Source organism: Pagrus major, chromosome 7, assembly GCF_040436345.1.
Source record: "Pagrus major chromosome 7, Pma_NU_1.0".
Classification (NCBI taxonomy): Eukaryota; Metazoa; Chordata; class Actinopteri; order Spariformes; family Sparidae; genus Pagrus; species Pagrus major.
The window spans coordinates 1805034-1874816 of NC_133221.1; the positions used below are offsets into that span (position 1 = coordinate 1805034).

The 69783-nt window shown below is 42.1% G+C and overlaps 5 protein-coding genes across 5 annotated transcripts in view; 2 read left to right on the forward strand and 3 right to left on the reverse strand.

The window, feature by feature from the left end:
- Positions 1-4440, forward strand: part of LOC140999999 (protein NDRG3-like) — a 19648-nt gene extending 15208 nt beyond the window's left edge. The window contains exon 16 of the mRNA XM_073470610.1: positions 1734-4440. Coding sequence (XP_073326711.1) covers positions 1734-1903 — 170 coding nt within the window. The 3' untranslated portion in view covers positions 1904-4440. The remainder of the gene's footprint in view (positions 1-1733) is intronic.
- Positions 4441-4834: 394 nt separating this feature from the next.
- Positions 4835-9345, reverse strand: rfc2 (replication factor C (activator 1) 2). Its single transcript, XM_073469563.1, has 6 exons — positions 9058-9345; positions 7021-7126; positions 6724-6825; positions 6123-6381; positions 5781-6041; positions 4835-5223 (listed from the first exon to the last, which is right to left on the reverse strand). The coding sequence occupies exons 1-6, from the start codon at positions 9290-9292 to the stop codon at positions 5113-5115; spliced, it is 1074 nt and encodes a 357-aa protein (XP_073325664.1). The 5' UTR covers positions 9293-9345; the 3' UTR covers positions 4835-5112.
- A 1934-nt stretch (positions 9346-11279) lies between these two features.
- Positions 11280-35151, forward strand: usp11 (ubiquitin specific peptidase 11). Its single transcript, XM_073469562.1, has 21 exons — positions 11280-11533; positions 14214-14323; positions 14988-15118; positions 15262-15379; positions 15502-15647; positions 15940-16001; positions 17088-17187; positions 17816-17989; positions 18743-18901; positions 19061-19285; positions 19528-19611; positions 20322-20416; positions 20516-20719; positions 20931-21043; positions 22324-22794; positions 31411-31481; positions 32084-32196; positions 32712-32861; positions 32959-33074; positions 33198-33286; positions 33416-35151. Exons 1-21 carry the CDS (start codon positions 11424-11426, stop codon positions 33590-33592), a joined length of 3018 nt encoding a protein of 1005 aa, XP_073325663.1. The 5' UTR covers positions 11280-11423; the 3' UTR covers positions 33593-35151.
- A 418-nt stretch (positions 35152-35569) lies between these two features.
- Positions 35570-46987, reverse strand: LOC141000154 (ER membrane protein complex subunit 3). The gene is made up of 9 exons (XM_073470788.1): positions 46915-46987; positions 45305-45511; positions 44711-44768; positions 44382-44475; positions 42938-43042; positions 42410-42491; positions 37648-37727; positions 37119-37201; positions 35570-36600 (listed from the first exon to the last, which is right to left on the reverse strand). The coding sequence occupies exons 2-9, from the start codon at positions 45457-45459 to the stop codon at positions 36472-36474; spliced, it is 786 nt and encodes a 261-aa protein (XP_073326889.1). The 5' UTR covers positions 45460-45511; positions 46915-46987; the 3' UTR covers positions 35570-36471.
- A 7733-nt stretch (positions 46988-54720) lies between these two features.
- The window catches only part of LOC140999279 (IQ motif and SEC7 domain-containing protein 1-like), a 25993-nt gene continuing 10930 nt past the window's right edge, over positions 54721-69783 (reverse strand). Inside the window, exons 6-20 of the mRNA XM_073469602.1 lie at positions 69451-69783; positions 69122-69173; positions 68740-68953; positions 68220-68637; positions 67049-67207; positions 66843-66965; positions 66584-66750; positions 65807-65946; positions 65409-65534; positions 64188-64287; positions 58873-59034; positions 57782-57997; positions 56555-56604; positions 55399-55956; positions 54721-55269 (exon numbers count right to left, since the gene is read on the reverse strand). The exon at positions 69451-69783 is cut by the window's right edge and continues 91 nt beyond it. Coding sequence (XP_073325703.1) covers positions 54721-55269; positions 55399-55956; positions 56555-56604; positions 57782-57997; positions 58873-59034; positions 64188-64287; positions 65409-65534; positions 65807-65946; positions 66584-66750; positions 66843-66965; positions 67049-67207; positions 68220-68637; positions 68740-68953; positions 69122-69173; positions 69451-69783 — 3367 coding nt within the window. The remainder of the gene's footprint in view (positions 55270-55398; positions 55957-56554; positions 56605-57781; positions 57998-58872; positions 59035-64187; positions 64288-65408; positions 65535-65806; positions 65947-66583; positions 66751-66842; positions 66966-67048; positions 67208-68219; positions 68638-68739; positions 68954-69121; positions 69174-69450) is intronic.

Below are 69783 nucleotides of genomic sequence, written 5' to 3' on the forward strand. Positions count from 1 at the left end.
GCCGCTCGTTCAAAAGGTGTGTGTGTGTGTGTGTGTGTGTGTGTGTGTGTGTGTGTCTACAGCCTGCCTCACTAACTGTACTGTAAGTAGCAGTTTGCCGTGTTCACCTCACAGCAGTGTATGCTCTTGTTCTTCCTCTCTCTCTCTGTCTTTGTTTCCTCCAGTCCCTCATGTTGTATTAAACCACCTCAGCAGCCAATCAGGTATCAGGATTTCAACCAGAATCTTAAACCCTCCTCACCTCCATCTTCATCGGTGCTTCTTCTGTTACTCCCTCCTCTTGTCTGTCTTTGTTTGTGTGTGTGTGCGTGTGCGTGTGTGTGTGTGTGTGTGTGTGTGTGTCTGCATGCTGTTGATCAGCTGATCACAGATTTCTTCCCCTCTGCAGTGAGAGTGACCAGCCGGCTGTGCTGCATGCCACCACACTTCAGCTCCGTTCACACTGCAGACACACAGGCTGCTGCTCAGATCACAGTTTGATCTGCTCGCTCCTGCTGTCGGATCAAACTTATATCCAACATTGGGACGAGCTGAAGGCTGCGAGAGGAGGAATAATAACAGAAAACATTATATCTGTTTTTGGCCTTTCCCTCTTCGGGAATGTAGCAGCCTCAAACCCTGTAGCATGAAGGTTTGAACCCAGCAGACCTTCAGGGCAGGTCGACTGCTGGTGCTGCTCTCATTTCTTTCCTGAACCAGAAGATACACAGAAGTGTAGCATGCAGTGCATCTGATTCTGAATCAGGATGTTCTCCATCTCCCCTTAATGAACTGCAACTTCACAATTACCTCCTGTGGTATAAAATTAAGTCCCAGGAACGTATCCTGAATGTGACCAGAGAACAGTGGCAACAATGGCTACATATTAAAGGAGCAGTTCAGCCAAAAATGTAAATCCAGTCATGGTCTCCTCCCTCCATGCTGATATAAAGTCAGGTGAAGTCTCGTAGTAAACACAAAACATTTCTGGAGCTTCACAGTAAAACAGAGTTGCAGCATTCTGCTAAACATCTGAAGCAGCTGGAGACGAAGCTTTTAAAACAGATAAACAACCAAAATAATAAAGAACAGTGGCTCCATACAGCTCGTCCGGTGTAATCCAAGTCTCCAGAGGCCCCGAGATCACAAACTGATTATAATGACGGAGATAATGACTGATGGTAATGGTAACTCTAAGTGCAATATCGTAGGCAACCAGACTTTTTTCAGGTTCTTGAAGACATTTCACGTTTTGTCTCATCCAACGACACCTTGGATGAGAGGTGAAACAGCTTCAAGAACCAGAAAAAAGTCCAGTTGCCTACGATATAGCACTTAGAATTTGGGGTGAAATGTTCCTTTAAGTTCCAGGTTGCTGAGTTCCTGTAGTGTAAAAGGCCGACATTTTTACTTTTGACCATCCTGAAGCGTCTGTTGCTTCCTCATCATTGTGCGTTACATCTAAATTCAGATTTGACGCCTCAGTTTGATAGTTTTTAGTGTTTTGCTTTCTCAAGTTCTGGAAAAAAAATGTTCACAGTGAACAGAACATGTTTGGAGCTTCAGTGTGAACGGAGCCTCAGACTCACCGTCATCAGATTTGAATCCAGCTGCTCGGTCACAGTGCGGACGATTCAAATCAGCACTCGCTGGTTGGACAATGAGCTGTCCTACAACCAGGACGCACACACACTTCAAACAGCTGCACACTGATGATTTCTGTGACACATCCATCTCTCTGTCGCCCCCCCCAGTGCCCACAGCTGGCATGACCCGGCTGGTTCGCTCCAGGACTCACTCGGCCTCCAGCGTGGGCTCCACAGACGGCGTCCGGAGCCGCAGTGCCACCAACACACTGCCAGAGGGCGCTAACTCCACCAGCCCCGGGCACACAGCCGCACAAACCATCGAAATGACTGCGTAGGACCCTCCCTGCTCCGTCTGCTCTCTCTTTACTCTCTGATTCTCCTTCCTCTCCTCTCCTCCTCAGATGCTGTGTGCACTCAGAACTTTCCTCCGTCTAAGACGCAGCCGACAGTTCTGCGTTCTAGTTGTAAACGTTCTTCCCAACGACATGAAAAAGGTCACATCTAACATCACACACAGTAGAGCCGACTGTCGTCAGAAGGGGTGAGATGTCAGCCACAGCCATGTTGGCTCAACTCTCCTGTACTCTTTAGGACGATGATGTCGGTTCAGATTTCACCCCCTCCTCCCTGGAGCCATGCGGATGCCATGGTGACTCTGTAGATGTAACTGTACATGGAGCTGAGCTGGTTCATATTTATATTCAGTTGTGTTGTGTTTCTACAGTAGACCGTTCAGACCAGATCATCATTTCTCTTCCGTTAGTTTGGTCCTGATCTCTTCTTTCTATTATTACACTCTTATTATAATCATTATTATTTTGTAATGACTTGTTGATGGTGGTGGTGTTGGTTGCTAAGAAGCTCGTTTCTGAAATGATGAACTCTTTTCCTCCCCTTAAAATTACAGTGACTTTAAGGGAATATTTCACCAAAAATGTAGGTGCACTTATCGCCGCTCCGACCCTGGAATACCTGACAAAAGATCTATGAGTTACCAGAAGGATGTGATGGAAGAACTATTGAACAACAGCTAAACAATATGAAAATATACATAAACTCATCAAACTGTACATGCAGATAAAAAGACAGTGTGATAGTGTAGTGAAGTCTGTCTTTCTCTTTTGAATGAGAAACCTTCTGCTCTGCTTTTGTTCTTTCAAACAGTCTAAATATCTCCTCAACAGCTGCTTCACACAGTCAGCGTGTGACTTTATACACAGTGAATTTAACTCTAACTTCAGATTATAACTATGCTTCAGACATCATGTAGCATCACAGTATCGACCCACTTTGTGCTCCTAAGCTCAGCAGTGTATTCGAAAAATAAAATACCTAGAAATTTCTGAAAAGACCAGAAGATGATAAAACAACCAGAAAATGTTATTAGTGGCTTCTCAGAGAGAAAGTAAAGACAAAATATTTGTGGTGTGGCAGACGTAATATGTTCTCATCCGGGTGTTAGACGAGTGTTTGGCCCCTTTTCCACTAAATCAGCTGTTCTTGAACCGGTTCTTTTCCAGATTCTCAGAACCTTATTATTATCTTGTGAACCAGCTCGCGTTTCCACCAGTTTTTAGCCGATAAAATAATAATTAATAATAATGTTATCGTAACTTAATAACTTAATTTAATCACTACTTATTGGTGGCTTCCCTCCCAATAAAAATGAAAAAAAAAATCAACAAATCACCCACTGAGCAGAACCATTGTAATCAAGCATTCATAATCAGATGAGCTACAGAAGATGACGTTTCTGCTCCCGAACACAAAACCTGCTCGTTTCTTGAGTCCAGCTGGGAAAACGTGTGTCATGCCCTCAGAACGACCATCTTGGTGTTTAACAGAGAAACTAAAGCTTAATTTAGTGATTTGGATTTAATATTAATGCACAAGGGCACCAACTGAGTTTCTTCAGATTTTAGCTCTCCTAACTGTTTTCCTCTCCGTCAGCCACACTCGATGCTGGGACACACATTTTTGAGGATATTGTGGATATCTGATATCTGATGCTCGTGTTTAAACTGGACTTCAGTTGTATCAGAGAGGGCCACAGCTGCAGGAACGGGCAGGTTTTTGTCTGGTGGTTCAGGCTCCGGACGGCGAGTCATTGATTTTAAAAAATGACCATTTTAAGGTGAAATGTTGCCTTCTCCTCTGACTTCTTCCTTTGAAGGGGATCCTGAAAGTGACCTGTTACCTCACGTGTTCCTCTTCTGTTACTGTACGTGATTTAGTTTGAGTCGAGCGTTACTGAAGCCGCCCTGCACTTTGTTCATCGCACCCGTCTACAGCATGCTCGTCGTGGAGTTTTGGCATGCAAACTGTACAGTGGTATCAGTCTCGTGAGTAACTGAGATGTTGTTCAGCTGTAAACCTGCCTCTCGTCAACAAAAAAACACCTCCACAGATAAATAAGAGAAGTTAAAACTGAATTTCTTCCATGTGGTGGTGCAGTTACAGCTGCACTTCTGTTATAACTGTTGTATAGAGAGGTCTGTTCTCTGGTGTGACGCTGCCCCTGCTGGAGGCCTAAAGAACAGCTCCCAGAGCAGGAAATCAAGCCTGGTTCGTCAGCAGCTTTCAGACGCATTGAAACGTGTCCGGATTAAAAACTCAGCAAGGAGTTTTCTGAACTGACAGGGTCGACCCACAAACTGTAACTCTGGTTCACACAAAGTCAATATTTAGTTATTTTATTCTATATATACTAACTGTAATTCTGCCGTCTGTTATTGTTCTTAATATTTATTACAACTATTACTTTGAGTTTGTACTGAAACACTGGTAGCTGTTCTGTTGCTCTGACGTTTGTTGTTCCCCGACTTTTAATGTAAACAAGGTTTGTAATGAAATAAAGCTTGTTATCCAAAAAGGTGCTTTGACCTGAACATTTCTATTAGTTTAGATCAATACTACAGTTTAAAAAAAGTAAAAGTCCTGTGTTCAAAATCTAATCAGATTGGTTATATCATTATCTGTTGGATTAAATTACTGTGTAAGCAGCACTTTACTGTTGTAGCTGTGGATTCCTGCGGCCACAAGTGGAATAAGGGAATGTGAGGCACGCCAAGTCGCTAATAGTTGAAATTAAGTAAATATCTAGTTTAAGGTCAGGTTCAAGTGTCACATTTCGCAGTGCCAGTCTGTTGTAGGCCTGTACAGTCATTCTGTGCAGTATTTATTTCATTCAACAGCCAAGTGTCATTTTCACTTAGATTAGGATTTACACGCAAATAAAAAAATCAGACAATTAAAAAAAAGACTGATCAGTGAGACGCTGATTTATTAACTGAAGTTTTTTTTAACAAAATATTTTGTTTCCACGGGCAAACACAAAATGTCTGCTGTGATTTCAGGCTGAAACAAGTGCAACAGATAAACACACTGATGATCAAAGACATCAGTTGAGATCTACTGAGGGAGTCTTCACTGAGACAAACAGCCCGTCAGCAGTGAACACATGCTGGTTTTTAAAACACGAGAGTCTGAGGCCGTGAGGAGGCAGCAGCAGGATTTAAGTCGGTCTGCGGGGTTGTTGTTGGGTTCAGCTGGCAGCAGGGGGCGCTGTTTTGCTGCAGAGTCGTCCCAGCAGACCGGCCATCTGCAGCAGGGAGTTCACGCCTTCAGCCACCCTCATGTGAGTGTAACCGATCTCCTGCAGGAGAGAACCAGGAAACACAACGTCAGGTAGGAAGTTCAGATTATGAGGGAAGTGTAGTTGAGTTTGTTTGAGCAATATATACAATATATATCGTCATCATGTTAGGAGACATATTTTGTTTCTTCTTACCAGACTCACTACTTTGTGTGAAAGCACTGATCATCATCACTACACTATTGTTGCAATATTGAGATATTATAATATGATATTTGATTTTGTCGCCCAGTTCTAGCATTTATGAAGGTTTTGTGAGGAGAATTCAAAAATCCAGATTTAGCCTTAAAATTTTATTTTAAAGCTACGTCGTCACTGGTACTGGAGCTCATTGAGATGATCTCAAACAGGCTAAAGGAAGAGTTCAACATTTTGGGACTAATTGTCTTTCAGAGTGAAATAAGAATATCTCATTAAGACTGGAAGCAGGGGAAGAGGTCAGCCTGGCTCTTGATCTGGCTTGCACATTTGTTCTGAAAGCATGTTAAAGACGACGCAGCGTATTTTGACAACAGTGAAACAACATAAACTTTATTTCATTGCCGTCTCTTCCTCACCTTGATGAACTCCAGTTTGAGGTACTCGGCCATCTGGTAAGTCTTGCAGACCCTGAAGATGTTTCCGATGATATCCTCCGGAGAGTAGCCCAGCGCCCACAGCTGCTCCACCACCTTGTAGGCCTCGTCGATGTTCGCGTCCACGCAGTGTCCCAGCATGCTTTTCACCAGCAGAGGGTGAGGCTCGTCGCACACTTTGAAGACGTTCTCGCTGTTGATGTAGCCGAAGCCGGAGTTGGTGGACTGAAGGTTGTTCAACGCCTGCGGACGCAAAAACAGGAAGTCAACAAAACGACCGTGTGAATTAGAGTCGAGCGCTGGACTCTGGACTCGAGCCCTCACCTGTCTCATGTCTCCCTGGGCGGTGAAGATGATCGCCTCCAGCCCGTCGTCAGACACCGACAGACGCTCCCGCTCCACCACCTCCTGCAGACGGGCCAGGATCTGTCCGTCCGTCAGTTTGGAGTAACGCAGCACCGCGCAGCGAGACTGGATCGGCTCGATGATTTTATCTGAGGCGTTGCAGGCGAGAGCAAAACGCGTCGTCTTCGAGTAGATCTCCATGATCCTCCTCAACGCCTGCTGCGCTCCGTCTGTCATGCTGGAGTCAGGATAAAGAAATGAGACTTCATGCAGAAGGTGTAAACTTCCCATTTGTTTTGTTCTGTTCTCTTCTTCTTTTCTGGTTTAACAGCACCCGAGTGGAGAGTCAGTGCCACAAACTGTTTATGTTGAGGTGCTTAACTTCTAACGTTCTCATACACATAATACACATGGAAATACACATAACTTTGATTTTCATTTCTGATGTTTTTCTGTAAATTTGGTTGAAATGTACTCTACATGCAGATGGAAAACTGGCTAATGTTAAAAAAGACAACTACATGATTAATCACAGTCTGTTGTAACGTCCACTCCCCCCGTGATACACCTGTCGTCTCACCTGTCGGCTTCGTCCAGGATGATGATCTTGTGTCGTCCTTTGGGCAGTGTGACTTTCTGCTGAGCAAACATCTTGATCTTGTTCCTCACCACATCGATTCCTCTGCAGACACAACAGTCAGTACTGAATCACCCACTCGTGTGCACAAACAACATTAATTTAAGCCAGTAGATGCTGGATTTTGAGGGTCAACGTTCACTGAATCTCGAACCTTGTTCTAACACAATAATCTTCACTCACTTATTTGTCTTCAGGTCTTTTTCTTTTAATCAAAGTAACCTCCAACAGGAGTCTCACCTGTCGTTTGAAGCGTTGAGCTCCAGCACGGCGTCTTTCATGGAGGCTCCCAGCAGCGCTCGGGCCAAACACAAGATGCTGGTGGTCTTTCCTGTGCCTGGAGGACCTGGAGCACAAGACGGATGTGATTATTCGTCTCACTGATGAGCTGATCAGCAGCATCCTGCAAGCTTTCATGTCAGTGACAAAAGCTTTACACCGAGATGGTTCTGTCTCAGAGCCCGACTGATACCGATGTTAGGACGTAAACAAGAATTCTGATGTCGATATGTATTTTAGATATGTGCTGTACATATGCAAAATGTTTATGTATGTGTAAGATACTTCTGTGTGTCTATATTTGATATACATAAATACACATTTTTGCAGCGATCCCTCAAATGTGGTTAGCAAAATAAGATACGTATATAATGTAGGCAGAATATTTTACAGAAATATAAGAAATTCCATATATACTGTTATATTATTATTATATTATTATGTGATATCATTCTGAGGTCACATCTCTCAGCCCTACTCAGGTGTTGGACATTTGACTGCCTTAAGGATTTTTACAGCATTAATGAGGTATTTAATTTAATTAAACTCAGAAACATGTATATTTTCCATCAGTGAATAAAACAAACTGTTTGAAGCTAGAGAGGTGGCAGGGTCCGCCACATGTAAACAAAGTAAAACAGCAGCAGCATGCAGCTGTGTGTTCACTGTTGAAGCTTTAATCTACAGTCTGTCTGGAGAAGAAATACAACTGTTATTCACGTCCAGTCCTCCCTGCCTGCCTGTCTGTCTGTCTGCCTGTCTGCCTGCCTGCCTGCCTGCCTCCCTGCCTGCCTGCCTGCCTCCCTGCCTGCCTGCCTGTCTGCCTGCCTGCCTGCCTGCCTCCCTGCCTGTCTGCCTGCCTCCCTGCCTGCCTGCCTGTCTGCCTGCCTGTCTGCCTGCCTGCCTGCCTGCCTGCCTCCCTGCCTGTCTGCCTGCCTCCCTGCCTCCCTGTCTGTCTGCCTCCCTGCCTGTCTGTCTGCCTGCCTGCCTCCCTGCCTGCCTGTCTGTCTGCCTCCCTGCCTGCCTCCCTGCCTGTCTGCCTGCCTGCCTGCCTGTCTGCCTGTCTGCCTCCCTGCCTGCCTGTCTGTCTGCCTGCCTCCCTGCCTGCCTGCCTGCCTGCCTGTCTGCCTCCCTGCCTGTCTGTCTGTCTGTCTGCCTGCCTGCCTGCCTGCCTGCCTGCCTGTCTGTCTGCCTGTCTGCCTCCCTCCCTGCCTGTCTGTCTGTCTGTCTGTCTGTCTGCCTGCCTGTCTGTCTGCCTGCCTGCCTCCCTGCCTGCCTGTCTGCCTGCCTGCCTGCCTGTCTGTCTGCCTGTCTGCCTCCCTCCCTGCCTGCCTACCTGTCTGCCTGCCTGCCTCCCTGCCTGCCTGCCTGTCTGCCTGTCTGCCTCCCTGCCTGCCTGCCTGTCTGTCTGCCTGCCTGCCTGCCTCCCTGCCTGTCTGCCTCCCTGCCTGTCTGCCTGCCTGTCTGCCTGCCTGCCTGCCTGCCTGCCTCCCTGCCTGCCTGTCTGCCTGCCTCCCTGCCTCCCTGCCTGTCTGTCTGTCTGTCTGCCTGCCTCCCTGTCTGCCTGCCTCCCTGTCTGCCTGCCTCCCTGTCTGTCTCCCTGCCTGCCTGCCTGCCTCCCTGTCTGCCTGCCTCCCTGTCTGTCTGCCTGCCTGCCTGCCTGTCTGTCTGTCTGTCTGTCTGTCTGTCTGCCTGCCTGCCTGTCTGTCTGCCTGCCTGCCTGTCTGCCTGCCTGCCTGTCTGCCTGCCTGCCTGCCTGCCTGCCTGTCTCCCTGCCTGCCTGCCTCCCTGCCTCCCTGCCTGTCTGCCTGCCTGCCTGCCTCCCTGCCTCCCTGCCTGCCTGTCTGCCTGCCTGCCTGTCTGTCTGTCTGCCTGCCTCCCTGCCTGCCTGTCTGCCTGCCTGCCTGCCTGCCTGTCTGCCTGCCTGCCTGCCTCCCTGCCTGCCTGCCTGCCTGCCTGTCTGCCTGTCTGCCTGCCTGCCTGTCTGTCCACACCGACCTGCGATGATGATGTTGGGGACGTTTCCCTCCCGGGCGAACACCTCCAGCCGGCTCACGGTCTCCTCGTTCCCCACGATCTCGTTCAGCTTCAGCGGCCGGTACTTCTCCACCCAGGGCAGCTCGTAGGAGCCACCGGAGCTTTTGGCCGACGTCTCTCCGGCTTCGGTGTCCGCCTTCTGCCCGCTCTCGGTCGGTTTAGTCCCACATCCAGCCTCCGCCATCTCCACGTCCATGTTGGCTGCTGCCTCCGTCACTGCCGCCCGTCAGCCCGCGAACACGAGCGGAACTTTTCCCTCCCTGACAACCACGCGACAGTAAGCTGGCGCCTCATTGGCCGAGCGTTTGTCGGCGATGGCGCTGATTGGCCGAGAGCTACACGCTAAAAACTCGCGATATTTCCACATCCACGGTGATTGAAATAAAAAGAGACGCCACAAACAAACAAAACAAAAACAAAGCTTTCATCGTAAACACACAATTAGTAAATTATACACATATATTTTAATTACACATCGTTCAGTTACTCAGCAGTTGAAGAGTTCATGTAGACAAAGGTTTTTAAATTACAAAATAATAATAAAAAAATAAAAAAAAATAATAATATTATAATTATCTCTATTTTATTTTATGGATAATAATAATAATAATAATAATAGATCACTTATCAAACATGGAATTAAATACTAAAATGAGTGCTAAAATATACAAGAACAACAAAGTTAAAATCTAAAATAATGACCAAGAAACAAATCGAAAACCAATAAAATGAGCAGGCAGCTCAGATACAATGAGCACATGCTCTCCGATAAAAGTACGTTTTGAGAAGACACTGACTCAGACTTACAGAATATGTGTGAGTACAAGTATAAACAGGCAATAATAAATATACACTTTAGACAGACAGTAGGTAACCAGTTAAGTAAGCAGGTGAAGCTATATAGTATGATATAATTATACTTCACATATTATACTATACTTATTACTGTACAGCACCTGTAGTCTAAATAAAGTATAAATATGACAGTAGCATTAGGTCTGAAGTGATAGTGATATATCAGTACACAGCGACAGATTTATATCTGCATTTTTTTCTGCATAAACAAACTAAATAATCAAACTCTTTGTTTTCATGACTGAATAAACTGAATAAACAAACTGACCTTAAAGGACAACACAATTTATACTGATTTTACTTTGTTTATATGTGGCGGACCCTGCCACCTTTCTAGCTTCAAACAGTGTTCTGGGACCTTCTTTTCCTCTGAGAACAGCTTATTTATTCACTTATTGAAAACAGAAATATTTCTGAGTTTGTATCATTACTTTTTTCCAAAACTACAAAAATTACTTCCAAAATTACTAAAGTAATTTTCTGGCAATAGATGTACTTAAAGGGTAACTCCATCAATTTCACACACTGAAGTGTGTTTACAGGTCTTGTTGAATTGTGGGTAGTGTAGGCACATGTTTCATGGACAGTTTTAAAACAAATGATCAAAACGGATACAGCAAAACCAGAGATATCTTATCGCCTTCTTTATTACACACGTTCTTCTACATTACCCACAATGCAACGTAGCCAATGAGCGACATCACTGGAGGCAGTTTATCAGATTACATGAAGCTTCCTATGTGAAATTTATGATAACAGAGATTAGTACATACATATATGTGTTGACATGACAATATAGTATTTAATTATTTAATTATTTATTTTATTTGCTTAAATTTTATTTTATATGAGATCCTTGCTGTATTTATTTATTCTATTTATTGACCTTTTGAATGTGAAACAGCTCTCATGTGTTATGTTATGTGTTAGTGTTTGACACTTTGTATAAATTGAATACTTAAATAAAGAGAAAATTAAAAAAAAAAAAGAAAAAAGTAGCTTCCTATGCAGGAGTCCTCCCCGAGACAACCAAAACACTGAGCTAAAAGAGCATAAAATGCTCTGTAGAGTGGAGGGGGAAATGTGTGCGTATATATATATATATATATATATATATATATATATATATATATATATATATATATATATATATATATATATATATATATATATATTTACAAATTTCAGTATATATAATACACTATATACATATTGCTTATAATAGTTAGTATTTGTGTTAATGTAATGTTATATTGTGTTATCTTGTGTAGAAATGGATGACGCGCAGAGGCCTCACACCGGAAGTCGTCATCAGCCGAGCCTGAACCACTTCCTACTTCCGCAAACACAGCTCTGTGCAGCTTCCCCGTTTATCGGTTGATCAATGCGGCGGCTTCGCTTCTGCCTTTCGTTTCCTGGCTCCGTTTAATATTTTCAACGGTTCCGACATTTATGAGTGATTGATCGTCATCATGACGGCCAACAGCCGCTGTTCCGCCGCGGAGCCTCCGGGCCTGGAGACCCAGCGACGGGAGATCGAGTCTCTGCTGCGGCAGTGTGAGCTCCGCGCTGGGGACAGTTGGTGAGAGTCCGCCCGCTCTGCTACACACACACACACACACACACACACACAGTGACAGGGCTAACTGTTAGCATCACACGGCTAACGTTACCTAACGCTTATTAATAGCTTTAGCGGCAGAGTCAGGCCGTTCGGGTGTCGGGGTGAGTTTGTCGGGACGCTTTGGCGGCTCGGTGTCGGGTGTTAGCCGCTGTTGCTGTGTAGCTCGCGCTAACCGAGCGGACGTTGCTGGCCGTTAGCCGTCGCTGCTAACGTTAACGCTAGCTTGTCAACCAGCTGGTACGTTCAGGGTCGCCTCGTAAGCTTCCACTTTTGATTCTGCCTGAGCTGCACTTCCCAGATTTTACTCCTCACGTCATCATCGTTTCACACTTTCACAATGATGGTCACAGTGAAGCAGGACCGCAGCTAACGAATGTTTTCACTTTCAGCTGATCTGCTCAGCAGTATCTTACTCATACTGTGGCCATAGATATTTTGAAATTTAACAACAAATCACAGCATAATCAGAAATCTTTCCACAGACCCCTTTAATGTTTGTTTTTTTAAAGAATCGTGACAAAGATAAATACAACAACAGGACATTTTACAGCAGAGACATGAATTTGTTAGTTCTTTACTAGGAAAAAGATTCAGGATGTTTATTGTTGGCGAGACTCCACTGCAGAAATGGCAAATATTAAATTAATAAATAAGATGTATATAAGAGATAATAATGAAAGTACAATGATACACAAAGATAAAATAAAAACAATGGACAGCAGAGATAAGGTGCATCTATTTATGTGAATGTACATGAGACAATTCAATGTGTAAATATAATATAAGTAGCAATAAAGCTAAAGGTATAAAACAGAAATAAAAGTGATTAATAGAAGGTGCAGTAAGGTGCATGATGTACTTAACATATAAACCAATATTAATATAGCCAAAATGACAACTAAATCATATTCAAAGTTAGAAAAATGGAATCAGGCTTCTAGTTTAGTTTGGTCTCATTCAGTGTGAACTCAGTCTGTCTGTGAAAGTAGAAGTTGGATCTCGTGAGGTGGATCAAGACTTCAAACCTGGTGCTCAAAATTAGATTCCCGCTGAGAAACAACTTTCAGCAGCTCTCAGTTAAAACAGAAGCTTTCTACTGTCACTGGCACCAAACAGGGTTTTACCTTCACTCGATTTAATTCTCTGTTCACTGTGAACACTTTTGTAAATCACAGAGCCGACCAGGAAACTTTAACACATCAGGTCAGTGAACTTTACTTTACAGGCACACAGTCTGATAATACAAGTCCTACACCAGGATTCATTTTACTGCCTGTGACAGTCGTCCACGTATGATCTCTGCTGTGATTGATTTTAGACGGATATTCTGATCTACATGTGCATGTTACAGTAAAGCAGACACAGACAGAGAACAAGGTGCACTGGCAGAAAGATTGTTATTTTTAATAAAGTGACAGGAAGGCAGAGTGGTGTTCTGTCGACCTGTAAGAGAGTAATGAGATTCAGAAGTGACTGCAGGGGAACACAGTAAGATGACGTGAAGAAAATCGTGTCAGTGAAATGTTTCAGTAAGGATGAAGACTGAGCTGAATGACCTGATGGTTGTTTATTGACACTGAGTGTTGGACTAGTTCACCGGACCGACAGCTGGGCAACATATTGATAAATGCAGAGCCCGAACAATATCAGATTTTTGGGGCCGATGATCCTGTGGAGAAAAGATTTGCACATATTTTGCAATGATCCCTCAAATGTGGTTATCAAACAGTTCAAACAGTCTCGATAAAGTAAAGAATCAGACAACACAATGAGGATTATTGACAAAATGCCAAGATATATAATATATATTGCGATATATCCTAAAATATTGCAGTATTATTTTAAGGCCAAATCACTCAAGTGAAAACATTCTGATATCAATATATCAGCCATATTTTGTGAAAACAGATATGTAACAGAGGCCGGACATTTTACAATATAACAATAAACTTCATAGGGTCTTAACTGTAGAAAAGGTTATTTATTTGACAGTTTATGGTCTCGTGTTATTGATCATTACATCTCCAAACCCGACGGACAGGCGGCTGGTAAGTTTTCAGATTTATGAGCTGCTGGGTCCGGGAAGCTTGCTTTCTTGGTTTTGTGGTTTGAGCTGAGTTTTACTTCCACATCGTCGTGTCTGTCCCAGTTAGTGCTGTAGTGTCAGTGAAACTCACGGGTCAGTACAGAGCTGATTGATAATGACATCAGTATTATCAGACTTTTTGCGTAGAGCTGTAACAACTAGACGTATTTTAGTTATTGAGTAATTGGTTGATTATTTTTCAGTTTGACTTTTTTCCATAAACGTCAGACAATTATGAAAAATGTGTCATTTTGGTAACACTTAACATTTGATATAAAACAGAGGAAACGGTAAAATCCTCACATTTGAAAAGCTGAAACCAGAAAATGTTTTGGTTCAACTTATCAACATGACGAGATGACGATATTTTCAACTTCAATTGCTGCCATTGAAGAATATTTACACACAGGCTACCTTTGAGGTAGATTTGTTTCGTCAAATGAGGAGACATATTTTAATGTTCATTCCACTTAAAAACAGTAATCACAATCATAGACATGAGTACGTGGTCTCATGTCATGTTATTAATATGATGCTTCCTGTGTGCTGCAGGTACGTGGTGGAGCGTCGCTGGTATGAACAGTGGAAGGGGTTTGTGGAGACCGGAGACCAGAACTCGTCGTCATTCCCCGGTCAGATCGACAACACTGAGCTGTTTGAGGGTCAGTAAACGCCTCGCTAACTCCTGGTGATGTCATCACCGCCAACAGCTCTCCTCCTCCGTCTTCGTCTTCTTCTTCTCTGTCTTCACCTTCTCGTCTTCTTTGTTTTCGTCTTCTTCTCCGTTGTCTTCATCTACTTCTACTACTCCTTCACAGCTCTGATCTCACTTCTTTTTCCATCACTGTCATGACTCTGAAGATATTTGTCTATTTGCTCTGATCTAAGGGCCTCAACTGCAACAACAAACACCTGAAAACAGACTTTTAAAAATGATCTATAAATATGAGAACCTGTCATTTGCTTGAAATAAAGGTTAGTGAGCAAATGATCCTGTTTCTGTAACAGAAGTTCTGTTGAGTCAGTCTGAAGGTAAGACTGGGTTATGATCTGAGACACCTCAGACCACATGAAACTTTTGCTTTGATGATCAACTGGATCAGACAAATACACTTAAAGTTGATGTTAGCCTTCATAGTAAGTCAGTTGAGACGTTTAGTGTTCAATGTTCTTCCAAATATTTGTGTTTTTTTTTTCCACCCTGACAAAAACAAAACTTTTGTGCTAACGTCACCTGGAACAGGTTTAAAGATGCTGACTGTGGCATCAGGTTTAAAATAGTTAGATCATTCTGTCAGTAATGATTGAAGTGTTTCCTGTTTTCAGATCTGGACTCGTACCACCTGAAGGAGCGTCTGGTGGAGAACGAGGACTTCATGTTGGTGCCGGCTGAGGCCTGGCACAAGCTGCTGGCCTGGTACGGCATGGTGGACGGTCAGCCGCCGCTAGAACGCAAGGTAACATCGCCAGATACACGCCAGCCAATCAGTGTCGTCGTTTAATGTTTGGAATCCAAAATGAGAACGATCGATATCTGGTGATTCTGGACTTTAGACAGTCTAACTCACTGTGTTTGTGTGTGTGTGTGTGTGTGTGTTAGGTGGTGGACCTGCCCAGCACTCTGAAGGTGGAGGTTTACCCTGTTGAGATCTTCCTCTGTCTCCATAGCAACATGGAGAACGTCATCACCGCACAGTTCAGCCGCGCAGACAACATTCGTGAGTTGGTTTTTGTGTTTGTGTGTGTATCTGCGTTTTTTGTTACCTGTTAGAGAACTTCTGAGGACCTGTGTGTGTGTGTGTGTGTGTGTGTGTGTGTGTGTGTGTGTGTGTGTGTGTAGAGTCGATCCAGAAGGCGATCTGTGAGGCCTTCTCGGTGCCTCCGGGCTCCGAGTGTCGTCTGTGGATGAAGAGTTCGGACAGCAGCTGCGAGCGTCTCAGGAACATCCACATGAGCGTGTTGGACGCCTGTTTGAGCTCAGGGATGGTGAGGACACACACACACACACACACACACACACTCATCACACACTCACTGACACACTGTTTCACATCACAGATTTAATGTCACTGGATCTGTAGATTCATTCAGTCAGGTTTACAACCACGTAGATTCTTTAAACGATCCCGTGACTCAACACAAGACTGTTCGAAATCATTAACTTCCTCATAGCAGCAACTGTCCACCTCAGAGATATGTGATAAAGTGTGTGTGTGTGTGTGTGTGTGTGTGTGTGTGTGTGTGTGTGTGTGTGTGTGTGTGTGTGTGTGTGTGTCAGACGGTGATCATGGAGACGAGGAATGCTGACGGCACCTGGCCGAGCTCCAGACCTCAGATCATGTAAGAACACACCTCCGTCTCTCTCTCATTGTCTTTAACGTCTTCATTTTTCTGTCTTTCTCTTCCTTCCTCCTCTTTCACCTCCTGTTGTTTATTCCTCCCGTTCTTTCTTCCTGTCTGACGAGCTCTGCTCTGTTGTTTCGACCTGTCTCAGTCTCCTTTACCGTCTTTGACTTTGCTTTCAGTTTTGTTTTCTCTGAAAACCTCCTCTCTCCCTCGCTCTTGCTTTTTCTTTCTATTCCCTGCTCAGTCTCTTTTTGTTTTAATCATGTCGTCATTCCTCCCCTCCTTTGATTTTGTGCTCGTCCTGCCCTCATCACTTGATGTTAATCTGCTACACAGCAGTTTGTTATAAACTGAAGATGATCTACATGTGTCAGAGTAAAAGAAGTGAATCCAGAGCTGTTCCCAGTTCATGTCATGGATATTACTGAAATAAATCATGTTGAAACTTCTGTTAAATTCATTCACCTCATAAAAGTTAGGATTTTTTTTATGTTTGGCCGTCTGAGCTCATTTTTTACTGGATTAGGTTGAGATTTGTCCTGAACATAAATGAGACCCTAAGGATTATTTACATTGTGTATTTATTTAAATAGTTGTTGCTGAATGGTTGCAGTCATCAAATTAATAACAGGAAGTCATTTTCTACCAGAACGAAAAATCTGTCATTTTCAAAAAAATATATTTTTTTACAAGCTCGTATCTCCACTAGTTTTTACTTTCAAGCAACTAAATGTTGGTTCTGTGTAGTACTGATGTAGTTCTGTGTAGTACTGATGTAGTTCTGTGTAGTATTGATGTAGTTCTGTGTAGTATTGATGTAGTTCTGTGTAGTATTGATGTAGTTCTGTCACATCTAGTTTTTCGGTCCTGCATTAAAAACAGAGCTCCACAGATCTTGTTAAATAGATAAAATAATACAATAAAATAATAAATAAAAGGACGGATGTTAATCCACTTTAGTCAGACTGCTGCCTCTCCTCCTGTTTGTCATGTGAACGAGCTGAACACTTGAACTGGTCTGACATCAGTTTTATTCAGTGTGATGTGAATGTTGGTCTGACGTGAGCTCTGGTTGTTCAGGAGGAACTCTGTGGAGGACCAGGACTCGTACCGAGGACAGCCGGGAGTCTGCGGCCTCACCAACCTGGGCAACACCTGCTTCATGAACTCAGCACTACAGGTCTCTCTCACACATACACACACACACACACACACACACACACACACACACACACACACACACACACACACACACACACACACACACACACTAGTTGTGTTTCTATCTTGTAGACAAGCGACTTTGAAGCTGAACTTTTCAGAACTTTTGAACTAAAAAAAAAAGAAGCTAATTAAACGTGTTTCCATCAGCTGGTCTAAACTGACTACATCTAAACTGAGACATGCAAAGAGTTATTTGGTCAAACTGAAAACAAATCCAGAACTTCTTCTTCTTCTTCTTCTTCTTCTTCTCCCTCTTCTCCTCCTCCTCCTCCTCCTCGTTATACTAAACCCTGTTTAAAAGGAGCAGAGCAGCATCATGAAACCTGCTCAGTACATAATTAACACCTGGCTGGTGTCGGTGTTGCTCTTCAGGTTTCTCCACAGTCCGAATCATCTCGGCTGCACTGAGCCTCTGGCTCTGCTCAAACCATTTTATATATATTCATTTAAAGCCTTAATAAAGTGTTTTGTCAGGTATCAGGTCCGGTGTGTTTCAGTGTTAAACATCTTAACTCCCCAGCAGCAGGACACTATTATCTCTTTTTGTCCGTCCTAACTCGTCCCGTCTCCTCGTCTCTCTGCAGTGTCTGAGTAACACTCCTCCTCTGACCGAGTACTTCCTGCAGAGCTCCTACCTGGAGGAGCTGAACTTCACCAACCCTCTGGGTATGAAGGGCGAGATCGCCGAGGCCTACGCTGATGTCATCAAACAGATGTGGTCTGGGAGGCATTACTCGGTGGTGCCGCGCGTCTTCAAGGTACCAAACTGTTAAACTGATGAGTTACTGATTACACATAGATGTCACAACTTTACCTCTGAGAGGTTCTGACAGAACGTGGTGAATAAAAGATAACTAAAAAGAAAAGCACCGAAACGATAATGAAACCCAGCAGCAGTGGATCAACCTTATCTAAAAAGAAATATTATGCTGAAGCTCAGTGTGTTTCATCAACAAGTAAGTTAATATTTTGGTTACTTCATTCAGCTCTGGTAGAAAAAGATGAGAGATCAGTGAGGCAGCAGTCTGTCAGCTGAAACTCAGAACAGGAACAGAGGACTGAAACTAAACTCCAAACACAGAGACTCAGAGGAGATACAACACTGCTGAGAGCTGAACGCAGAGGAGATCATCAGACCGTCGCTACTCTCACCTCCAGTTTCCACCGGGCCGCGTTACGGCCACGATACCGTCGCCGGAACAGAACGCAGAGGATCAATAATCATAATACTTCAATGAATTGTTGTTTTTCCCGTCCATTCTCTATAATAACCACATCTGACACAGTGACCATCTGAAAAGACAAAGATCATCAGTCCCAACCCGACATGAGCTGGTCAGCAGCAGGACAGACAGATTGATTCCTCTGCTTCTTTTGTTTCAGTCCATCATTAATGACAGAAGCTTCAATTTCAGTTAATATAAAACTGTGACGTTAACAGACAGCATGAAAATGTGATGCGTTACTTTGTATGTTGTTGCATGTCATGATTTCTGTGTGTGTGTTTGCAGACGAAGGTGGGTCACTTTGCCTCTCAGTTTCTGGGTTACCAGCAGCACGACAGTCAGGAGCTGCTGTCCTTCCTGCTGGACGGACTGCATGAAGACCTGAACAGAGTCAAAAACAAAGAGTACATTGAGCTACGGGACGCCGACGGACGACCAGACCAGGTGAGCTTCTACGACCACACCTGAGAACCAGCTGACACGCTCAGCTGGTTCCAGTCACGTCTTGTTTTCCTTTTCTGTCACCTAAATATTTCTCCAAACTAACATCACAACTGTTTAATCTTCTCCTCATTATTCTCGTTTCTCCTTCCTGTCCCGCAGGAAGTGGCCGAGGAGGCGTGGCGCAACCACCGCCGACGGAACGACTCTGTGATCGTCGACACTTTTCACGGCCTCTTCAAGTCCACGCTCGTCTGTCCGGAGTGCCACAAGGTCTCTGTGACCTTCGACCCCTTCTGCTACCTGAGCGTCCCACTTCCTGTCAGCAAGGAGCGCGTCATGGAGGTCTTCTTCGTCTCTCTGGACCCCTACGCCAAACCTGCACAGGTAACAGTTTCTACCTGCCGTTGAATATACAGCAGACATCAATATTTTACTGTGTACTGTTTGTGATTGACTGAATGTTCCCTCTGCTTTAATAATCTTAAACATGAGGACAATTAGGAATATTAAACAATAATGCACGTCTACATGAATATTAAACAATAATGCACGTCTACATGAATATTAAACAATAATGCACGTCTACATGAATGTGATGTAAAGTATTTTCTTGTGTGTGTCTGCAGCATCGCGTTGTGGTTCCTAAAGCGGGAAAAGTGTCTGACCTCTGCTCTGCTCTGTCAGAGATGACCAGCATACCTCCCACACAGGTCAGTGTGTGTGTGTGTGTGTGTGTGTGTGTGTGTGCTGCTCACAAACAGAATACGTTTCAGAATATATGAATGTTTTAATTGATAACTTCGTCTTCTTGTGTCTAAGAATGTTTAATGTTCTAGTCTTAGGCCGTGGTCACATCACACGACTTCCTTTCTTCTAGTCAGAAGTCTTTCAGTCGGTTCAGGTGCTGGTTCAGAGCCGGTCCCTACTTCGGAGCCAATTTTTTTATTTCGACAGCCAAAGAACCGGCTCTCGGCCAGGAACCGCTTTGAACCACCGTTTCTATAAGGCAGAGCTAGTGTACAGTGTTCTGACTATTCATGGGAGGATAAACAAAAGATTTTCACTATGGACACCAAATCAAAGCAACAGTGGTCCGAGGACGGGTCATGTTTGTACGCCAGTGTAGATACACAAAGCCAGAAGCAGCACTCGTGAAGAGTCGATGTAGTCCGCCATAGTTGTTCCTAGTAATGCTGATGAATTGGAGATGTATACAGTGACTGAATGGTGCGACTCTCATGCCCGTGGAAAAGCAAGCCGGTTCTTAAAAGGTTCACAAGTTGAACCAACTCCGAACCAGTACTTGGTTCAGTTCTAACAGTCCTTGTGCTCACACTACATGACTGATCAGTGACAGGGGGGTCGCGCATTACAAGATCCCACACAAGAGACTTGACACTGGGATGATGCTGTGTTTCAGATGGTGGTAGCTGACGTGTTCAACCATCGTTTCTATAAGATCTACAACACTGATGAATCTCTGAGCTGCATTCTGGACCGAGATGACATCTTTGTGTAAGATAACATTTCATCAGCCATTTTTTCTCTGAGCGGTTAGTTTCCTGTCAGACTGTCTGTTTGGTGACTCATGAGCTGGATCTTCACCGTGTTCAGGTACGAGCTGAGCGTGCTGGAGGAGCAGCAGGAGGAGCAGGTGCTGCTGGCTCTCTACCTGAGGGAGCGCTCTCACTACAGAGACTACGGCTCGGGCAGCAGCTCGTACGGCACGACGCTGTTCGGACACCCGCTGCTGCTCAGCGTGCCGCGCAGCAGCTGCAGCCGGGAGGCGCTCTACAACCTGTTCCTGCAGAGACTGGCGTGAGCACAACACGCACACTCGCACACGCACACACACGCACGCACGCACACACACACACACACACACACACACACACACACTGACGCACACACAGAGAACATTTTTAAAAATTAAAGTCATTTCCTTTATTTTTTTGTAATGACAATTAAGTTATTGTTTTTTTATTGTGTTGGTGTGTGTGTGCGTGTGTGTGTGTGTGTGTGTGTGCAGGCGCTATGTGCGACCTCCCGACCCCTCTGAAGAGTTGGAGGAAGAGGAAGAAGAGGAGGAAGATGAGGATGAAGAGGAGCTGTACAAGACTCAGACCAACGGCATCAGTGATGGTAATGTCACGAGCTCAACATTAATAATAATGTTAATATTTAGCAGCAGTCGGGTTGGGTTAGTTTCAGGTTGTGACGGTCTGGTCTGATGCACGAGCTCAAACTGGCTTGATTTTATGTGAACCGGCATTTGTCAGGCGCAGGTAGAGAGAGCTAGCAGCAGTTAGCAGGAGCTCCACGATTAGCTCAGGACTGCAGGGTGATGCCTCCACCATGTTTTGCTGTGATGTACTAGAGTTGAAATCTGAGCATACAGTGCTGCTATGCTACTTTCAGCCTACGTCCACAAGAGAGAACGTCATCAGTAACCTGTTGCAGGTTATCCTGTCTGTGTTACACTGAATGTGGACAAAGACGACAAAAACCCTTCATTTCCTAATGAGGCTTTTATTGTAAAACATTTCCAGAAGGTTCCCATGTGCACCTGAAATTTAGCTGGTGACATCTTTTCACAGGTTGCACTCGGCCATTGTCTTAGTTTATTTTTTGTTTATATATTATTTATACTACTTATTAGAAGAAAACCAAAGTTGAGTGGTTGCTGTGAGAAAATAAAAACATGATGTGTCACAGTTGTCCTGAAGGATTGTGGTGCCGCTACAGGCTCCTTCATGGGCTCCCATAATGTTCCACTGGGCGCCGACTGAGTTACAGGTGACACCTAGTGGTAAAATTCAGTATTATTGGTCCAGTCCAGTATTTGTCTTAATGTCCAACCAGTTTGAAAACTTTAACGTCAGCTAAACACGCCATACACAAACTGTCTGACCAGTTTTAAAGATTTGACAGTTAACGCTTACAGATGCGTCAAAAACAGCAGTTACACTCAATGTTGTATATCTAAAGTCAAAAAGCTAAAAAGAGTTGTGTTGATGCACAACTTCTCAGGTGTGAAGAACACTTGTAGTTGTTCTCTTAGTTATTGTAAGAAAACTGTAGCAGTGGTGAAACATTTGTCAGAGAGGAATAGAACCTCTAACATTCACATTATAATACAAAGAAAACACTCGTGTTTAAAAAAATCGGCCACAAAAATACAGCTCAAGTTTTTATAATCAGCCATCCATCTAAATAAAGACGCACATTTTAGTAAACTGGACGAAACATGTAAAGATGTCACTTTATTCACTGTTTATCTGACAGTTTATGGACCAGACAGTCAAGTGATTCATCAAAAACTGCTTTAATTTACATGAATTGAAGTAAAAATAGTTGTTCAGCTCTGTTGAACTGCAGTTCAAGTTTATCTCTACTCTGATTGGTCCTGTCTTGTTTCCCAGATGAGGAGCAGGAGGTTGCGGAGAAAGCCGGGCCTTCTCAGACAGAGCCCTGCGACGGCGATGCATCAGCCAACAGCCAATTAGACGGCACTGCTACAGCAGAGCCAGTCCCCGCTGTGAACCACACGCAGCCTTCATTGGACCACGGTGACGCAAAGACCAGTAACGGGTCCCAGGACCAGACTGAGCCCCTCTGCAGTGCCGACGCTAACACTGATGACGTTGAGCCCTGCAGGAGCACCGACCCCAGCTCAGAACCACCAGCAGAGCAACCGCAGCAGCCCTGTGACACCACAGAGGAAGACAAGCAGGAGGAGGCGTGTTCTCCCAGCCCACCAGCCAATGAGCAGCCAGCTAAGAGGAAGGCGTGTCGCAAGAGGAGGAAGAGTCTGTTCACCATCCAGGCGGTCAACTCCAACGGGACGACTGAGAGAGGGACCGGAGAGGGAGGGAGCGCCGTGTCCTTCAGCTGTACGTATGAACACACACACACACACACACACACACACACACACACACACACACACACACACACACAATGTTTGTCAACACACTGTTTCAAGTAATCCAACCACTGAACTAATAACCTTAATAACCCAGGCTCCCTTAACAAATCGAACAGTTTTGAGAGTTAAGGAAGCCCCGAGGAGAACTAAAGAATTTTCTTTCCGTCTGATCTCAATTGTTTTCTCTCCAGTGTTGATGTCATGAGAACAAAATTCTGACTTTTTTCCCTTAACTTTTTTCAAAATTCTGACTTTTTTCCCTTAACTTTTTTCAAAATTCTGACTTTTTTCCCTTAACTTTTTTCAAAATTCTGACTTTTTTCAGACTTTTTCCTCAAAATTCTGACTTTTGTCTCACATTTTGTGACTTCTGTTTCACTTTTTCTAAAAATGTTATTTCCCCCCAAGGTTCTCCTCAAAATTCTGACTTTTTTCTCTTAACTTTTTTTTCAAAATTATGACTTTTTTTCACATTTTGTGACTTTTGTTTCACTTTTTCAAATTTTTTTATCTCCCCCCCAGGTTCTCCTCAAAATTCTGACATTTTCCCCTTAACTTTTTTCAAAATTCTGACTTTATTCCACTTTTTTCTCTTAACTTTTTCCTCAAAATTGTGACTTTTGTCTCACATTTTGTGACTTTTGTTTCACTTTTTCTAAAAATCCCCCCCCACTTTTTTCCCTTAACTTTTTTTTCAAAATTCTTTTTTCTCTTAAATTTTCCTCAAAATTCTGACTTTTCCCCCCAAAATTCTGACTTTTTTCTCTTAACCTTTTCTCAAAATTCTAACTTTTTTCAAACTTTTTCCTCAAAATTCTGACTTTTGTCTCACATTTTGTGACTTTTGTTTCACTTTTTCTAAAAATTTTATCTCCCCCCCAAGTTTCTCCTCAAAATTCTGACCTTTCCCCCCAAAATTCTGACTTTTTTCCCTTGACTTTTTCTTAAAATTCTGACTTTTGTTTCAGACTTTTTCGCCAAAATTCTACACCCCCCCCCTGAAAAAAGTTTCTTCTCAAAATTCTGACTTTTTCTCTTAACTTTTTTTTTCAAAATTCTGACTTTTTTCAGAGTTTTTCCTCAAAATTCTGACTTTTGTCTCACATTTTGTGACTTTTGTTTCACTTTTTCAAATTGTTTTATCTCCCCCCCAGGTTCTCCTCAAAATTCTGACATTTTCCCCTTAACTTTTTTCAAAATTCTGACTTTATTCCACTTTTTTCTCTTAACTTTTTCCTCAAAATTCTGACTTTTGTCTCACTCCTCAAAATTCTGAGCTTTCCCCAAAAAATTCTGACTTTTTTCCCTTGACTTTTTCTTAAAATTTTGACTTTTGTTTCAGACTTTTTCGCCAAAATTTTGACTTTTGTTTCAGACTTTTTCGCCAAAATTCTGACTTTTGTTTCAGACTTTTTCGCCAAAATTCTGACTTTTGTTTCACTTTTTCAAAATTTTTTATCTCTCCCCCAGGTTCTCCTCAAAATTCTGACATTTTCCCCTTAACTTTTTTCAAAATTCTGACTTTATTCCACTTTTTTCTCTTAACTTTTTCCTCAAAATTGTGACTTTTGTCTCACATTTTGTGACTTTTGTTTCACTTTTTCTAAAAATCCCCCCCCCGCCCCAAGTTTCTCCTCAAAATTCTGAGCTTTCCCCCAAAAATTCTGACTTTTTTCCCTTGACTTTTTCTTAAAATTCTGACTTTTATTTCAAACTTTTCCTCAAAATTCTACCCCCCCCCCGAAAAAAATTCTCCTCAAAATTCTGACTTTTTCTCTTAACTTTTTTTTTCAAAATTCTGACTTTTTTCTCTTAACTTTTTCTCAAAATTCTGACTTTTGTTTCAAGCCTTTTCCTTAAAATTCTACCCCCCCAAAAAAATTTCTCCTCAAAATTCTGACTTTTTCTCTTCACTTTTTTTTCAAAATTCTGACTTTTTCTCTTAACTTTTTCTCAAAATTCTAACTTTTTTCAAACTTTTTCCTCAAAATTCTGACTTTCTTCTTTTAACTTTTTCTCAAAATTCTGACTTTTGTTTCACACTTTTTCTAAAAATTCTATCTCCCCAAGTTTCCCCCCAAAATTCTGACTTTTTTCCCTTGACTTTTTCTTAAAATTCTGACTTTTGTTTCAGACTTTTTCTCAAAATTCTACCCCCCCCCCAAAAAAAAGTTTCTCCTCAAAATTCTGACTTTTTCCTCTTAACTTTTTTTTTCAAAATTCTGACTTTTTTCTTTTAAATTTTTCTCAAAATTCTGACCTTTCCCCCCAAAATTCTGACTTTTTTCCCTTGACTTTTTCTTAAAATTCTGACTTTTGTTTCAGACTTTTTCGCCAAAATTCTACACCCCCCCCCCCCCCCCCCCCCCCGAAAAAAGTTTCTCCTCAAAATTCTGACTTTCTTCTTTTAACTTTTTCTCAAAATTCTGACTTTTGTTTCACACTTTTTCTAAAAATTCTATCTCCCCAAGTTTCCCCCCAAAATTCTGACTTTTTTCCCTTGACTTTTTCTTAAAATTCTGACTTTTGTTTCAGACTTTTTCTCAAAATTCTACCCCCCCCCCCAAAAAAAGTTTCTCCTCAAAATTCTGACTTTTTCTCTTCACTTTTTTTTTCAAAATTCTGACTTTTTCTCTTAACTTTTTCTCAAAATTCTAACTTTTTTCAAACTTTTTCCTCAAAATTCTGACTTTCTTCTTTTAACTTTTTCTCAAAATTCTGACTTTTGTTTCACACTTTTTCTCAAAATTCTATCTCCCCAAGTTTCTCCTCAAAATTCTGACCTTTCCCCCCAAAATCCTGACTTTTTTCCCTTGACTTTTTCTTAAAATTCTGACTTTTGTTTCAGACTTTTTCTCAAAATTCTACCCCCCCCAAAAAAGTTTCTCCTCAAAATTCTGACTTTTTCCTCTTAACTTTTTCTCAAAATTCTAACTTTTTTCAAACTTTTTCCTCAAAATTCTGACTTTCTTCTTTTAACTTTTTCTCAAAATTCTGACTTTTGTTTCACACTTTTTCTCAAAATTCTATCTCCCCAAGTTTCTCCTCAAAATTCTGACCTTTCCCCCCAAAATCCTGACTTTTTTCCCTTGACTTTTTCTTAAAATTCTGACTTTTGTTTCAGACTTTTTCTCAAAATTCTACCCCCCCCAAAAAAGTTTCTCCTCAAAATTCTGACTTTTTCCTCTTAACTTTTTTTTCAAAATTCTGACTTTTTTCTCTTAAATTTTTCTCAAAATTCTGACCTTTCCCCCCAAAATTCTGACTTTTTTCCCTTGACTTTTTCTTAAAATTCTGACTTTTGTTTCAGACTTTTTCGCCAAAATTCTACACCCGCCCCCCCGAAAAAAGTTTCTCCTCAAAATTCTGACTTTTTCTCTTAACTTTTTTTTTCAAAATTCTGACTTTTTTCAGAGTTTTTCCTCAAAATTCTGACTTTTGTCTCACATTTTGTGACTTTTGTTTCACTTTTTCAAAATTTCTTATCTCCCCCCCAGGTTCTCCTCAAAATTCTGACATTTTCCCCTTAACTTTTTTCAAAATTCTGACTTTATTCCACTTTTTCTCTTAACTTTTTCTCAAAATTTAGACTTTTTTTCTCTTAAATTTTTCTCAAAATTCTAACTTTTTTCAAACTTTTTCCTCAAAATTCTGACTTTTCCCCCAATATTCTGACTTTCTTCTTTTAACTTTTTCTGAAAATTGTGACTTTTGTTTCAGACTTTTTCGCCAAAATTCTACACCCCCCCCCCTGAAAAAAGTTTCTCCTCAAAATTTTGACTTTTTCTCTTAACTTTTTTTTTCAAAATTCTGACTTTTTTCAGAGTTTTTCCTCAAAATTCTGACTTTTGTCTCACATTTTGTGACTTTTGTTTCACTTTTTCAAATTGTTTTATCTCCCCCCCAGGTTCTCCTCAAAATTCTGACATTTTCCCCTTAACTTTTTTCAAAATTCTGACTTTATTCCACTTTTTTCTCTTAACTTTTTCCTCAAAATTCTGACTTTTGTCTCACTCCTCAAAATTCTGTCTTTTTCTCTTAACTCTTTTTTTCAAAATTCTGACTTTTTTCTCTTAAATTTTTCTCAAAATTCTGACTTTTTTCTCTTAAATTTTTCTCAAAATTCTGACTTTTGTTTCAGACTTTTTCGCCAAAATTCTACACCCCCCCCCGAAAAAAGTTTCTCCTCAAAATTCTGACTTTTTCTCTTAACTTTTTTTTTCAAAATTCTGACTTTTTTCAGAGTTTTTCCTCAAAATTCTGACTTTTGTCTCACATTTTGTGACTTTTGTTTCACTTTTTCAAATTGTTTTATCTCCCCCCCAGGTTCTCCTCAAAATTCTGACATTTTCCCCTTAACTTTTTTCAAAATTCTGACTTTATTCCACTTTTTTCTCTTAACTTTTTCCTCAAAATTCTGACTTTTGTCTCACTCCTCAAAATTCTGAGCTTTCCCCCCAAAATTCTGACTTTTTTCTCTTAACCTTTTCTCAAAATTCTGACTTTTGTTTCAGACTATTTCGCCAAAATTCTACACCCCCCCGACAAAAGTTTTTCCTCAAAATTCTGACTTTTGTCTCACATTTTTTGACTTTTGTTTCACTTTCTCTAAAAATGTTATCTCCCCCCCAAGGTTCTCCTCAAAATTCTGACTTTTTTCCCTTAACTTTTTAAAAAATTCTGACTTTTTTCTCTTAACTTTTTCTCAAAATTCTGACTTTTTTCTCTTAACTTTTTCTCAAAATTCTGACTTTTTTCTATTAACTTTTTTCAAAATTCTGACTTTTTTCAGACTTTTTCCTCAAAATTCTGACTTGTCTCACATTTTGTGACTTTTGTTTCACTTTTTCTAAAAATGTTATCTTCCCCCAAGGTTCTCCTCAAAATTCTGACTTTTTCTCTTAACTTTTTCTCAAAATTTTGACTTTTTTTCTCTTAAATTTTTCTCAAAATTCTAACTTTTTTCAAACTTTTTCTCAAAATTCTGACTTTTGTTTCACACTTTTTCTAAAAATTCTATCTCCCCAAGTTTCTCCTCAAAATTCTGACCTTTCCCCCCAAAATTCGGACTTTTTTTCCCTTGACTTTTTCTTAAAATTCTGACTTTTGTTTCAGACTTTTTCTCAAAATTCTACCCCCCCCCAAAAAAAGTTTCTCCTCAAAATTCTGACTTTTTCCCCCAAAATTCTGACTTTCTTCTCTTAACTTTTTCTCAAAATTTTGACTTTTTTTCCCCTTTACTTTTTCCTCAAAATTCTGACTGTTGTTTCAAACTTTTTCCCAAAATGTTGACTTTTTTTTAGACTTTTTTCTCAAAATTCTGACTTTTCTCCCCAATATTCTGACTTTTTTTCTCTTAACTTTTTCTTAAAATTCTGACTTTTGTCTCACATTTTGTGACTTTTGTTTCACTTTTTCTAAAAATGTTATCTCCCCCCAAGGTTCTCCTCAAAATTCTGACTTTTTCCCCTTAACTTTTTCAAAATTCTGACTTTATTCCACTTTTTTCTCTTAACTTTTTCCTCAAAATTCTGGCTTTTGTCTCACATTTTGTGACTTTTGTTTCACTTTTTCTAAAAATCCCCCTAGCCCCAAGTTTCTCCTCAAAATTCTGAGCTTTCCCCCAAAAATTCTGACTTTTTTCCCTTGACTTTTTCTTAAAATTCTGACTTTTATTTCAAACTTTTCCTCAAAATTCTACCCCCCCCCGAAAAAAATTCTCCTCAAAATTCTGACTTTTTCTCTTAACTTTTTTTTCAAAATTCTGACTTTTTTCTCTTAAATTTTTCTCAAAATTCTGACTTTTGTTTCAAGCCTTTTCCTCAAAATTCTGACTTTTCCCCCAAAACTTCTGACTTTCTTCTTTTAACTTTTTCTCAAAATTGTGACTTTTGTTTCACTTTTTCTAACTTATTCTAGAAAAAAGTAATTTATTTTTCTCTAGAAAAAAGTATTTTTCTCTAGGAAAAAAAGTCACAATTTTGAGAAGTTCAGAGAAAAGTTTTTTTCTCTTGAAAAAAAAAAAGTCAGGAAACTTTTGGGGGGAAAAGTTTGAAAAAGTGTGAAACAAAAGTCAAAACAGAGAAAAAAGTTTTTTGACAAGAAACTTTTGGGGGGAAAAGTTAAAATTTTCAGCAAAAAAATTGGCGAAAAAAGGCAAATATTTTAGAGAAAAGTTGAGAGAAAAAGTCTGAATTTGAAGAGAAACGTTTGGAAAAAGTTGAGGGGAAAAAGGGTCAGAATTTTGAGGAAAATGTTAAGGGAAAAATGTCAGAAGTTTGAAAAGTTCAGGGGAAAACAAAAGTAAAAATTTTGAGAAAAAGTTATGATAAAAAAGTCAGAATTTTGAGAAAAAAGTCAGAGAAAAAAGTTTTTTGACAAACTTTTAGGGGGAAAAGTTAAAATTTTCAGCAAAAAAATGGCGGAAAAAGTCAAATTTTTTAGAGAAAAGGTGAGAGAAAAAGTCCGAATTTTAAGAGAAAAGGTCAGAATTTTGAGAAAATGTTGAGAAACAATTTTTTGGGGGGGCAGGATAGAATTTTGAGAAAAAGTAATGGGGGAAAAAGTCGGAATTTGGACGGGAAACTTTTATGGGAAAAAGTTTATTTAGAATTTTGAGACAAAGTGTGAAAAAAAGTCAAAATTTTGAGAAAAAGTAAAGGAAAAATGGTCAGAATTTTGAGAAAAAGTTAAGGGAATTTTGAGAAAAAAGTTTTTTGACAAACTTGGGGGGAAAAGTAAAAATTTTCAGCAGAAGTTGGCAAAAAAAGTCAAATTTTTTAGAGAAAAGTTGAGAGAAAAAGTGAATTTGAAGAGAAACATTTGGAAAAAGTTGAGGGGAAAAAGGGTCAGAATTTTGAGGAAAATGTTAATGGAAAAATGTCAGAAAAGTTTGAAAAGTTAAGGGGAAAAAAGTCAGAATTTTGAGTAGAAACGGGAGAGGGGTAGAATTTTAAGAAATATCAAAAGTTAAAATTTTGAGAAAAAGTTAAGGGAAAAAAGTCAATTTTTTGGGGAAAAGTCATATTTTGAGTAGAATCGGGGGGGTAGAATTTTGAGAAAAAGTTAAGGGAATTTTGAGAAAAAAGTCAGAGAAAAAAGTGTTTTGACAAGAAACTTTTGGGGGGAAATGTTAAAATTTTCAGCAGGAAAAATGACAAAAAAGGTCAAATTTTTTAGAGAAAAGTAGAGAGAAAATCTCTGAATTTTAAGAGAAACGTTTGAAAAAGTTGAGTGGAAAAAAGGTCAGAATTTTGAGAAAATGTTAAGGGAATTTTGAGAAACAATTTTGGGGGGGAAGTCAGAATTTTTAGGAGAAATGGGGGGTAGAATTTTGAGAAAAAGTAATGGGGAAAAACGTCAATTTTGAGAAAGTTCAGGGAAAAAAGTCAGAATTTGGACGGGAAACTTTTAGGGGAAAAAGTTTAGTTAGAATTTTGAGACAAAGTGTGAAAAAAAAGTCAAAATTTTGAGGAAAAGTAAAGGAAAAATTGTCAGAAGTTTGAGAAAAAGTTAAGGGAATTTTGAGAAAAAAGTCAGAGAAAAAAGATTTTTGACAAACTTTTGAGGGGAAAAGTTGAAATTTCCAACAAAAATAATGGCGAAAAAAGTCATATTTTTTAAAGAAAGGTTGAGAGAAAAAGTCCGAATTTTAAGAGAAACATTTGAATAAGTTGAGGGGGAAAAAAGGTCAGAATTTTAAGAAAAAGGTTAAGGGGGAAAAAGGTCAGAATTTTGAGTAGAAACAGGGAGAGGGGTAGAATTTTAAGAAAAAGTGTAAAACAAAAGTCAAAAATTTGAGAAAAAGTTAAGGGAAAGAAGTCAAATTTTTTTGGGGAAAAGTCATATTTTGAGTAGAATCGGGGGGTAGAATTTTGAGAGTAAAGCTAAGGGAATTTTGAAAAAAAAGTCAGAAAAAAGTTATTTGACAAACTTTTAGGGGGAAAAGTTTAAATTTTCAGCAAAAACAATGGTGAAAAAGTCAAATTTTTTAGAGAAAAGTTGAGAGAAAAAGTCTGAATTTTAAGAAAAACATTTGAAAAAGTTGAGAGGAAAAAAGGTCAGAATTTTGAGAAAATGTTAAGGGAATTTTGAGAAACAATTTTGGGGGGGAAGTCAGAATTTTGACGAGAAATGGGATTTTGAGAAAAAGTTCAGGGAAAAAAGTCGGAATTTTGGGGGGATAGAATTTTGAGAAAAAGTGTAAAACAAATATCAGAATTTTGAGAAAAAGTTAAGGGAAAATGAGAATTTTGAGGAGGGAAAAAACGAGTTTGTTCTCTCTAGAGAAAATAATTTTTTTCTTTCTTTCTCTAGAAAAAAGTATTTTTTATTTTGAGAAAAAGTGTGAAACAAAAGTCAAAATGATTAGAAAAAGTTAAGGGAAAAAAAGTATGACGACATTTATTAACTTTATTGTCACTGCTGGGAAACAAAGAACACACAAACTTGAACATAAAATATATAACAAGTAAAGATGTGATAACATCTGTCTTCCTCGGGTCACATCACATCTGTTTCGTTCTGTCTGCTGTGTTGACGAAATGTTACTGACTCCAGCTCTGCCTCTGTGTGTCTGCAGCTCAGCCTTATGTGGCCATCGACTGGGACCCCGAGATGAAGAAGAGATTCTACAACGAGAACGAGGCCGAGGTCAGTGTGAACACCTGTGTTCAGATTATAAACTTATACACACTCTGACTGTATGTAAAGAAGAGATGCAGGAAAGGCTCGATCGTTTCAGTTTAAATGCTGCTTTAGTGTGTTACAATGCATTAAGGACTATGCAGCTCAGGTCATTTGGGAACCAGATTTTCTGATACAATATCAATATTTCAGATTTTGAAACAATCTGGTAGAAAATAAATCAGTAGATATTTATTTAAAAACAAATATTTTTGATAAAAATCTGTCAGATCTGTTTTTTTTAAAAAAAGATTTAAGTTACAAAAGTTTATTAATCGAACTGTATTTATGTTCATGATGTAATTGTTTGCTGACAACCTGTTTGAACAGAAGCTGAGTAAATACACGTGTGATGTAATTGAAAACCAGCTTTCTCCATTCATATCAATTAATGTTTGATATAACTGTGAATGAAAAAAAACTAAACTGATGATGAAGCAGTTGTTAACAGAACCTTCAGCGGGAGAAAACATGCTCGTACACGTGTTTGACATGTCGGGGAGACTTTAATGTTCTTCTGTGATTTAAACAAATGATGTGAAACGTCTCCTCTGAATGTTCCTGTGTAGAAATATGTGAAACACGCCAGCATGGAGGTTCCTCAGCAGCAGACCACAGTCCAGCTGCAGGAGTGTATCGAGCTGTTCACCACTGTGGAGACACTGGAGGAGGAGAACCCATGGTAACACACACACACACATGTGGTGATGAACAGTTGAGAAAGGTGTGTGTGATGTCTGCAACACAAAGGTGTCTCCGCCTTCTTCTGGTTAGTTTTCACTCAGGACGACCCCTGCAGTACATCAGGCGCTCCCAGTTTGAAGGCCAGTCATCTCTGTCATGTGTCTTTGCTGCCTTGGTAGAACGAGCTGTTATTGGCTATCAACAAATCAATCACTCATCACTGTAGCCAATCATATTCCCCTTTCAAAGCTGTATGGGTCGGGACAGCTGGGTTGTGTTCTGGTGTGAAGTCCTGCTGAGACAGAGGGTAGTTTGATTGTCAAAGGTTGAATGTGAAACAACACAACCCTCCTCCAGCTGCACTCCTGCACTTATTTTGGTGAAAGTAAAGCTGCACCCACAGTAACACTGTAAAGTAACTTATTACTTTCCTATGATGGTAACTAGTAATATGTAATACATTATATGTTGGAATGAACTTGCCCTACACTGGATGTGTGTGTGTGTTTGCAGGTACTGTCCGGTGTGTAAGAAGCACCAGCTGGCCACGAAGAAGCTGGACCTCTGGTCTCTACCGGAGGTTCTCATCATCCACCTCAAGAGGTTCTCCTACACCAAGTTCACCAGAGAGAAACTCGACAGCATCGTGGACTTCCCTCTCAGGTACTAGCGCGCACACTCACACACACACTCACACAGACACACACAGCGGGGTCAGACACTCTGGACACTGAACTGTGTGTGGTTGTTGTTGTTGCAGAGAACTGGACTTCTCTGGCTGCCTGCTGAGAAAAAATCTGTCCAATGGGGAGCCTCCGAGCCGTTACGACCTCATCGCTGTGTCCAATCACTATGGAGGACTCAGAGACGGACATTGTAAGTTTTTTGTCAGCTGAGGTGAACAAAGATTAGTCACGAGTCCTTTTGACTTCCACTACTGTGTACACTCATAACCGTGTGTGTGTGTGTGTGTGTGTGTGTGTGTGTGTGTTCCTCCAGACACCAGCTATGCGTGCAACAAGGATAACGGTCAGTGGTATTACTTTGACGACAGCAAGGTGACGTACGCCAGAGAGGACCAGATCGTGGTCAGTGTGACAGACTGCATCTCTGATAAACACTTTCATTAACGAGACACGTTTACATTTTTTATTTCAAACAAAATGTCTTTGATGAAGTCGTTTGGTTCGTTAACTCTTTGTCGTCTTCTCGCTCAGACCAACGCTGCCTACGTCTTGTTCTACCATCGACAAGACAAGATCAGAAAACCCACTCTGCCCGCCCCCAACACAAGCCCCGCCTCCTCCACCCAGGCCGCCAACAGCATCACTTCCTGCAAAGACGACGACGCAGAGCCGGGCAGCGCCTCCTACGTCACCATGGAAACAGACTGAATGAACCCTCGAGATTTTATTTAATTCTACTTGATGGTAATTTTTTTCCCTCCTCATCACAACAACAGGCCTTTTCTCCTTTTTAAAGTTTTGGATTTTTCACACTTGAATCTTCTTAATTTTTTTTTTTTTTTTTCCAAACATCAAAAGCACATCTGCAGGCGACATCTCAGATTAAATGTCACAATCTTATCTGTTGGTTTTTTCTCTGCTCGGTAGACGATGTGGACACGTGATACTCAGGTAGTTTGATGCACCAGGAGCTCAGAGGATGTGACTGTTGATTTGAGCCTAAATGAGACGCCGAACATAGAAATCCAGTTTGGACCGTCTGCTGCAGGGAGGAAACATATTGGATCTTTAATTTGTTCTTCGTTCTCCAACTATCACCAGTAATTCATTAGAAATCCTCCTGTAACCTGGTTTATTGATGCATTTCTCAATTTAAAAATACAGAAGTACATAAAATGATCATTCGACTCCTCAGTTAATAATTTTATATCCATATTCTGTCTTTAAATGATGCTGATTTTAAAGGGACAATACAGCAGAATTTTTAGCAGAAAACGTTAAAAAATGTAAAATTATCAGCAAACCGAAAGAAGAAAAAAACGGTTTTGACATTATCTTGTCTAACGTTAGCACGCTAACCAGCTTCCCTCGCCCGTCCCGCACCAGAGCTCCTGTGCTTGCTGCGTACACAAGAACACCCCCCCGGCCCGGTCCATACGCTCGCTGCACAGCTGACTGAGAATGACTACAACAGCTCCTTTAAAACAAACTGTTAAAGGCTTTTAAAGTTCAGGCTTATTATTTTCTGTCTCTCAATTTATTTCCACTTTGATTACTTTTATCTAAAGACACGTCGGCAGACACCAAATTTTACAAAAAAAAAAATTATTAGAAATTCGTGTTAAATTTGTACTCGACCTGTCTGAAGAGTGACTGATGATTCTACAGAGTTCAGCAGAAACACGTTAAAGTGGACCGAGGAGCAGCATAAAGGGGATTATGGGTAATCAGAGGAGTGTGTGTAGCAGAGAAACAGATGATTTAATACTGAACAAAGCTGCCGGGGGTGTTGATTGAGTCTTTGTATATTTTGGTTGTTTTCTGTTTGCCTGTATTTATTTTTTTAAGGAATCATTTCAGCTGTCACGACTACAGGTTTTTTGTTTTCCTTGAATGATTTTGATGATCGACTGGTGCAGGACATTGAGATGCTTATTTTTCATATTTATAGATTAAATTTGTATTCAGGCGTATAATTATTTGTCAGAATGACAGGCAAGCTGTTCAACTGTCTCCCGTCTGTGCAGAGAGACGGACGCAGGCGAAGTTTCCTCTCTGCGGTCGGAGCTCTGACTGGTTTTAAAGCGGCTCTGTGTACAGTATTTTTGTATTGTAAGAAATGTATTATTATTATTACCATTCCTGGGCCGAGCAGGAGGGAAAGCTTGGGGTGATTTCTTTCTTTGGTCTTCCCTGTCAAATATCAGATGAAAATATTTTATTGTACTTTCAATCTTTTGATATGAATAAAAGGATGATTATCACGATGAGAGTTTTTACACTTTTGACTTCTGTGCGCTGAAATTTTCTGTCACCTGTGAGTCTTTGAACAGTTCACACATAAATGTAATCTCAGCCATCATCTCCTCCTGATGATATAAAGTCAGGTGAAGTCTCGTAGTCCACAGAACATTTCTGGAGCTTCACAGTAAAACAGAGTTGCAGCATCAGAAATGTTTTGTGGACTACGAGACTTCACCTGACTTTATATCATCGTGGAGGGAGGAGATGATGACTGGATTTAAACTGGGTGAACTGTTCCTTTAAAGTCCATCGTCTTCCACCTTGCTGGCTGTGCAGGTAATAATTCCCAACACCACTAAAACCATCGTCTTACTGGGTTTCATGGAAAAAGCAGATGTTATGTAGAAGTGAAGTGCTGAAAAAACAGACGAGAGAACCCGATGAGTCGTGATGGCACCTTTATTTAACTGTTGCACTCACTTCAAGTGGCTCCGGATAGCAGCCTGATGACCACAGTGTAGAAAAGAACATGCAAAGTGTCCTGCAGGGTGAAGACAAACAACCTGCCGTCAGTTAAAAAGCTCCTCTGACAAGTTTTGTCCTCCCAAAACGTCCCGGTCGTCTTCAACAACGTCGTCGCGTCAGAGAGACGCGTCTTCCTGAGAGGATCCGTCTGGTGCAGAATCTGCTGGTTTACTCAAACGAGCCGCCGCTCTGGAACATCTGGGAACGTTTCTGGAAGTCGTCTGCTCCACAGCGAAAACACACTGAGCCGACTGGTTCCTCTTGCTGATGAAGAACAATAATAAATAACTGGTTTTCTAACTCTAAACTGGCGATAGCCACGTTTTCTGCTTCAGTAATGTTGATTGTACAATATAATGGATACAGAATAATTAAAGCTTCAGCGTTTACATAAACTAAACTATCACTTTGCAATTTATTCTGCCGCCGGGCACGCTGCCACCCGGGACCAGGAAGGTTAACTGCTGATCCGTTTACTTTCAGATTACATGATCGAATAAACTCTGTTGTTATTTCTGACTGAGAAAAATGGAACGAGGGCGTCAACAATAAGCTGAAGTTTCTGACACTGAATCATCATCTTACATGATATTAATGTCAAAGAGCTGAAGGACTGCATCGGTACGTTTTTGCTCCACTGTTCATATTTTTGAAGGCACGGCAGAATTTAGAGGCTCCTAAAAGGCAGAAAGTGAACGAAGTGCCTGAGGGAGCCGACCAATCAGACAGCTTCCTTTATTTAAATCAGAGGATTCGCTCTGGACTGCTCAGTTTAAAAGCGTTCGCAGACGTTCCAGAGCTCGCGGGTTCTCGCTACTTTAGAACATGGTGGACTTGAGGTCCTGACTGAAGAAGGTTCCGAAGTTCAGGTCTCTGGACATCAGCTCCTCCTCCACGTTCTCCAAGGCCCACTTATGTTCCACGATCTCCAGCGCCTCCCACTCACTCTGACAGACAGACACACACACACACACACACACACACACACACACACACACACACACACACACACACACACACACACAGACAGACACACAGACACACAGAGCAGGTGAGTCCCAGCAGCTAACACGTCTCAGTGTATCTGTGTCTTCAGTCCAACAACAGTAACGAAGGAGTTCTGGTTAAAGTTCTGGATGAAGAGTTTCTTTAAAATAATTCTGATCACAATCATACTGAAAAGTCCAATTTGTAAGAAAGTTGATTTTTGAGTCTCATATACTGACGTACTGGGATGATGGCCGACCCGACCCACAATCCAAAAGCGTCAGTTTTTTGACGAGTTGGGAAAAAGACTCCAATCTTTGCTTTAGTTGCTTGCAGTGTGAATTGTGTTTTGGTTCTGATGGGTTTTTAGCTGAGCTTCTTCCCGTTAACTGGGTATGCTGGATGACTATGTTGCTACGTGATTAGCATGCCCTTTTATGGTGTGTTGAGTCGTATGACACCTGTGTTAACGTCTCACCTTGAAGGCCTTGTTGGGGTCGGGGGGCATCGCCATGGCAGCGCCTGTCATCTGGTCCTGCATGAGCCGAGCCTGGTCAGCAGCTACGAGACAAAACCACATTTAATCAAAATCAGAAACGGACCAGCGCCGAGAGGTTCTGTGATCTGTTCTGTCACACTTTCATTTTCAACTTCACAAAACCCATAAACTGAGCATCTTTATTTGTTTTCCAACATCTGTGATCGTCCACGTCGGTCGACACGTTCGTGAACTGACATTGTTTCCCATTTTTTTAGTCGCCTCATGTAAATAAACAGACAACTTCATCCATGACTGTTTCACTTCAGGGCCTCAAGAAGTCTTAAAATAAATCTAAATCTGAAATTTTGAGGTTTTAATCGGCACAAATTTTGAAAAAAATTCTAATCGAAAACTTGATTGTGGATTCAGACGATTCGTCTCACCTCTTTATTCTCTTCTCATCCAACAATGTAAAAACAGTCACAAATCAAAGACCAGAACCCGTCAGTGGGACGCAGAGACTCACCGTTGTCCTGTCCCAGTATGAGGGTGTACATGCTCCTCAGTCCAAACACGTTCAGGAAGTACCAGGACGCCGAGCTCACCCTGCACACAGCGGAGACCCAGTGTCCAATATTACAAACACAGGACATCGACACAGAAATGCTCAGATACACATTCAGAAGCAAAATAGTGTTTCCTGAGCCGAGGCAGTGAGATTCATTTCAGTAGATTTTGTCCCGACGACATCAGAGTATGAAACAGGCCGACTGTCGGAGGCTTTAACGCTCAGTTAACCTCACCCAATGAAAAACAGGCTCAACGGGTTCTCACACGTTTTCTTCATCGAGTAAAACAAAGTAAAAAATGATTTTTCAGGAGACATTTTTTTGTCTTCATTTGTGACAGCGAGTGAAAAACTATTTCTTCAAGGGGAAAAAATGTGGAAACTGAAAAATTCTCCTAAAAAAAATGTAATTAAATATTTTTCATGTGTGAAACTGAAAATTTGTTTTTTCAGGAGAATTTTCTCTAAAAAAAAATCTTTTTTTTTTCACTTGATTCCACACATGAAAAAAAACAAAACAGATTTTTTTTTTTATATACTCGTAATGTTTGAAACCAAGACAAAATGAGGTTTTAGTTTTTCATGTGTGAAACTGCGTGAAAAAAAAATCATTTTTATGAGAACATTTTTTCATGTGTGGAGTAAAACCAGGTTTCAAGAGAATTTTTTTTCTTCACGTGACAGCAAGTGAAAATTATTTCTTCAAGGGGAAAAAAATGTAATATGTGAAACCGAGAAATTCTAAAAAGAAAAACCCAAAAAACATCTTGTCCATGTGTGAAACCAACTGAAAAATAGTTTTTTCAGGAGAATTTTCTTTAAAAAAAAAAATTGTGTTTTTGTTTTGTTTTGTTTCACCTGATTCCACACATGAAAAAAACAAACAAAACAAAAACAGATTTTTTTTTCCCATAAACAAAATGAGGTTCAGGGTAGATTTGTTTTTTATGTGTGGAGCCGAGTGAAACCAGGTAAAAACTAAATTTTCAGGAGAAGTTTTATTTCCTTCATATGTGACAGCAAGTGAAAAACTATTTCTTCAAGGGGAAGAAAAATAAATAAATACATATTTTTCATGTGTGAAACCAACTGAAAAATATGTTTTTCAGGACAATTTTCTTTAAAAAAAAAAAAAAAAAAAAAATTGATTCCAAAAAAAAAAATAAATAAATAAATAAAAACAAAATAAAAACAATGTTTTATACCTGTAATGTTTAAAACCAAAACAAAATGAGGTTCTGGAGAAATGTGTGAAAAAAACATTTTTATAAGAACATTTTTTCACGCGAGGAGCCGAGTAAAACCAAGTGAAAAACTATTTTACAGGAGAATTTTCTTTTTCTTCATATGCGACTGCAGCGAATGAAAAAAAAATTCTACAGGGGAAAAAAAAAAGTGTGAAAGTGAAAAATTCTCCTAAAAAACAAAAAAAAAAACAAACCTTTTTCGAGTGAAACGAAGCTAAAATAAAATTAATAAAGTTCAGGAGAAATTTTTGTTTGTGAAACTGAGTGAAAATGTTTTTTTTGAGAAATGTTTTCATGTGTGGAGCCGAGGAAAACCAGGAAGAAACAACAAAAAAACAACCGGAACTGAAATGTTCTCCTAAAAAATATTTTTCATGTGTGAAACCAACTGAAAAATTTTTCACTTGATTCCACACATGAAAAAAACCAAAACAGATTTTTTTTTTTTTATACTCGTAATGTTTGAAACCAAGACAAAATGAGGTTTTAGTTTTTCATGTGTGAAACTGAGTGAAAAAAAAAAACATTTTTATGAGAACATTTTTTCATGTGTGGAGTAAAACCAGGTTTCAAGAGAATTTTTTTTCTTCATGTGACAGCGAGTGAAAATTATTTCTTCAAGGGGAAAAAAAATGTAATATGTGAAACCGAAAAATTCTCCTAAAAAGAAAAACCCAAAAAACATCTTGTTCATGTGTGAAACCAACTGAAAAATAGTTTTTTCAGGAGAATTTTCTTTAAAAAAAATAAAAAATCTGTTTTTGTTTTGTTTTGTTTCACCTGATTCCACACATGAAAAAAACAAACAAAACAAAAACAGATTTTTTTTTCCCATAAACAAAATGAGGTTCAGGGTAGATTTGTTTTTTATGTGTGGAGCCGAGTGAAACCAGGTAAAAACAACATTTTCAGGAGAAGTTTTATTTCCTTCATATGTGACAGCAAGTGAAAAACTATTTCTTCAAGGGGAAGAAAAAAAATAAAGAAATATTTTTCATGTGTGAAACCAACTGAAAAATCTGTTTTTCAGGACAATTTTCTAAAAAAAAAAAAAAAAAAGATTCCAAAAAAAAAAAAAAATTGATTCCAACAACAAAAAAAAAAAACAGAATTAAATTTTTTTTTTTGTACCCGTAATGTGCGAAACAAAGACAAAATGAGGTTCAGGGGAGATTTTTATTTTTCGTGTGTCGAGTCGAGTAAAACCAAGTGAAAAACAATTTTTCTTCTAATAATTCCGTGTATGTTTTTCACTTGATTCCACACATGAAAAAACAAAACAAAAACAATGTTTTATACCTGTAATGTTTAAAACCAAAACAAAATGAGGTTCTGGAGAAATGTGTGAAAAAAACATTTTTATAAGAAAATTTTTTCATGTGAGGAGCCGAGTAAAACCAAGTGAAAAACTATTTTACAGGAGAATTTTCTTTTTCTTCATATGCGACAGCGAATGAAAAAAAATTCTACATGGGAAAAAAAAAAGTGTGAAAGTGAAAAATTCTCCTAAAAAGAAAAACCCAAAAAACATCTTGTCCATGTGTGAAACCAACGGAAAAATAGTTTTTTCAGGAGAATTTTCTTTTTAAAAAAAATTCTACATGGGGAAAAAAAAGTGTGAAAGTGAAAAATTCTCCTTAAAAAACAAACAAAAAAACTTTTTCGAGTGAAACGAAGCTAAAATAAAATTAATAAAGCTCAGGAGAAATTTTTGTTTATGTGTGAAACTGAGTGAAATTTTTTTTTTTGAGAAATGTTTTCATGTGTGGAGCCGAGGAAAACCAGGAAGAAACAACGAAAAAACAACCGGAACCGAAACGTTCTCCTAAAAAATATTTTTCATGTGTGAAACCAACTGAAAATATTATTTTCTCAGGAGAATTTTCTTTGAACTGAGTGAAAAAACAAAACAAAAATTCAGGAGAGTTTCAGATTCATCCAAGTGTGTAATCATCTGAGTGTAACTATGAGTACAGGTACAAATCACACAAACATACTGCGTTACCAACATCCACCTCCCTCACAGGTTACCACTAAAGCGGGGATTATGCTTGCGCGGCGATTGTGCGCCTAGGCGTCGGCGAACATGATCGCCGTGATTTTTCATTTATAGTAGTGCGGCGGTGTCTATGCATCGCGTGGTAATTCACCGCCACAACTCTAGGGGGCGCTGAGTAACGAAACCGCATGAATTCGTACCTGGAGTGTTTACTTTCTGGTTACGCCAGAGAGTGAACACGCCTGGTCTCTGGTAAACAGTACATTGAACAATGGCGACTGAGCGAGAGAGGATACTTTTGGAGCTGGAGCTGATCGATATTGAAGAACAAATGCTTCTAGTGCAAATGTTAAATACCAAACGAAGGAGAAGACGTGTGAGGACGAACCGGAAAAGCTGCGACCCGGAAATGATGTAACGCGGACCAATCACAGCCCTCGAGGTCCGCGTCGCATGTCCCTGCTGTCTGCGCCGTTTCGACGCGTAGTTAGGATTTTTGGGAGGTGCGCGTCAAGTGACGCAGATGTTCGGCATAGGGGTCTGCGTCGACCGCGTAGCTACGGCGTAGGTACGCCGTCGACCTGACGCAGAAGCATAAACCAAGCTTTACTCTCATGATGAGGAAGTCACCTGGACAGGAGAGTCTGAATGAAACAAGCAGGGACACAAACTCTCCTCACATCATGCGAGTAATGACTGCAGAAGAGTATCAGGACTCAGGCTGAGGAAAAAATGAGAGGAGGAGGTTTATTTTTTCATTAAGGTCGAATTTAATCCTGAAATGTCGACTTTATTCTTCAAGTGCATAATGAAAAAACAAACTTCCTCGTCTCACGGTTTCCTCAGCCCTGGCCCTGATACTCTCAGAATGAGGCTGTCACGTGTTCCTGTTGATCTGACGTGATGATAATACACAATATTCCAGCTGTGACACTGATGGCAGATTAATGCCGATTATAACACACTGCGCCAAAACAAAGACATGACAGTAATGTCACATAACCTGCTGAGAAACACGAGCCTTAAAAAAAGTGTTTTTCTCTCCTGCAGAATAATTTCCTTCACTCGCTTTCACACAAAGAAATCTCCTGAAAAGTGTTTTTTCCTCCTGAAACATTTTTTTCTGTTTTCAGACTAAAAAAATAAAAATGAAGGAACTTCGAAAGATGACATGATTTTTTTTAAGGAAGTCAACGACAAACATGAACAAGTTTGTCTGTCTGCTCGTTCAGACTGAGGCGACATTATAAAACATCCCATCAACGATAAAACAGCACTTTGGTTTTCTTGTGAAAGTTAAAGGAATATTTCGTCACACAAATCCAACGCTGCCTCGTCGTATGTGAAGACATTATTCTGAATACGTTTTACGCCATCTCATGATTTTGTCAGTGGATGTTTGTACTGTAACAGTGCTCAGTGTTGTGTTCACTGTCTGGTGAAGTGCTGCGGTGTTTTCAGTGTTGATTTTTACCAGGAGGCGTCGAGGGACAGCAGGTCGATCCCTCGCTGTAACATCGGCTTGAACCTCAGAGTCAGAGGGAACGGCACCTTGGCTGCATGACGACAACACAGACATCCACAGTCATTAACACAGACATGAATAATCATCAACACAGACATCATGAACAATCATTTAGTTCTTTTCTTAATTCTGTTCTTTTCAATCTGACTCGGTATTTAAAAACAGAACTGCAGAACATTTTTATATGTTTTTACATTAAAAGCTTTACTGAACAGAATAACGCCAGCTAAACCTCGTGTGTTCTGACTGTTTCACTGTGATCTCCCATTTAATACCATGATTTTGCCAGCAGATGTCTTAAAAACTTAAAAACATGAACCATATTTTATTAAGAGCTTGAGGAAGTCGTTTCCTCGTCACTCCAGAGTTTTCTTTCACTGAGTTCAGAGAAGCCTCCAACATGTCCCTCAAAATATCTTTTTCAAAAGCTAAACGCTGTCCGATGACGCTGATGAGCGACAGATGAAGAAAACTCACTGATGACGAATCCAGAGAAAGCCCAGTTGATCCATCCACCAATCACGATCATGGGCAGGACGTTAGTCAGGTTTCCCTTCATCATGTCTGTCAGCATGCTGGTGTCTGCAACACACACACACACACACACACACACACACACACACACACACACACACACAGTTATGTGTGTGCACAGTAGCTCCATATAATATATTTACAATAATACAATGAAATTAAACACAAACAAACACAGGACATCTCTCACACACACACACACACACACACACACACACACACACACACACACACACACACACACACACACACACACACACACACACACATTCTGGCCCTGTGGTTTTGGCAATGAATAAGGTTTTGTTTTTTTAAACAATAGCTGTACACACACCGGCGTAACGTGACTCTGACCTTCTCTGGTTGTAAAGACGTGTCGCCTTCACACAGAACAGTATCTGTTCTTAAGAGTTGTGTCTCTGTGTTTCATGCTCAGACCTGAGGGTTGATTGAGAAAACAAAGGGGAGGATTCCCTCACACTGAAATTTACTTCAGTCAAAATTAAATTGAAATGTTCTGCTCGTACTGTTTTTAAAGCCAGGCTGCTGCTATAAACGCTTATTCATTATCAAAGTAGCTACTTTTTATTTATATCCACATACCAGTGGATATTTTCTCCACTTCACACTGATGTCTTCACTGATGTGTTCACTGACTGTTGAATGTAGCATCTCCCAATAAAAATGATGTAAACTGTTTTCCTTGTAGGCGTGTTTCTATAATTTCGTAAATGCACAAACACATGGTGTTATTGTGTCGGAAACACAACGTTCAAGTAGACACGAACAGAATCTGCAGATTACTCTTCATCCTTGTAACATGACAGACAATCTTCATTTATATATTATTTTAATGAAGAACCTAAAATCATGCCAAGCAGGTTGAAGTAAATATGTTGTACTCCTCAGCAGTGAATACATTTTTGACATATCGTCACTTTGATCTGGAGGAGGGTGGAGATGCGTTAACGTTCAGAGTTTCACAAGCAGCAACTGTTCTTCAACTGAGAATATGAATGATGCACATTCAGGCCTATTAATAATGTTTACAGGCTAATTTAGACGTTCAGGCCGTGTCACTGAGACGCTTTTCAATAAAAAAATGTCCTTTATCCCCGTTGAAAGAGCGAGAAAGCCTTCACCTGTTGTGTGTTTTCTCTTCAGTGACATATTCTACTCTGCAGTGAAATGCTGGTTAACGTCCATACGGTTGTCTACAGGTCGTTTTCAGCTCTATTTCTGCAGAGACCACACGCGTGTCGCAGTTAAAATAGGCGAGACTCTGAATCTGTAGATGAAGCGCTGCTGCAGCCTCGCTCGACACCAAAAAAACAACCCTGTTCTCTCTCACACACACACACGCACACAGACAAAGACACACACACACCTGTCATGGGGTTCTTGGGGACGACCTTCCTCTTGACCTTCTTGAAGAAGCCGGTCTCTGCATTATTGAAGTAATGTTTCCTCATGGCGAACGACTGAAACAGAGAAAACATGTTGACACACAACAGCTCAGAGCGTGTGTCTCACACACACACACACCCACACACACACACACCCACACACACACACACACACACACACACACACACCACTGTTTGTGTATTTGTCATTTGTTTCTCAAGCTGGACTTCCTGAGTCGTGTTTTTGTGGTCTGAACAAACAATAAACAGAAAATTCTTTGTATTCCTGAACTGAAATGTGCGAGCTTACCTGTCGGGGAATGTACTTTCCATTCTCTCTGAGGATGCGGCTGCGCAGGAGCACCTGGCTGAACACAAACACAGACACAACCTCAGATCAGTGACGGCTGGAGGCGTCGGCGATAACTGAAGATAACCGATATTCAAAAAATGAAATATTAATATCTTGTAAATAATCCAGGGCCTCTTAAATCATTTCCGTTTCTTTCTGTTGTCACCAACCGCCAAACAGAGGGAATGCGTGGCTACAAATAAAGAGGAGGAGAAGAGAAGACAGACACAGATACAACAGAAGAGAAGAAGAAAAAGCTGCTATTGATTTACTACTGCTGTGCAGAGTCGTGTGGAAACAGACAGCTACAGTACACAGACTGTCTCTACACTCACATAATGAATGTTCTGCATTTGACAAAAACACACGATAAATAAAGTTAAGATGAAGACTGAGAGCTTTTTCTTCAGAATTTCTATGAATATATCGCAGTAATAACGATATCATGAATTATTTTGGCCAAGATAACGGTCAGAGTAAATCATGACAGAAACACAGGCAGCGTTCAGACAGGAAACTCAACACACACACAAAACGTCAAATCCAGCTCACCTGTCAGACACCTGCTCCAGGTCGACCTTTTTGTCGCTGTGGAGCAGCTGCGTTACATAGTGACGGATGATCCCGACGAAGAAGGTGATGAAGACGATGGGCAGGACCACCCACATGCGAATGCTGGAGTCCAGCAGGAGCTCTGGACCGGCCATCGCTCTCTGTTCAACCAGCCAACACAGACAGAAACACAGGCAGGGAGACGATCTGAAGGAGGGAAACGACTCGGTTACATTCAGGCCGTCGTTCAGATCCACAAAAATATACAGACTGCAGTTATTTTAACACAAGGAAATGTTTTGACACAGCACCAAACGCAAGTATCAGATGCTTTCAATACTTCAGAAACTAACTGCTGACGCCATAAATAAAACCCTGAAGATCCTTTAACAACAACAAGCAACATCTCCACACAGCAGCATTTTTTACAAGAAGAACACAACACGAGGGAAACAGTCTCATCACAGCTGGATTATCAAATAAACCATCTGTGTTCACTACATCTGAACCTTTCTGACACTCAGCTGTGCATGAAAAAGCATTAAAATGTTGGTTTCTATTATCAGTATCGGCCATGACACTCAGGTAATTATCGGTTATATATCCTGGATCCCTAATTCAAATTCTGAGTTTGAATTTCTTCTCCAAAACGACATAGAGCCCCTTTAAAAGGACCCTCTGTGTTTTTCAAAGGTCGTCAAGTTTATCTTCTTCAGAAATATTATGTGTAGCTCTGCGCCTTGAATTGTGGATATTAATCCTGCAGGGAAACTACAGTGTTTCAGCAGCCAGGTCATTTTTTCAACACGTAAACAACCGAATTATCGTTTGGTAAGAAACAAAATGAATATCAAAGAGTTTAGAAGCAGGATGTTAATCTTCACCTCAAACAGACTGTTGTTGACTCTGTGTCAGGACACACCAGCTCTCTGTCTAACGAGCTGCCTCAGGTGTGTCCAGCCAATCAGCAGCTGGTGAACACAACAGAGAATGGAAACCACGCAGGTCATATTGATCCATCAGGTCATATTGATCCATCAGGACATATTGATCCATCAGGACATCCTTCAGCAGTAATCTCTTGACTCGTGTCTTACATTTAACATCCACACTTTGTTGGTGTTTGAAATAAACCCTCCTCGTCTTAAAGAAAGGTTACACTTGATCACTACACGCTTCTGTGTGACTCTACAAGTCGTCCAGCCTCGACCCAGTGACACATTAACTTATAAATGAACTGACCTGTTGACACCAGAAGGCCTGAGCAGCGGCTAACAGCTAGCTAAACCAAAACACAACAACCGGAAACCAACTGAAGCTCCAGTCGTTACTTTTACAGGAGCTAACTGTAGCTAAGCTAACCTGACTGCTAACACCTGACCCGAATTCATTCAACGACAACCAGCTAGCGTTAGCATTAGCCCGTTTCCCTGTATAGAAGGTTTGCTAACGACGCTAGCCGGCTAACTATGCTAGTTAACCTAGTTAGTTAGCTGTGAATGACGGTTTCTACGAGCCGGCGCTTTGATGGTTTATCTCGCGGACTTTAACGAGCCTCCAGCTGCGGACAGTGTTTGAAACTACGTGATTAAATATGTAACGTAACTTACCACATTTATGAACTTTGAGAATGAGCAACACGACAAACACGTTCCGCCGTTTAAGAGACGAAGAAGAAGAAGCACTTCCTGTTCAAGCGGAAACACCGATCACGTGATCTACGTAACAAATAAATACTACAAAATAAAATGTGTTTTTTTAGGAGGAAATCGTATTCAGGTACAACATTCAGCCCGACTGCGTCATCCTAAATGTTAACAACAGAAAGACCATTAAAGAAATATATTTTTAAAAAATGTGTACGGAACTGCGACACACAAACAGTCTCACATATCAAATTTAAAGCTCATTAAACTGGAGTTTAGGTGATTTCAGGTGTGAGACAGCGACACCTGCTGGTCTCCTGGTGAACAGGCTCTGCTCTGTGAGAGGAGAATGGTACAGTACCACAGTATACACGTGTGCTAAATAAAATACATCAATGTACAGTTACATATGTTCATCTTACGTTCAGAATTAAAAGTACCTCATAGAAAAAGTCTGACAAATTCCTTCCTCCCTCCCTCCCTCCCTTCCTTCCTTCCTTCCTTCCTTCCTTCCTTCCTTCCTTCCTTCCTTCCTTCCTTCCCTCCCTTCCTTCCTTCCTTCCTTCCTTCCTTCCTTCCTTCCCTCCTTCCTTCCTTCCTTCCTTCCTTCCCTCCTTCCTTCCCTCCTTCCTTCCTTCCTTCCTTCCTTCCTTCCTTCCTTCCCTCCCTTCCTTCCTTCCTTCCTTCCTTCCTTCCTTCCTTCCTTCCCTCCTTCCTTCCTTCCTTCCTTCCTTCCCTCCTTCCTTCCCTCCTTCCTTCCTTCCTTCCTTCCCTCCTTCCTCCTCTCCTATGCTTCATTATGTGACGTTGCAGCGCCTGTTGATTGAGATGGGATTTTAATTTTACATGTTTTCTAGTTATATATTATAATTATATTGATTTCTCCTCATTTTCTTCTGTGTTTGTGAAATTGTTATATATTTGTTGTATTTATTGTAAAAGAATATAAGAATATATTCATATCTGTGAGGAGAACTTGTTTTCAGTTCTTTCCGGGACAAATATAAATAAATAATTCACTGAGGTCCATTACAGGAGACCACAAGTGTTTGTGCATCTCTCCCCAGTCAATAGTTTCATAGATTAAATCCTGTGCAATATAACCCAGGATATGGGGGATCTTTCCTCCACATGACTTGGTTTCTGTTCAGTTGGATCTGTTACATATTGGCATTAATCCAGTGTGAAGATACGTTATTTCCTCTATTGGATCTGTTATCCTGCACCTGGCCCAAATACAACACACACAACTACCTTTCTGTGTGAAAATCCAGGATGTCCCGCAGGATGTGAGTCTCTGCTGTGAGTGTCTGGTTTAAATGTCTCATGTTGAAGATGCTGTAAACGTTTGTCACATGGGTTTAATTTTGATTCAGGTTTAAGGCAGATTTCTACTGAGAACTCCTCAAGACACTGGAAGTGAAAATCACTGCAACAACTCAAAATCTCAAAAAAGTATATTTGTCTTAATTCTAGTTAAAATGTCTCATTAACTTAATATCAGACACAGTCAGCTGGAAAGCAGCATTTCAGTGAGATAAATGACAATTTTCATTTGTTCCACTGACAGATTGTGAAGCACTTCCTATTCACTCTTTTGTTTGGCATTTTTTTCAGTGATGCACACAAACAGATGTGTCAAAACTATTTCTGCTTTTGGGATATTTCTTAATGAACACCTGTTAATGCAGGGACTGTGTGCAGACTCCTGCAATCGTGTCATCACAGGGCGGTTGCCAGGTTTGGTACCACTGTGCGTGTACAGAGACCAAAATGTAAAACCTGTGCCCAACAACAGTGTAGAGCAACTCGTACTATGCATACATATTCTTCACCAAGTAATCTGCCCGACACACAACTGACTGAACGCTGACAGCTTCAGAGCTGTTGGAAGGTGTACTTTTGAATTTCAGACAGAGCCATGCTAGCTGTTTCCCCCTGCTTCCAGTCTTTATGCTAAGCTAGGCTAACCAAGTCCAACATGCAGGCTGATACTGACTGAACAGCTCACTCTCAGAAAAAAAGCAAGTAAATGTATTTCTTTAAGTGCTGATGTGTTCATCATTCACACATCGGTGAAAAACCATTCAAGCACCGCAATGGAAGATTTTTGGGTTCAGTAGCCGCCTCTATGCTGAGGTTGTGTAGGGTGTGTGTGTGTGTGTGTTTGTGTGTGTGTGTGTGTGCAACCACCCAAACAAAAACAAGACACGTCGTTCCATCAACATGAACAGATTTTTTATATCTTTAGAGCAATAAATATTTCCACTTTTTCCATATCTCTGCAATTTCAAAAACAAAGTACAAGTAATATATATTTATATACACAGCTAAAATTTTCCATACATAATTTTTAAAATAATGTCGTCTCTGTTGACACATATTTGACACTGTACTCATACAATTTTACAAGGACTATTGCAGTCTCTCTTTGCTCTACATTATAAACAAGAAATATTTTTTTCTCCATGAAGCGGTCCGTTGTGTCGTCACGTACAGCTCAGGCTCGCGGTCCGTCGCCCTTGTATAGATACACAACACAGACTGCCTTTACACAGGAACAGAAGAACCCAACTTTTTAAACTCTATCTGAACCAGATCTGATGTGCTTTAACTTTTTTCTTTTTTTTAAATGTTCCCTGTTTTGCCAGCAGCAGCAGCAGCAGTCAGACCAGATCTGTTTCTGTTGGTGTTAAAAACCAGAGCTTCCATTCCTGCTGTAAACTCAGCCAGACAAACTGCCCGCTGCGGAGCAAAGTGAGTACTCGCATTGTTATTTTTCATATAACGATGGTTATGTACATTCATGTTTATAATACAGTTTCATTCAGTGCAGATACTGTAATAAATACCACATGCAAACCGATAGTGGAGAGCAGACCCGGGCAGAAAAAAACTGATTTAAATACAACATTTAAAGGACCATACCTGTGTTTTTGCATGTTCTTAAACTGCATCTACTGTACATTACTTCTGCAAACCATGCAGTGCATTTTTGATTGATTTCCTACCTTCCAGGCCGTCATTTCAATGAAAATGTACTTGCACGTCCAGTTTACCACTTAAAGTTTTCTACTGCGACATTTGAGAACCAACAGTTGGCTGCTGCAGGTATTGCATTGATGGGCTTTGTTGTCAGCAAACCAACCCCAGAATTGACAAAACAGGCAAAGAGAAGAAGAGGCGTCTTTTGTGCATTTACACAGTTGTTGTTCTGCAACCGACTGTCAGATCTCAAATGTCGGAGGTTTCAAAACATTCCCAATGAATCTTTGTTCAAAACACTGTCACCTCCAGGTGTGTAAGCAAGCAGCTCCCGCCCAAAGGAAGGAAACACACCAAAAAAGCTGAGGGGTGATTTCTAGAAAAGGTTGGCAGTAATGTAAAGTACATACAGTCAGTAGTTGAGAGGCTACAACATGCAAAAGCACCGGCACGGAGCTTTAAAATGGGAACTTTAGTGAGGATGCGCTTGATTCAGCTCGGGCACGCAGCGGAACAGGGTGACATGTTGTATAATCCCATACGAGGTAGGTTTGATCCAGTGCTCCTCGAGAAGTTTAGAGTTGTGTTTTGTTTAGTTGACTGTTTTAGTCTGGATTAGACGTGGTGTTACTGTACGGCTCCTGTACAGGGCAAAGTGTTTCTATAGGTGACTGGAGTTACGTGATGGGGACCCGACGGTCCAGAGTTCCTAGCAGCTCAGCAGGTTTTCTTTTATCTGAATGGTTTTAAAAAGTTGTTTGAGTCGCAGAAGTGTTGCTCGTTTTCCATTAAAAGGTTGGTGAGAGGCTTCGTGATGATTCAGAGGTGTGTTTGCGCAAGCATGCAGGGATGAATGAAATCAATATCACAGTCTGTATTAAAAATATTAGAACATATTAGTTGTATGTCAGTCACAGAAAAATTCTTGGTTTTGTTGTAAACATATTAAAAATTAAAAAGGTTTTAGTACTTCCATAAGATGCCCAAATCAGTAAAGAAAAAAAAAAAATCATCTCACACTCGTAAGCACATAACAAAATTAAAAATGCTAAAAATACAAAAACAGCCCAAGGAGTACATTATGTTAGTAGAAGCTTGTCACACAACAATATTGATAATAATATCAGTAGCACACTCTAAAAAGTCAAAGTGGTTCTTCAGATTGAAAACAGTAGGGGACCCACGATGGTTCCCTGAGGAACTCCGTCAACTGATTATAATCCATGACGGTGTTTCCATAAACCTCCAACACAAAAGGCTTCTACAAAAAACATTTAAGGGATTTTTATTGTATTGTTTTTGTTCATGTGAGGAACCCCAAGTCGCTCAAATAGCCTGAAGAACTTTTGGTTTTTAGAGCATACATTTTGTTAATTCAAGCAATTCTGAACCTCAGTTACAGATCGGTGCTGTTGGACCCACTGAAAATAGAACACACTGTACAGTTAATATCTACAGTCGGCGCATTCACGTAATCACAGGGAAACTAAAAATGTGTCGTTAATGTTTGCATTCAGAACATCGGATGGAATTTCCCATCAGCCACCAGTTCGACGCTGGTTAATATTTATATGAGGCTGACGAAGCCAGCCGCTTTGACAGGAAAGAAACCGGCGCTGAGAGGGTTTATTTCTAGTCAAAAGTACAAATGGCTGGTAAAACAGTTCAAATGGTCGGAGAACTTTCTACCAGCCATCACGGGCTTCCTGCCCTGACATCCGGTGATCTTGATCGAATGGAGAGAAAGAGAAAATAACACTTCAACACTGGTATGGTAGGTGAAACTCAAAGTGCAAAAATAATGTGTAAAAATGAGTTTGTTCAAGAATATTTCACTCGGTGCTGCGTGACGGTGAAAACATTTTCTGCACTCCAGTCCTCCTGTGAGATGTTTGCAAGTCCTTCGAGATGAGATTAGGTCCAGTTTCAGGTTCCTTTGTGTCTTTGTTGGATGACGAGGGAGACGAAGGGTTCAGTCCTTCAGCCAGATCTTCTTCTTCGTTTTTTTTTTTGTAAAAAAATGCAGTAAATGGCTTGATATTTATTATTCTGAATGGATACAATCAATCGATATAGTTCTGATTTAGATGCTAAATTGTCTTTATATTCCAGGGTGGTCTCTCGTGAACATTATTTTGTTCGATCATCTTTTTATTAGACCATCCCTCCGTCTGAAGGCACCTTATTCTCTATTTTGCAGTACAAGCAGTCATTGTGGGATTTACTATGTTCACCCTCAAGGTCACCAGACACGTTTTGTATATTTCACATCCTATTGAGAGAAAATAACACAGTCTGGACTGGGTGGGAAACTAAAAATTCATTTTTATTAGCCAATTAGCTTTTTTTCTGCGGTGGAGTCAGGACGTGTTTTTACTTTTTTTTCATGTTTCCAAAAGGCTAAAATGTAAAAAAGCCAAGATAAATGTGGTTTAATGCTAAATTTATTACAACAGTCACAACTTATCTTATATTCAGTGTAATGAGCTCACCGTCCTGACAATGACTCAACGCCATAGTTTTGTGATGGCGACTTACATGTGTCATTGTTTCTAGTGAGCAGGCTTCTTTACTTCACAGGAGTAACAGCTAACTGCTGCTAACTGTAGCTGCCTTTAGCTGGTTAGCTCGCTTAGCTGTGCATCTAGCGGTCCGGACTGGGAGTTTGGAGCAACAGCAGGTGTGTTGGTGTTAACAATGTGAATTTGAAATCACTTCTGAAACTAAATTCAACTGAATTTTAAAGGTTGATATTGTTCATAACTGAGCAAAAAATACACAATATGAATGTACCAACATTTCTTTTCTGAAGATAACGACACTGTGGAGATATTAAGCCGTTATCTGGGGCTAACAGCCTTAAATAATAAATCCAGCATACGTTATCTTTTTTATTTAAAATAATAAGAAACTGATAGTTGAGCCGGCATCTTTAAATAACTGACATAAAATCAGCCGTGGCATCCATAGAAACTGATTTCTGAGTTTCATTTTTGTTTTCTGAATTTTTTTGATTTAGTTAATGTGACACTATAAATTATGTGCATGTGCGTTAGCGTGTGCTAATGTTTGTTAAACATCTTCTGTTTCTGTTTCTACTAAAGGATCCCTCCTTCATGACGTTTCTCTTTTTTACTTGATCTTCCTCAATAAAATGTTCTTTTGGACTTTCTTCATTATGTGACTGGAGTTTTGTTTGGTTATGTTTTTAATTTCCCACCCAGTTCTGTTAACATTTCCAGTAATATTCATGTTCTCATTTCTTTCATTTGTAAGATGTTTCATGTAGCCTGTCGTAACTCTTTCCTGACTTCATTTAGGTACTGTAGCTCCCCAGCTTCATCAAAGGCAGACAAGCCGGTAAAACAAGACTCTGTTTCCCAGACTGCACCCTGTTTGGCACCTTTCAGCATAATCTCCCTCCCTGGCAACATAGGGGGTCACACACAATATGGAGCATGAAATACAGTTGACATATATCATCATTTCTGACAAATTCAGGCTTTTTTCTTCAAATATGCTGGGGAGCATTCACTGGTTTAGTACAAATGATCAGATAAATCCCCTTCACAATAATTCATTATTGGAAAATTACAATGTCAAATGTAAACCACCCCCCACCCCCTCATTTTTAAAGTCCCAATCCAAAACAGTGTAGTGCCCCCTGCTGAAACCCTGTAATCCACAAACACTAAAGGCTTTTAGTCATTTTTGCAAAACACAAAGGTAAAAAGACACCTGTAGTTTTCGTTATTATGATGGCTTATTTGAAGTTTTTAAAAAAGTTTATTGTCCATGTAGAAAGTAAAGTCTTCAGTAACCTTCACTAATGCACTTTTTATGGTCACAGAAATGCTGGATTGGGGCTTTAAATTACAACAAACCCCCCACCCCACCCCCTGCATATAGGATTTAACCATAGACACACTGACACTCATTAGCTATTGCACAGGTCATGCATGCCTGTCTAAGACACAAACTGCACCATATTAATGCTAACCACTCCTGCTTCTCAGTAACACCTCATGGCTTGTAATATGTCAACAACCAAAACAATGGTACAAGTGCTTTTTGTGCGAAAAAACAAAGTGGTGCAAGACGACTGTGATTTTTGGAATATAGTAAAAGGACTCGTTCTCAGGCTTCCTAAAAACCTGAACTGTCCCATCGACCAAACACCGTACGTAGTGTTAGCATCGAGCGCTAACCCTCGTGTTAAATTCTCAGGCACTGTTCCCCTCACGTCTGGTCCCTGAACCATTTGTCCACTACAGCAACTCACAAATTCTTACTCACGATATGACACGAACACTTCCTCTGTCAACAAGAACGACGCGCGTCCTCTTGAGTCCCAGGCCGCCTCCGAAGGGCACTACGAAGGGAAGATGAGGAGATTTTCACCAAGACGGCACGACTATGTGGGAGTTTTTCTTCAGCGGTGAGTCATGTTCTTGGTGCTAGTTGCTCCACGGGCAGGTTTTTCAGGAAAATCTGCCCCGACAGGGTACAAGTTGCCCAACAAACGGATCCCGGTGTGAGAGTCTCTCTATTTGCGCGGGAAGTGGATGTGAAAATAACACAAGCTGAGTAATTTCCTCTTCCCCGCTCTCAGTGCTCTCTTCCTCACCAGGCGGCCATTTTGATACACCTGCATTTGCCCTCCTCCTCCTCCTCCTCCTCCTCCACCTCCTCCTCCTCTCCTCCTCCCTCTCCTGCTCCCTCTCATGACCGCCCCCCGGTGGCTCACTGCGGGGTGGCGGACCACCGTCCTCAGCTTCTGCCTCCTCACACAACCGTGCTGATCCGGCTGACGGGTTTCGATTTGGGGCCTCCCCCTTGCCCTCCCCCTGCCCCTTGGTGCAGGGAGAGCGGGCCGGTCGATGGGGGAGGTAAGGGTGAGTGCGGAGGAGGAGGTGGGATGGAGGTGAGCGGTGGGTACTGGGGTCCGTAGGGCTGAGGAGGTGTCTGGGTGAGGAGGCGCGCCGAGGGTGTCTGGGGTGGTGGGGTGGAGAAAATGAAGTGGGTGGAGGGGGAGGCGGAGGGGGAGGGGCTGAGCGGGGAGTGTGTGTGCGCGGCGTGGTTGTGAGAGTGTGTGTGAGCGTGGGGGTGGGGCTGCGAGTGCGAGATGGTCAGTGGGAGCTTGCCGCCTCCACCCGGCCGACCCGCCGCAGGGTGCGAGTGGTAGAGTCCGTGCGGGGTAGTAGGGGTTACGGGGGAGTGAGGGGACAGCGGTGGCGGCGTGATGAAGCCCAGATTGTAGCGCGGGTGCTGGGCGGCGCCATGTTGTATCCTCTGATGCTGCTGGGTAGGAGAGGGAGCGCAGCCGGGCGGGCCCTGCCGCCGAGGGGCAGAGAACCTGTGCGCGAGGGCGTGGTGCTGCGGGATGCTCTGACTGTGGTAGCGGTGATGATGGTTGTAAGGTGGGGGCGGCGTCTGCTGCTGCTGGTGCCCAGTAACACTGACTCCTCCTCCTCCACTGTTGCCGTGGCAGTACTGGGCGTGCAGAGCCTGGAGCTTGGACGGCCCCCCTCCCGAACCTCCTCCCCCTCCAACTCCTCCCGAGTCCGACTGACCGAGGTTGGGCGATGGGGAGGGGCATGGGGAAGGGGAGGATGGGTGGGGGATGGGAGGTGCGGGGGCGGGGTAGTGGGGGGGTGATGATATCATCAGGGGACTCGGAGGACCCTGCGGAGTCGGCGACGTCATCGTCAGGGGACCCGGAACTTTGCCCCGGCGACTGCCGAAGAAATTCCCCAGCAGGCCGCCGCCAGTCGGACCTCCCCCACCCACCATCCCTCCTCCGCCCCCAGCCCCTCCCCCGCTCACGAGTGGGGAGGTGGTGGCCCCCCCTTGGTTGTGACAGAGCCCCGGCCCACCCCCCACCCCTGTACCGGGGCTCTGAGTAGGGCGGTGTGGCCGGTAGGCTGCTGGAGACGAAGGGACCATCATGGGGCTGTAGGACAGACCTCCAGCAGGCAGGGGGCGCTGCTGGTGAGGTCGAGGGCTGCTAATAATGGAACCCTGAGAGGAGGAGGAGAAGGAGGAGGAAGAGGAGGAGAAGAGGAGGAGAAGAGGAGTTTGATACGAGAGGGTGGAGAGAACAAAGAAAGGAGGAAAGAGAATGAAACACAGAACCAGACGACTATTTGAAAAGAAGCACTTCAGTGGTATTAGTTAAAGTCATGTCAGTTCATCTCAGCAGTGTGAGTGTGTGAGTACGGTGCACGTGATTTGCTGACAATTAGTAAAACAGGCAGATTTCAGGACCGACATGCAGGAAATGAGGAGAAGAACGAGTGGACACATGACAGCACGTGTAGGACGTCTGTTGGTTGGTTACAACAAATTTCGTAAACCTGCAACCTCCCCGGTTTGATTCCAGCAGGTGTGATCTTTGATGCACGTCTCTCTGTATCGACTATCAAACTATTTCTGGACTGTTCAGAACATCCAAAGACCTCCACACACATAACCTGTTTAGCACATGTAGATGAACATCTTCCTCACGTTCAGCTCTTATGAATCTGACGAACATGCAGTCAGAGGTGTGATGTGTGATGTGCAGCGGCGTGCAGGGAGGTCACATCACGCATGCTTTCCCACGGCCCACCACACTTACTTCAATGGTACTGTCCAATGAGCCCACACTGTTCCTACGACCTCGCTTCCCTGTTACCCGACCAGAATGAGGCAGGATTAAAATGCATTCAACAACACGTGACGTACAACATGTTCACTGACTCGTGAGCTTCAGACGTGTTGGCAGGTGCAGTTTTGAATGTCGGCTACCTTTGCTTCCAACTTATGCTAAGCTAGGCTAACTACATCCTGACATCCCGTACTCTGATGCATATTTCCTAAAAAAATCCTAATAAACATTTTAGTGGAACTTGAATATATTTTCTTTTTACAAGTTTATTTCCATTTTCTGCTTCATAAAACATCTCAGCTGATTACATCATTAGACAGCTTTAGGCTGAGCTCTCTCTGTCTCCCCCCTCTCTCTCTCTCTCTCTCACTCTCTCTCTCTCTCTCTCTCTCCTCCCTCTCTCTCCCCCCCTCTCTCTCACCCTCCCTCCCTCTCTCTCTCCCCCCTCTCTCTCTCTCTCCTCCCTCTCTCTCTCTCTCCTCCCCCTCTCTCTCTCCTCCCTCTCTCTCCCCCCCTCTCTCTCACCCTCCCTCCCTCTCTCTCTCCTCCCTCTCTCTCTCTCTCCCTCCCCCCCCCTCTCTCTCTCTCTCCCCCTCTCTCTCCCTCTCCCTCTCTCTCTCCCCTCCCCCCCTCTCTCTCTCTCGCTCTCTCCTTCTCTGACTTCCTACAACATGAGACCTTCATCAGGATTCTGAATGAATGATAGAAAACAGATTCGGGCCAAAACTCAGAAAATGGGACGGATCCTCATGTTGGTCTATAAACATGAAGTCTTGATATCAGTGAAATGTTTGTCTCATCATCTCAAATCAAAAACTCAGCAGCTTAATAAAAGTAACCCCCTAAAATCAGCCTTGTTATATTTCAGGTTGTAGTTCACGCAGCTGTCCAGTAGGTGGAGACAGAGCGCCACAGACTTCCATCTTATTGTTTTATTTTACCATTTTGGATTTCATCACTATTTCATCAGTTGCATAAGAGCACAGATGTAGGTTTGCTCTGAGTCAGTGAGTCATAATAAAAACTGCAGCAGTAAACAGAAACAATAAAAAATCCCTTTTGCAGAATCTCAGTCACGTCTCAGGAGATCAGAAATAACATGTACACAGTTATTTAACAGGGAAACACTGTAAAAGGCTCCGGCGGGCCAGAACGTCTCCTATCTGTCCCCGATGAGCAGCGCGTCCCCGTCCTCACCTGTTTCTGAGAGGTCTCTCAGTGAGGAGCTGAGCGCCGTGCGTTTGAGTCCGTCCACCGAGGCGTACGTGTCATCGAGGCTCGGTCTACCCAGAGTGCCGTTCACCACCTCGCCCTTCATGGGGCCGGTGTTTGCACCTGGCGTCCCGCTTCCTCCCGGTCCTCCTCCCGTCAACACACCTGGACGCATCACACCTTTCTGCTTCTCGAGCTCGGCTGGAGAGAACAGAGAGAAGAGAGAAGAGAAGGGAGACGTTAAAATACAGACATCCAAATCAGGACGGGAGTTAAAATGGAAATACTGAACAGGGATGATCAGCTAGTCGCTAGCTGTTTCCCTCTGCTACCATTCAGTATGCTAAGCTAGGCTAACCACACCCCGACTCCAGTTGATTGCACATGAGATATATATTTCCTAAAATGTTGAACTGTCTCTACAAGCGTCTTCAGTGGTTGAATGTAACTAAGTAATGATTACTGAAATATGTAGCGAGACGAAACAAAGACGTAAAAGACGTGAACAGTCAGAGAGGGAGGCTGGAATGGGGAGAAAAGGCGTGTTAGTGTCTCGTATCTGCAGAGATTTTCTTATTTTCTCTCTTTGTTGCTGCTCGGGACGCTTTACCAACCCAACATGTGGCTGTTTGACGTCCTGGGAATGAGACTCAACAATCAACTGTCTTTGTGGTGTGTTCAGGAACAGCTGGGACAAATCCTCCTGACTCTACCTTTAACTTTAATAGTCTTTGAATTATATTAATATGACGAGAGCTTCAGTTAGCTTTGACCACAAATGTCCTTCAGAGGGAGACTTTTTACTCTGATACTCTGAGTACATGTCAGAGCCTGTACTCTATTACTTTTACTGGAGTACAGAAGGTGAATCAGTACTTCTACTGGAGGACAGATACTTGTGTGTACTTTTACCCCCACGAAATACATTCTAATACCTTTAATTTACTGTTACTGCCAAGTTTACTATTAAAGTAATGTAATTACTACCCACTGCAATAATGCTACTATGGTCCTACAGCTGACCGTGACCATGTCTACAACTATAATACAACCTCTGCAGCGGGACGATCACTTACACTCCACCCGGTACTTCTCCATGTCCTGGACCTCTGCGATGCTCTCTCGGAGGTCGGAGGTGAAGCGTGCTCGGTCCTGCTGGCTCGGAGCCGTGAAGACGATCAGCACCTTCCTCTCTCCTCCAGGATTCGCCGAGGTCAGTCTGATACCGTGAGGGTAGTCTGGGTCAGACACACACACACACATTTCACAACACATGTAACACACTGTGACCTCGCTGTCAAATGACTTCTGAGAGACAGAGAGAGAGACAGAGAGAGAGAGAGAGAGAGAGAGAGAGAGAGTAGATGAGATGAGATGTTGTGATTATTTTGACAGTTGCAGCAATCTTGAATATCTTAAATATCTTAAATATCTTAAATATCTTAATCTCCGTGTTACTCATGAGTCTCTCTGAATGAACGAGGCTTTTCTGTCAGAGCAGCTTTTAGCAAATCAGTCACACAGAGTGAAATTAGCTGTAACACCGGATCACCAGCCACCTCTCTTTGTGCAGATTCTGAATTAGCATGTAATTAACAGTAAACTAAGCGAGGCCAGGAGCCTGCAGTCGTGCCAGCGGCTTTGTGAGGCTGAACTCAGGCACAGGGACACTGTCCAACAAGGTGGCCTCCACATCGTCTATTCAATCCTGATTGAGGACACCCTGAAGGGCATTATACACCCGTCTTTACTGTCCCATGAGGTTCTTATGCAACAGAGACGTCGTTCACTCCAGTAAAAAGGCTACAGACAGACGACATCACGGTCACATGACTTAAACGTCTCCACCACTGAGCGTCTTACTGCACAATTACTATCCAGGTTTTCTATAAACTGATCAATGCACAAGTTGTAAAGTCAGAGTCAGAACAGTGTGTAACTAAAGTGGCCTGTAAAGACGGACGAGTGAGCAGATGAGTCTCCGTGTTCGCTGTGAGGACGTTTAATGTCCCCGACAGCCTCTGTAGTCTCAATGGTGAACACGGTCACCGTCTTTGTTTGGTGTGTTATTGTACTAACATTTGTGCAGCTAATGATGAGAACATCAAGAATGTTCAGGTATTTGGTCATAAATATACAAAAGGAGAGAAAAGTCAGGAGATCATCGAGGTCCAGTCAGAATCAGAACGGCTGCACAATTTTGGCCAATCAACAAAAATCTGTCGAGATATTTCAGTCTGAGACAAAGTGGTGACGTCTTACCTTCCTCCAGCAACACACACACATACACACAGATACATTAACGCACACCCTCCCACACACAATACACACACACTCACCCACCCACACACATACATGAGCGCACACACACACACACACACACACACACACACACACACACACACACACACACACACCAGCAGTCCATGTAAGATTGTGCTGATGAATCATATGGGACAATCTGTCCCGGTCACAGTCATCACCACAGTCTGCCAAGTCCCATTTAGCTCCAACTGGAGAACCAGAGCTGTCAACAACAACAACAACAACAACAACAGCAACTAAACAAAGACTAACTAACCAACTAAACAACAACCAGCTCTGCTTCAGTGCACACTGACACTGATGATGTGACGACATGTGAAAATGACGGATTTCATCAGTTTAAATTATATATGTTATATCATTATTTTTGTTTAATACCTTAACGTACATTTAATCTCCTCATAAGCAGCTTTAAAGAAGCTGAATTAATCCTTTTCTAAACCATCTAACATTATCATATAAACTTTATCAAGTATTTTATGATGTTTTACGTTGTGAAATATCAAAATCAAAGACTTGCTGCATCAACCGATGGAATTGGGATTTTCTGGATAATCATTTCATCGTGAATATCTTCACATGAATGATTGAAAAAGCTGCTCTGCTGGTTTCCTGACTGATTTTGAGTCCGTCACTGTGGCTGAAGGAACGGCTCGCACGATGTTTCCCCTTGAAAACAAGTTAAACACGATTCATAAATGACAACATGGAGATGAGATCTTATGATTTATGATTACATATTCAAGATGAGTGTCGTCTCTGTGATGCAATAAAAATAGTTTCCGAACAAAATGTACGACTACAGTGATTCCAGTTTGCTTTAGTGCAGTTTTAAAGCTTTGAGAACCACAGAAGCTGCTCCTGAACGGCCTGAGGAAATGTGACAAAGAGCTCAAGGTTCTGACCCGGCCTGCTTTTTCCTCAGATCCCAACCCATCCATGGAGGTGTGACACAAGTCTCGTCCATGTCTGATAATGTTTCGGCTGATCGCTGACTTCTTACAGAAACCTGTACATTTGCACCAATCACTACTTTCAGTCTCTGGTTAGTCGTCGTTGTCCCCTATTTATGATCCGACCCACAAAGATCTGAGACCAGAACATCAGACCAATTTCAATCTCTGAACAATTTAGAGATATCAGAACAGGACAAGAACAGCTGTTTGTCACCAACATCAGTTTGTTTAAAGGTGTCGTTGATGACACAACACCTCTGTTGTTTGAATCATCCGCCCAGTTTGTTGAATGACTTAACATTGCTAACGCTAGCAAGCTAACATGTTTGACCACTGGTTGCACTCTGGAGAAATGTGGGTCATTTGTTTGCATCTTCTATCTATGACGCAGTCAGAAACGCTGCCATCTGCCACCTTCACTCTCTCAGCGAAGAGAGAGCGCTCGTGAAAATTGATGTAAAGTACTGACAGTTAAAAATAGATTTAGACTTCAGGTGTGCACACAGCGTGTTTTGGGATCGCTGACACACGGTGGAGTTCACTTCTACATCACCGCAGCAGGGTGAGAAGTTCACCTGGCTGTGCAGATGCTCTTTAAACTGTCAAAGTGAGGACTTATCTTCAGGTCGGCCTCTCTGCGGGCCGTTTGGAAACGTTACGTGGAGCCATCTGAAGACGGTGGAGATGTGATTTTGGAGCTGAACTCTGGAGAGTTAGCGTCCTGCTAACAGGTGCTGAGGCAGATCTGAAACGCCACCAACTCCAATCTGCTGCACAGAACTGAGAGCCAACTCTGCTCTGCTGAAATAGAGGCTTGGAAACCACACACACCCACACACTCACACACACACACACGACTCCCTATATGATTGTGTTAACATCATTATTGAAAAATGTGTCGGCTGAATGAGTCATGTTTTGAGGAGTGCAGCTGAGCCGCCTTGTTTTCAGATTGACAGTCATATATTTAGGAAATCCTGTGATATGCTTCCACTGTGTCTCTTTGAAATGTGCTGTTGGTGTTTTTCAGCGCAGCACCGACTGCACTTCTGCACACTGACGAAGCCTTACATTTTACATTTAGCGAAAAAGGCTGGCAGACTGAGTGTAATTTCAGTAATTGGAGAGGGAAGTAACGATCCGTTTTGCCAAGCGATTATTAACAGATTGTTGAGAACATTTCCAAGTGGGACAGAGTCTCCAGTTTTTGGTGCATATTTCAAGAGTGAAATCTAGTGTTACGCTTTCATCGAGCTCAGGTGTACGAGTTAAGATTGCACAACGTACGGACTCAGAAATAACCGTAGCACATGAACCCAGCACCGCCCCCGAAATGGTACCGAAACAGTTATAACATAAACTCTCAGCACCCTCTGCAACCCGAACGCCAGAATACATCTGGGAAATGTACGTTTCTGTAAAACAAACTCTACATTTCTTTCGGTTCACTTTACAATTTGTTTTGACAGTTTATAATCTGGTTAGATTCAGGCGCAGAAACCACGTGGTTGGAGTCAGAAGATCATGACTGGACCTGGTTCTGTCGCCACAAACACAGCTGGCAAATGTCCTGACGTCTGGTTAAAAAAACCTCCGGTGGCTTCAGACTTACAAATGATAAAACGCTCGTCTCACCCAGCTGTAAATGTCGACCACATATACTCATGTTAGTTGTTTGGCGGAGCCCTCTAGTGGCCGCAGTAGTTATTATGGCAGCAAAGAAGGAAGTCAGGTGAAGCCGTCCGGGCGGATGGTTCGGTCAACAAGCTCAGAACTTTCTCACAGGAGACTGTTGTTCTGCGTCCAGTGACAAAGCAACAGTGAACTATGAACAAAATACTTTAACGTATCAGAGTAGTTAAGTTACGCCACATAGATTACTTTACTGAAGTTATGTAAATAACGTAGGTACGTTAACCCCGGGTTGGGAGGGTTACTTTAAAATGTATTCTGATACAGTTACTGATTACCTGTTAAAAATGTCCAAGTATCAAAATATAAAAGTAACTTGATTACTTCCCTCAATACAAGGTACAAGGTACATTTATTGTCATTTTTTGAACAAGGGTTTAGAAAAGAAAATAATGATTTAAGCCTGCTATATCTATTTTAGACGATACCAAACACATGCAAATGAAGACGAGAGTAAAGAAACATCGAAGAATAGATTACTTTTATTTAATCTTAATACCGAGTGTGTACTCTGTAAGAATCCAAACTTGTTGTGTGAGACTGTTGTCAGGTGTAAACCTGGTTACACGTCATCCTGTAATCTAATTACATACTTTTTTCCTGTAACTTTACTGGACTACAGGTACCTTTTTTAAAATATCCTAATTGCATAATCCCGTAACATGTACTCCATTACTCCTCAAGCCAGTTTAATCCCAAACCACAATGTTTCCTTAAACCTGACCACGTCGTTTTCTTGCCTTAACTCAAGCTGCAACTATATGACGAAGGTCTGGTAACAAAGAGGACGTGTTAAAAGGTATCCGGTGGTTTCTCACTCACAAATGTTGAAACACAGTCTTGAACAGTGGTCTCTGGCTTGGCGGCCGTCTTGCCGTCACACCGCCACTGTCCCCTCAACGTCCTGACACGAAAGTCAGCTCATATACATGTGAGGTGAACGCGATATGTCACAGATTGTTGAAATGTTTATACGACACATATAAATTTAACATCATGTGTTTTGTAAGAAATGTAAAATGGCAACATGTTACTGCGGTGACGCCCTCTGCCAGCGCCGTCCGTCACTTCGGCCATCGTTGTTCACGCTCACAAACAAACAAAGCATCTTCAACACACACTGGTGTGTTCAGGTTTATTTCACCGTCCTCGTCGATCCATTTACAAGATTTTAAGCACAACACAGTCGCTCTGATGCCTCTCAGTGTGTATATATATATATATATATATATATATCTGCATGTGTGTCTTGTCAGTGAGCCTGCAGACTGTGGGGTAAAAATAGAGCGTTGAGCGAGTGCAAAAAAGAAATCGAGATGTAAAAAATAAAATGGAGATAGGCTGAGACAGATGGAGGGAGCAGATGGACGAGAGAGAGTGAGAGCGAGAGAGAGAGAGAGAGAGCGAGCGGTACTTACAGGTGTTCTGGAAGGTGTGGACCTGCATGTCCAACAGAGGGAATGATTGTCTGAAGTTGTACGTCACTGAGGTCTTCTTCTTCTGGAAGATCTTTGTCACCTGATGAGAAGCAGGAGACGAGAAGAAACGAGTCACGGCAGGAGGGAGACAACAGAGCGTGTGATGATGCTGACGCTCGTCTGTGTGTCGAGGTGAGAGGTTTTTAATATCACTCAGTGAGACGTGTGAATCTTTTCTCCATATAAACTGGAGACGTTTGTTGCCACGCTGCAAAAACATTTAAAATATGATTAATTAATTATGAATTAAAGCTGATTCACAGTTGGAGTCGCGTCTTCTTCTGAGAGACGTGCTCATCGTGACGTCGCCTGTACGTGGAGACGAGAACTCACCCGCTTCACAGTTTGTTAACCGGCACGCTGTCACATTAGAAACTGGTGGATGACGTCTGCAGCGACCTTCATGTGACGTGCTCTATATAATATAAAGCCCGGGCTGGTGTCACTCCCTTTATTTATACCTGTTAGCTGTGTTATAAGGAGGATATACGAACCATATTTCATGCAACAATCTAAGCAACGACAATGTAAAGCAGAAAAAGTTATTTTATAAGATGTTTATTTTTATCGTTTTGTGACTCTGGTTGTTTCCTGTTTCTGGACTGCTTTCAGGTGGTGTGAACAGGAAGTATAATGGTGTAATGTTGTTATTATTATAATCATTGTTCTCTGATATTCAGTGTGTAAAAAGACAGTGACTAATATCTTGTTATCTGTGAAAAGAAGATTTGTTTTTTACATATTGTTGAGCGCTAATCAAGAGACATGACGGATGAACGTGAAGCTAAAAGCGTTACAGAGTTACTGTTTAAAGAAGTGCTGGAAAACTTTATCCACCAGAATTAAACACGTACTTTCTATTGTTTTTGTTTTTAATAACTTGAGTTTCACGGGTAAATGAAGACACTTGACGGCTGAACCTTGTTGACAGATCCTCTCTGGGTTTCCTGCTTAAGGCATTTGCATTTCCTCTAATAGGAAGTCAGAGTCTTCGACATTTCTGGAGCACAGCATTAAACAGGACCGGAGCGTTATGGGATAATTCTTTTCAACACGATCCATAACTGACGGTTCAGAAATCCCCTGTAGTACGAGCTGTGCACACACACACACACACACAGACACACACACACACACACACATACAGAGCGTATTGATTACCATCAGCAGGTCGTTGAACAGGAAGACTTCTCTCTGGTGCACGCCGCTCCGCTGACCTCTGTTTGGATCTGGAACCTCGAACAGCTGACAGCAGCACACCAACCTGCGATGAGGCAGGGAGAGCACCTGCAAAACACACACACACACACACACACACACACACACACAAAACACGACATTAACACAGTCTGCATGCCAAAGGTCTGCAGGGATGTTTCAGGGCTGGGTTCGGTCAGATTCACTGTGATAATATCTACCACGGACACCAACATCTAATCTGGGCTCCACTCTTTAATAAACAGTAATACAGTTTGTAGTGCTGCATATTCACGTGTTGTCTGACAGGTGAAGTCACCTGAACACAAACAGTGTGCAGACATTAAAATGGAGGATCTTACAGGCTTCTTGCCGACCACCATCCTCTCCACCGCCTGGACCTGAGACACGTGGTCATCGTTGGTCCTCAGCTCCCATTTCTGGATCCTTCCGTAGATCGCCACCAGCAGGTCCCTGGGGATGTCCTGACCGTTGTCAACACCTTGATGGAAACAAACAAGTTGAAATGAAAATTCAAGTTTTTTTAGGTTAACTTGGTTTTTGACTCACATCTCTGACTGTCAGAGTTACAATCCATCGATCAAACAATCAAATAATCAAACAATAATCATCTAATGGCAGAAGTTAAATCAGGAGAACCTGCTGAGTCGAAGAAGTGATGCCTCAGGAAGTAAAAATCTGAATGCCAGTGTATTAGTGTGTGTAGTGTAGTGAATAAATACTTTATTAAACTTTGTTTTAAAAGTACAAAACTCTTTGTGTCAACACATACTTAGAGTAAAGAAATCATTATGCAAAATGGTTCATTTCAGAATGATGTATATTATATTATTTTATTATAATTCTTGATGCGTTAATATTTACATTACTTTATTGTTATTCAAGTACAAGTACCTCAAAATGTACAGTACTTGTGAGTTAAGTCTGTTAAGTTCAAAAAGGTTTTCAGTGTTAGCTTCACATGCTAACTCCTTTACAGGGATTAAAAATTAATATAAAAGCTGATTTGATAAATTTGATGAAAAATCTTTTTTTTTTTTTAAATCAGCCGTCCAATCAGCTTTGAGCAACATCTCCTGTTAGCAGTGACGACAACAGCCAACGATCTGCTGACTGACCCCGCAGGTTCTTGATGAAGTCCTCCAGCTTCATCTTCCTCTCCGGCTTGACGTTGGGGCTGTACATGTCCGTGTTGAGGAGGATGATGGCGAAGGCCAGGATGAAGATGGTGTCTGGATTCTGGAACTGCCGGATCAGCACCGGGTTACAAACACAGTACCGCTGACTGGAGAGAGAGAGAGAGAGAAGACATGAAACAAAACATCTCAAACTGCACTGACTCACTGTGTCCTTCCAACCGGTGCTGCGGGTCAGTACCTGAAGGCCTCCACCAGTCGCTCCACCCGCTGAGCTTCACCCTGAACTTTAATCTGAGCCTGGAACTTCCTCAGAGCATCGTCTAGATCCATCCCTGAGAAATCCATCTCATCCAGGACACAGCTGCAGACAGACACAGACAGACGCTCAGGGAGTCTCAGTGATGCATATTTACACTAACAGTCATGTGAGCGTCTTGTACTCACTCGAGGACGTCCTTGTTGAACTGCTGCCGGCTCCCCAGGAACTCTCCGATCATCTGCCTGCTCAGTCCTTTCCTCTCCAGAATGAACCTGGCGATGCCCACCGGCGTGTCCGACACGAAGCCCCTCTCGATCAGGTACTGGATCCCCTTCTCCGGCTTCCTGTAGCCGACACAAGACACACTTTCTATACGTTTTTTGTTTGTTTTATTCATTTTTATTTCACCTTGGTTGAGTTTTTAAGTGCAGATGAGTTCGAGCTTCTGGCAAACTTTTGAGATGATTCATAACTGGTTTATAAGCTGCTTTTTATCTCACCTACACAGAAGCCTGCTCACCTCTGTGGGGTTTTGGGGGTGTTGAACAGGACTTTGCTCTGTGTTACCACACAACTTTATCTTAACTAAACAATAAAACGGAGCATAGAGTCGACTGTGAAACATGCTTTCAAATTCTGCTTTACTGATTAAAGAACATGTTGACAATTATTCATGACACGGCTTTATCATTAATACTTGATTGATTAATCGATCATTGAGACTTGCCTTGATAAACCTAAACCAATCAGAATGCAAGAGGATTAGCCTCTTAGCTCTGGAGGAGAGAGTCGGTGCAGATCCAGACCTTCTGGAGCCGTTCACCGACGGGAGGAGAGCTCAGAGATTAGTTTGTAACTTGTGGGATTAAAAAGTGGATTTATCTTCACTCCTGTTTATCAACCTGACTGCAGCAGTGATCCGGAGGTGACCTCCAGGTTCTGTACTGTTGACTGCTGACTGGAGCTGGAGGGGAAATGGACTTTACTTCATGAACGTAACGTTACTTGTCAAACTCAGAGGTGACGATGAACACACCCTTAGACAACCACCATCAGACGAGGTCATGTTTTGAGGTATTATCTACTCAGATCAGATCAGGCGACTTCCTTCCTCACTCTCTCTGTTACCTTGAGGAAACTTGTGGGTTTCTCTGGTTTGAACATTGTTGGAAACATCTGGGATGATGTAAGAACACAACTCAACAACATACAGAACAAAGGTCGAGTCCTTTTTATACATTTTAACGCAGAAATGTTGCATATTATATCTTTAATTGAGAGGATGACGGATTCTGAAACTAACCTGTGGATTATTATCTAGCTGACTGTTAACAGGATTCATGGACACACACGTACTTGTTGAACAGGTTGAGTCCGATGCGGTATTGCCGCCGCTGCACCACGTCGTTGTTAAAGGCGGGTGAGTCCCAGCTGTGTCGGCTCTCTCTCTGATAGGTCTGTTTCCCCAGCGTGGCTCCTCCGATTGGCTCCCGCAGGCTGTCTCGTGACGAGGAGCCGGAGCTGCAGTTGTTGACCGTCGTGTCGTCGTTGGAGTTGGTGGTGGTGGAGTTGACGCTCTCGTTGTCTCCATCCGAGCAGAGCAGATGGTGGTGGTGGAGATGTGGGTGGTGGGCGTGGTGCTGCTGCTGCGCCTCCATGTTCTGGAGCGCGGAGGAGGAGGAGGAGGACAGCGGTGAGGGGGTGAGCGGCGGCGGAAGGGGTGAGAGAGGTGTGAGTGGTGGTACAGGGGATGGTAGCGGGGAAGATGGGGGTTCTGGGTAAGCATGGGGGAGGTGGTGGTGTTGGTGTTGGTGGTGCAGGTGGTGGTAGTGGTGCTGGGCAAAGTGGTGAGCGTGCTGCATGTAAGGGCTGCTGCCGTGCACGTGGTGCATGTGCATGATGTGCGGCTGGTTGTACTGCGGGTGGTGGTGGAGGATGGTGGGTAGGTGGGGGATGGGTGACGGGTGAGGGTGCGAGTGGGGGTGGGGGTGGGGGTGTTGGTGTTGGAGTGGGTGAGGCAGCGGGTGTGGCGGCAGGGTCCGGGCCGAAGGCATCGGTAAGGGCACGTTGGCGGGGCTGCGAGTCTGTCCCTGCGCCGTGGCGACCGAGCGGCCGTTTGGTTTGTGTTTGATGGTTCCCTGTGGAGAGTCGGCTTCGCTGCTTCCTCCCCCTCCTCCTCCTCCTCCTCCTCCTCGCTCATCCTCTCCACTCTCTCCTTCCCCTCCTCCCCTCCTCTCCCTCTCTCCTCCTCGCTCCACTCCTGACGACTCCTGCTCGTACACCAGGCGTCCGATAGAGCCTCGCTCTGACCTGAGGATTTGAACAATGACGTACATGTTAAAGATTCAAGACACGGCGACAATTAAACATCTCGATGATTCAAACGTCTTCAAAATAAAACGACTAAAAAACTTAAAATCTCATCTCAGGAACTAGTGATGCAGCGCAGAGTAGTTTTAGTGTGGTATTTAAGTCAAGTATCTGAATACTTCTTCCACCACTGAAAAACATTTTTGGCATGAATGTAAACATTTTATTTATGAATTACGTGTTTGTCTGTGGAAGCTCTCTGATTGGCTGTGCTGACCTGTCACTCATGTCCACTGAGCTGTCACTGGGCGGTTCGATAGTCAGAACAGGCAGGTGTCCTCCTCCACCTCCGCCTCCTCCTCCTCCTGCCCTCCCTCTGTACTCCCCTCGACACTCTGTGCAGGGGGTGCTGCTCCTCCGGCTGGCGATGCTGCCTCCCTCTGTCTCTCTGCTGTCCTCCCTCCCCCCTGCACCAACTCCTCCCCCTCCTCCCCAGTACTCTGTGTCGGAGCTGGAGGCTGGACGGGAGAGCGGCGAGGACGGGGGGCGGGAGAGCGGCGAGGAGGGGAGGCAGCCCTCGTCCATGTAGAGGGTGACATCGCTGAAGGAG

What these genes read in the sequence shown, in the direction of transcription:
- LOC141000154 (XM_073470788.1), bottom strand. Translation starts at nt 45,459, where the DNA reads ATGGCCGGTCCAGAGCTCCTGCTGGACTCCAGCATTCGCATGTGGGTG. An exon ending in CCCCAAGAACCCCATGACAG is followed by an intron (nt 43,043 to 44,381) that starts GTGTGTGTGTGT and finishes TGTGTGTTGCAG; the next exon opens with ACACCAGCATGCTGACAGAC. An exon ending in TTTCTCTGGATTCGTCATCA is followed by an intron (nt 42,492 to 42,937) that starts GTGAGTTTTCTT and finishes GTCGTCATGCAG; the next exon opens with CCAAGGTGCCGTTCCCTCTG.
- rfc2 (XM_073469563.1), bottom strand. Translation starts at nt 9,292, where the DNA reads ATGGACGTGGAGATGGCGGAGGCTGGATGTGGGACTAAACCGACCGAG. An exon ending in CCCCAACATCATCATCGCAG is followed by an intron (nt 7,127 to 9,057) that starts GTCGGTGTGGAC and finishes CTTGTGCTCCAG; the next exon opens with GTCCTCCAGGCACAGGAAAG. An exon ending in CTCAACGCTTCAAACGACAG is followed by an intron (nt 6,826 to 7,020) that starts GTGAGACTCCTG and finishes TTGTGTCTGCAG; the next exon opens with AGGAATCGATGTGGTGAGGA.
- usp11 (XM_073469562.1), top strand. Translation starts at nt 11,424, where the DNA reads ATGACGGCCAACAGCCGCTGTTCCGCCGCGGAGCCTCCGGGCCTGGAG. An exon ending in CCAGCATACCTCCCACACAG is followed by an intron (nt 19,612 to 20,321) that starts GTCAGTGTGTGT and finishes GCTGTGTTTCAG; the next exon opens with ATGGTGGTAGCTGACGTGTT. An exon ending in CCAGAGAGGACCAGATCGTG is followed by an intron (nt 33,287 to 33,415) that starts GTCAGTGTGACA and finishes CTTCTCGCTCAG; the next exon opens with ACCAACGCTGCCTACGTCTT.